Source organism: Solanum lycopersicum, chromosome 1 (assembly GCF_036512215.1).
Source record: "Solanum lycopersicum chromosome 1, SLM_r2.1".
NCBI classification, from domain to species: domain Eukaryota; kingdom Viridiplantae; phylum Streptophyta; class Magnoliopsida; order Solanales; family Solanaceae; genus Solanum; species Solanum lycopersicum.
In genome coordinates this window covers 5350019-5422107 of record NC_090800.1, presented here as the reverse complement: position 1 = coordinate 5422107, position 72089 = coordinate 5350019, and the positions used below count along the sequence as shown (strand labels likewise).

The 72089-nt window shown below is 31.3% G+C and overlaps 3 protein-coding genes, 1 long non-coding RNA gene and 1 other non-coding gene across 9 annotated transcripts; 1 reads left to right on the top strand and 4 right to left on the bottom strand.

Annotated features, from left to right (window-relative positions):
* Positions 1-1574: 1574 nt before the first annotated feature.
* On the bottom strand, positions 1575-2513 carry LOC101259868 (uncharacterized). The gene is made up of 2 exons (XR_011220488.1): positions 2022-2513; positions 1575-1958 (listed from the first exon to the last, which is right to left on the bottom strand). It is a non-coding gene; the product is annotated as an uncharacterized lncRNA (long non-coding RNA).
* A 3596-nt stretch (positions 2514-6109) lies between these two features.
* LOC101260163 (uncharacterized) lies at positions 6110-7221 on the bottom strand. Its single transcript, XM_004228370.5, has one exon. The coding sequence runs from the start codon at positions 6918-6920 to the stop codon at positions 6270-6272; it is 651 nt and encodes a 216-aa protein (XP_004228418.1). The 5' UTR covers positions 6921-7221; the 3' UTR covers positions 6110-6269.
* Positions 7222-14289: 7068 nt separating this feature from the next.
* LOC101260464 (uncharacterized) lies at positions 14290-15378 on the bottom strand. Its single transcript, XM_004228371.5, has 2 exons — positions 14920-15378; positions 14290-14799 (listed from the first exon to the last, which is right to left on the bottom strand). The coding sequence occupies exons 1-2, from the start codon at positions 15163-15165 to the stop codon at positions 14524-14526; spliced, it is 522 nt and encodes a 173-aa protein (XP_004228419.1). The 5' UTR covers positions 15166-15378; the 3' UTR covers positions 14290-14523.
* An 8200-nt stretch (positions 15379-23578) lies between these two features.
* Positions 23579-42353, top strand: LOC101265470 (uncharacterized). Of its 2 annotated transcripts, none has more exons than XR_011220486.1 (6): positions 23579-23799; positions 35993-36089; positions 36169-36390; positions 36503-36534; positions 41191-41957; positions 42046-42353. It is a non-coding gene; the product is annotated as an uncharacterized protein (transcript). The 2 variants fall into 2 exon arrangements; XR_011220487.1 differs by having other exon boundaries at positions 35987-36089.
* A 5355-nt stretch (positions 42354-47708) lies between these two features.
* LOC101260963 (ACT domain-containing protein ACR4-like) lies at positions 47709-51651 on the bottom strand. Of its 4 annotated transcripts, none has more exons than XM_004228373.5 (8): positions 51344-51651; positions 50664-50736; positions 50528-50573; positions 50333-50447; positions 49920-49987; positions 49230-49823; positions 49030-49134; positions 47709-48423 (listed from the first exon to the last, which is right to left on the bottom strand). In XM_004228373.5, the coding sequence occupies exons 1-8, from the start codon at positions 51345-51347 to the stop codon at positions 48082-48084; spliced, it is 1347 nt and encodes a 448-aa protein (XP_004228421.2). In that variant the 5' UTR covers positions 51348-51651; the 3' UTR covers positions 47709-48081. The 4 variants fall into 4 exon arrangements, with proteins under 4 accessions (XP_004228421.2, XP_010324799.2, XP_069152735.1 ...); XM_010326497.4 differs by having other exon boundaries at positions 51351-51624; XM_069296634.1 differs by having other exon boundaries at positions 49230-49987; positions 51344-51493.
* Positions 51652-72089: the final 20438 nt, after the last annotated feature.

Genomic DNA, 72089 nt, shown 5'->3' with positions numbered 1-72089 from the left:
TTTAAAGACCAGCCATTATCGGACTCTTCTTATGCTTGCGGAGGGATGTAAGCACTACTTTGATGAATATTTCATTCTTTAGCTCCTTTCTTTATCCGATCCGGCCCGAAAGGGAAGAGATAAGAAAAGAAGGAATAGGTATAGCTCACATCTTAAGTATAGTTAGTTCATTGAATGACTTATTGAGAAGCTAGGGCCTACTTTTGTACCAAAGGGTTGAGACTTTCTTTCTGAGATAGATAGAATAGAATGGGCTCCTACTCTCTTTCAATCGCCGATGCTAAAAACAAAGATAAAAAGTGCGTAGACCCGAGGGGAGGTTTAGTCAGCAGCTAGTTTTTCCGGAATAGGAAGAAAGGGTGCTATTGAATCTTCTTGTTGAAGGACATTTTAGCAATTAGACGGAGTGGGTCTTTGTTTTCCATATTCCCTGCTCTTCTTAAGTCTACTCTCTCATGCTTTTTTGGGACCAAGCTTTTACCGGTTGAAAGGGAACTGAATGCTTAAGTATAAGGGATATGCCCTCTTAGCACTAGGACTGAAGGAAAAGGAGTAGGACTAGGATCATGAGGTCTAATCAACGGAGGCAAGCAAGGAAAAGGAATGGATGCTACGAATGCTCTTTTTTCCCTAATTCATTTTGTTTGAGAAGCTGTGATCGGAACTTCTTTCGCTTTGAACGACTCCGGTCCTTTTGAATCTATTGAATGGCTAGTCCAAGGTAAAGGAAATTCAAAAAATAAGCAGAGAAGATCAAAGAAATAGAACCTAGAGAGAGAATAAAATCTTAGCGAGGAGATCAGGAATGAGGCGGAACGGGGGATATCTCGATCGGGGGAGAGAACGGGGAAATACCATATGACCCAATATATCTGACAAATCGCACTATATGTCAACCCAATATGAAATTGGATCTCCAGGATTTCGGAATACAACTCTTGGAACATCAATAGGCATTAAATGAAAGAACGAATTAAATACTATATTTCACTTTAAGGTGGAAACGTAACAATTTTTTTTATTGTCTTTATAATATTCATATTGGTTTTTATCCTATATTCCACTTCATATATAAACGATAAGAATATTGAAATGAAAAGTGAAACTTTAACCCCCAAAAGAGAAACTAAAGGGAGTTTTTGTAGAACATTAAATGTATTTTTCCTCAAAAGTTAAATTTTAAAGTTTTATAGCCAAACGTATTTTTCAAAGTAAAACTCTGAAAAAAATTCATGATCAAACATGTCAAATACAACATCTCAAAATACATAATATTCCCTTAATTTCAATATTTAGGTCATATTTTAACTTGATATAAAGTTAAAACTTGTAAGTAAAAACAAAAACAAAAAAAAGTAAGACAAATAAGAATCTATTTGGATGGGCAAAAAGGTAATTTTTAAGTCAAAAATAAAAAATTAAACTGAAATAATTTTTAAGTCAGAAAAAAAAATTAGGGGCAAATCTTGGTTTCCAATTTATTTTAAATCATTTTAACATTGTAAAACACTTTGTAACTTGTCAATTTCTATTTATTTTAAGCTAATTCTATATTTATCAAATACTTTCAAAAATAAAAAACAGACTTAAAAATATATTTAATTAACTTTTAAGTTAATACAAACACCCTCTAAATCTAAACGGAAAGAAATACTTGATAGCATCTCTAACTTTGATTACAGAAAACCGAAGATCCAATTACATAAACTCTATCCATATTAGTATCATACTAATAATTTCAAATCTCCAAATAAAATTGCACGTCTAAACGTCGACTTTTAATTACATGTAATAATAATAATTTACTTGCGTGCTATCGCCTGCCAAATTTTCCAGCCAGCCGAAGCCACAACACCCACTGCGCCAACAACAGTACTAAGTGATCCAATTGCATTTACCGCAGCATCAAAATTCTCTCCGCTGATAAAACTAGACGACTGCTTCTCTTCATCCTGTGACTACTAACAACGATAAAATTATTTCATGAAAATATAAATTTAAATTTTGAATCGATTTTTTACCTTTAGTAATATGTCTTCTTGCATGTAGACCAAGGAACAAGCGTCTTCAAAATTTGGAAGAGGCCACTTTGATGATATTGTGTTTTTGATGGGTAAATATTGAATTGGCAAACCAGCAAGAAGTTGCAATACCATATCTGAATCTGAGATGGGACTGTTGATTTCTGCTAGAGAATTGGCTATTGTTTTCAATTTGTTCACATAGGATTCGATGTTTTCGAGATCCTCTTTTGTTGTAGCGTGAAATTGAATTTTAAGTTGAGTCCGCTTGATGTTATTATCGTCATCTGGATTTGTGGAACCATTAGATTCATCTTTTCGAAAACTCATTGAAGTGAACTCTGCTTCTATATTTTCTCTGGTTTTTCTTATTCTCTGAGTAGACTGAAACCCATTAAAATATATGAACCATTTGTTCAATTATGGAGTACTTTTATCTTGTCGTTCCTTAATTACTTGTTTATTTTTAAATGGAAAAAGTTTTAAATATATTATCAAATTTTTTGAAAAAAATCATTTATGTTATTCGTTTAAAATTTATTTTATCTATGTTATTATCGTTCAAGAAAATAATAATTCATGCAATTATTTTTTAATAATGATTTTGCAAAATCATTTTTGACACGTGAGCCGTAAATAAAAAAATTATAATTTTGAACAAAATTTGAATTAACTTTTTTGATTTTTGTAATCAAAAGAATTAATGACGTGGCCAAATAATAACTGGCCTAACCATTAATTTTTTTAATTAAAAAATCAAAATTCCGAATAAAAATTCAATTATTTTTTTTATTAGAATTGATGATGTTACCGAATTATAATTAGTCACGTGTCAAAAATGATTTTGCAAAGTCATTGTTTAAAATAATGGTATGAATGAGTCTTTTCTTGAACTGTAATGACATAAATGAACAAAATATTTAACTAATGGTTAAATTGACGCATCTATTAAAAAGTGAATTTATTATTTTACTCATATTAATTATAAATTTAACAAATTAAAATTTTAATATTTTAATATATATATATATATATATATATTATTTCTTAATATCAAATATTAAAAAAATTTAGATATCCATATATCATATCAAATACAATAACTAAAATGACGATATTAAAAATTTTGATAAAATATTATAATTTGATATATACCACTACAAAGCTAGTTAAGTGCTTCAGCACAATAAAATTATATATGAAAAAGTTTTAGGGAGAAAATGAGGGACTGGATAGCAACATTTTATTGGTATATTTTGTATTTTACGATAAAAGATTTAAAGTAGTACGATGAGAGAACATTATTGGTTTAACTTTTTATTTTTTGGCAACTTTATTGGTGGGTGAAGTCAAGTAATGTACCGTTGATAATATCACTTTTTTTTATTTTTAATTTACGTGATGCTCTTTTCTTTCTACCCATCAAAAAGAAAGATGATAGTTTTTTTTATTTAAAAAAATTGGTCTAGTTTGATTTGATACAAAATTTAATTTTTTTATTTTTTTGGATCATGTGATAGAAAAGAGGTCATTCTATTTGAAACAGATGGAAAATCATTTTTAAAAAATAAATCATTTTTATATAATAAGAAATATCTTAACTTCAATTTTATCTATAACTTTAATAAAATGATTTTCATCTATATAAATATCTAATATTTATTTAAAACTGTAAATTTTAATGTATTATTTTCATTTTAAAGTTTTTTACAGAATGCAATATTGCTATTTATATTGAGATAAAAATATAAAAGTATTTATAATAAATTTTAAAGTATTTATTTATTTTTTAAATTCTTTAGGAGTTCAAATAATATGATATAAATCGAAAAAGGAGAATAATACATATATGAATTAGCTTACTCGTGAAGTAACTCATATTGATTGATAGAAAATGAGCTGACTTGGTCTTCAGATCTAAGGGAATATGAAAACTATAATGAAATAGACATATCTTTGTCTTTTTGCTCCATCTACTTTTTATATTGGAACCCAAGTTCTATTTAACGATAAAATATCGTGCTAAAGTGAATTTTGGTATATTGATGAAAGTCATTAATTTTAATTAGAAATTTTGAGATTAAACTTTGAAAATTAAAAAAAAATTATTGAGAGTGTCACTCTCAAACAGATCATGTAAAATAAATTTTAAATTTAATTCGAGATTTAATAGGAGCTTCGAATATCGCATGAAAAAATAAACTATAAGGTATCGCATATAAAAAAGAAAATTAATTCGTGATGAGACCCAAACAGCCTTACATAGTATTGGCTCCGTACAGCTTCCTAAAGCAAAAAAAGTTGTTAGGTTTAGAAGATATACTTTAAAAAAAGTAATTTATTTTACTTTATGTTTGATATACATGTAAAAGAATAATAGGTTAAAGTTAATTATGTAGAATTTAGATTAATATTATTTATAAAAGATGTGGGTATGGAATGATTGCGATGGGGGCTACAATGGATGGACGTGAAAGTAAGGTAGAAAAGGATATAATTAATATAAAATAACATAATGCATAAATATGATTTTTAATTTGTGTTCAACGGATAATAGTGCCTTTTAATTTTGGGTGTGCACAAGTAACACTTAAGTTTGTATAAAATTGAATATATAGACACACATATCCTGCATAATATAATATACGTAGAATTGCCATGTAGGCAGGAATGGAGCTAGCCTATTGCAAGGGGGTTCATCTGAATTCCCTTCGTCGGAAAATTATATTATTTATACGTGGTTAAAGTAATTTTTTAAATATATATAATAGATATCGAACCCCCATAAGCTACTTTCTGTGTTTATTTCTCGAGATTTTGAACTCCTTATTGAAAATCTTAATTCCGCTACTGCATGTAGGACACAAAATTGTCATGTAAAGTGTCATGTAGGACGAATATGTTTAATTGCTCAATTTTATACAAGTTAAAATGTCTATTTATACACACGCAAAATTAAATATTATAATTGTCAACTGACACCAAGTTAATTATCATATTTATGTATTATGCCTATCAAATATTACTTGTAAACTTAATTTTAAAATAAATTAATCAATAAAACACGATCATACTGAACACACCAATATTTATTTGTTTTTCTATTAAGGTCAAGGTTTAGTATAATTCTATGTAGCAAAAGCTAGTGGATTACCCCATTAAAACTTTTCTGTTGGATTAGTGCTTTCCTAATTATTCCTTTGATTACTTTGGTGCTAAGAAACGTAGTCTTTCATCATGAAGATGTGAATGACTTGGATCAACAACTTTATATCATATATATTTATTGCATGTAAGTAAGGTTTTAGATTTTTTTTTTTTGAACCATCTCAATTATCTTGATTTGATTTTATTTTTTATGTCTTTAATTATTTTCATTTCGTCCTTAGTTTCATTTATTTTAGGATTTGTTGGCATTTTTGCCCCTACTATTTGTCAATTTTGGTTTAAGATACCCATATTTACTTGGATCTAATTAGTGGGTTGTGTATTGATCGGTTCGGTAAAAGTTTATCGATTTGCCTTATTGATTATTGATTTGTAAAGATAATAAACCGTTATAAAATCATTAAGATATTGAATTATCGGTTATTGATTGTTATCAGTTCGGTTAATTAATTTAGCCGTTAAAATTTTGACACACAAAAAAAACTCATTGAAAATCACTTAAAAACAAGGTGACAAATCAAATGAACCAAGAACATGAGTTCACAAGTTACATTTTGCTTCAAAAACCAACACTTTTACATTGTTGAATAACCAAAAGTTTGAGACAACAAGAAATAAAAGTATGAAACTAAACTCTAACCGAAGAACTTCATATACAAAGTGGTATAAATATAATTATTTATTTTATTATTGGGTCATCGGTTAACCCGTTAAGAAAAAACTTTAAATCATTAAAAATCGATAACTCAATAACATAAATATTCAAACCGTTATCACTAAATCAATAATTTGTTACTAATAAATCAATAACTTCTTTTCAAATTCGAGTTATCAATTGCAGTTCAATTTTGAACCGTCCTATAAACCCAACTGCTAAAAAGTTTTAAACTTCTTGAAAATTTTTAAGTTTTAATCCATCATTTTTGAAATCATAATTAACAAGGATAATATTATAATTTTACGATACTGATTATTGCTATCTTAATACGTGTCATTTCTAAAGTGTACAACTAAATAGGAAAAAAAAAGAAGACAAGTTTGTATAGATAGAATTTTTCCAAACAACTCCAAGCAAATATACTATTTCCCAGTAGAATTGCGAGTAGAAGATCCTCCTCTGCCTCCGCCTCCGCCTCTGCCTCTGCCTCTGTTATTGTTTCCCCTTCCTCTTCCTCCGGTAGATCCTTTTTTCGTATTTCCTGGACCTGGAGTCGCCCTTGTTGGTGTTCCTGAAGAACCACTAACAGACCAGCGTCTACTTATCGCATTACAAATTTCGCTTGCTATCGGAACAACACTCGTCACAGTATTTGCTATATCATGGATCATCTCCAGAGTACTCTTACCAGTATTACTAGTACTGTTTTCTCCTCTGGATGGAGGTGGAGGAGGAGGAGTTGATGTCGTTTTCTCGTATTCGTAAAGCATGGAACAAGCCTCTGAGAAATTTGGAAGAGGTAACTGAGACGAAATCGTGTTTTTGAGGAGCAAGTATGGAGAATGAGGCAAACCAGCTACAAGTTGCAAAACCAAATCTGGATCTGAAATTGGATTGCCGATTGCCGTTAGAGAATCAGCTGCGGATTTTAATTTTTTGATATATGAATCTATGGTTTCGAGATCCCCTTTTCTGGTGCCGTGAAATTGCATTTTCCGTTGCTGATATATAATTATTGCTTCATCTTTTGAATTTGAAGAAGAAGTACCAGTTTTCTTTGATGGAGTATTCATATTTTCTTTTTCTCACTACTTTTAGTGTGAACTTTCTCTACCTATTCTGGTCTGTGGATGGTGTAATAAGGGGAGTATTTTTTTTTGGGTAGGGGGTAGGGGGTGGTGCGTGTGTGAGGGGCGAGGTTTTGAAGTTGAAAATATTTTTAAAAAACAAACTTAAATTTATTTAAATTTTCTGGGGGTGTGGAGGATTGGGGAGGGGTGAGGTGGGCGGAGGTGGAGGGTAAGGGTGAAAAATTGAATTTAATATTTGTAAAAGGGAAAATACTCAAGTACTCTCACAATCTATGTCCGAAATCTCAGAGACACACTTATACTATACTAAGGTCCTATTAATCCCTGAACTTATTTTATATGTAATTTTTTAGCCCTTTTTAGCCTACGTGGCACTAGTTCGAAAAAAAGTCAACCATCGTTGGGCCCACAAGATAGTGCCACGTAAGCTAAAAAGGGGTAAAAAATTATTAATAAAATAAGTTCAGGGGTAATAGAACCTTAGTATAGTATAAGTGTGTCTCTGATATTTCGGGCATAGGTTGAGGGGGTACTTGGGCATTATCCCTTTGTAAAAAGCTAATTTAAATTATTTTTTTGGGATGCAGAGTGGTAGGGAGATCAAGGGTAGGGGTGAAAAATATAAAATTTTGAAATTGAAAATATTTTTTTAAACATAAACTTAAGTTCCTTTTAGGGGTAGGGGGACGGTAGGGCTGGGCATAAACACCGAAAAGTCGAAATATCGAACCAAATCAAATTATTTTTGATATTTTGATTCGATATTTGGTATAGATTTTTGTATTTTTTGATATTTTAATTCAATTTTCGATATGTAATTTTGTGTTATTCGATATTTTGGTTTATCGAAATATATTATATTATAATATATATTTATATTATATTAATTATTAATATTAAATAATAAATATTATAATTTAAAATAAAAAAAAGTAAAAGACAATTCTTTGATGTAACTAATTTTAGCCTATTAAGCTGAAACATCAAAAAAGAAATTGTAAATTTTTAGATTTTATAAAGTTCACTAAGCAGGCCCATTAAAAAAACCGAAATAAAAAAATGAATCGAAATAATATAAATCGAATTGAACCAAATTATTTCGATTCGGTGTTCAGTACACGTTGTACAAGAACCAAAAATCAAAAAAGTTTAAAAAAAACAACAACCTTAAACCGAATTGAATTACGAATGCCCACCTCTAGGGGCTGGTAGGGTGGGGTTGGAAGAGAGTATTGAAAATGTTTTCCTAAAATTTTGAAGGAAATTCATTTTTCATAAATTTGAGAAATATAAGTTGATTTGAAAAACATTTTTCAAAACATTTGACCCAATTAAACATGAGAAATTGGAAAACATTTTTCTTTATACCAAACACACCCTTAGGGGTCGTTTGGTAGGCCGCATTAGAAGAAATAATCCATGTATTGTGTAAGGTATTATTTAGTACTATGTTTGGTAGGAATTTTGGCCTAATGTATACCTATTCAATGGATTAGTTATACCTCCTACATGGTCTTATAGGATGTATTACTAATACCTTCCATTTGAAGGTGAAGGTATTAGTAATATATTGATATAATACCATGAGATAAGTCTATGTAAAGGCAAAGATATCCCTCAAATCATTTTAATCATTTTATTTATTTTCTTGATTTTATGATTTATATTTATACTAGTAATTGATTTAAATAAATTGGCGTTACAAATTATATAGAGAGAAGTGTTTGTTACAAAATGAATCCAATACAAATAAATATATAAAAAATTACAACTTAAATTGTTCAAAATACAATGTTTTCTAATTATTTATATTTTTAACAATTTAAAAAGTTACATGCATATTAAAATTGAGATTAACTTGTATCCACTGGCAATGGACAAAACAAATTACACCATCAACTCATTTTTAGAAATATTTATTTTTAAAAATATATTACTTATTATTAATATTTAAATAATAATAATAATAATAATAATAATAATAATAATAATAATAATAATAATAAAAGTATTATATGATAATTTGAACTCTAAATTAATTGTATGAGTTTGTTTAGGATTTTTCTTGGTTGCCAAAGATAAGAAGATTTTTTTGCAATGTTTTCCTATACTCATTATTTTTACCTCATTTCCCGTCAACACCATTGAAGCAATTTGAGACAATCATCAATGATAACTTTTTACTTTTTTTTTAATAAAAAAAATCTAACAAATTGATTTCATAAAAAAAAATTATTAATAACTTATTAAGTCTTCTTTCTAACATGAAAAAGTTTTTGGATAGATGCTTCCATTGCTTCAACTTTGCTCTTCTTAGTTTATTTTATCGACAATACCAAAATTAATTGAAAATAAACTTTGATCCATATACATTCATATGTATTCCAATTTATTTAAGTAATACTCAAAGTCGATAGTATAAACAATATTTGATGTGTAAATGTAAATAATTTATCCAATTTTATGTGTAAATGTAAATAATTTATCCAATTTTTATGTGTAAAGTATAGAATTTATGTGTATTCAATTTTAGGATCTAAAGCCTATTGATTCCTTTATAATTTGTTATTCAAGTAAATTATACCGTGCGTATACATACACATATCTTTTCCACTACTGAGTTAACTGGAATTCAATAAGGGAAGTGATAAACATAATAATATTAAAAGGTGAATTTAATTCAATTGTCGTCAACAGTAGAGAGTATAGACCAAAAATTTTAAAAGCTTAAACTACTTAATGATAAATATAGATAATCGATTTTGTATTAAAAAATTTAAGTTGAGTGATTTTTTTGATATAAAATAAAGTTCAATGATCTTGCTAGATATTTATCCAAGTTTGAGCAACCTTTTGAAATATTAACCCTAGTTCGAAGGCCATAAAAAAGCGTTGTCCAACAATTATCTCTCTTGAGTCAATTACATAATAAATCAAGGGTATAATTGAAAAAAGAACTTGTTATAGAGTTTTAAACCAAATATAAGATGAAGTCGGAAACAATGAATCAAACGCTTAACAAAAATAAATTCTATATTACTGATCCATATAATACTAATCCCTGTGTTATTACTCTTTGAAATAAACAACCCCGTAATGTCTAACAAATGAGGCTTATATATATATATTTTTATTCTCTAACAAATAATGCATATTTACTTTCTACGTTAATAGACTGAATTAAGAAATATCTCTTAAAGTTGGTTTTTAAATTTTCAAAATGTCATTTGGCTTAAAAAGATTATCTCATCCATTTTATGCATCCAGACCTGAACCAATTAAAAAAAGAAACACACAATTCTTCATTTTCTTTTTTTAAATATGATCAAAATTATTTTAAGATTGAGTAGAAGATGGATTGAATAAAAAGGAAGGTGAAATTCATAAATTGGGATGAAGCAAGTTTTTTGTGCCATGTGACATAAATAGTTTCAAAATTCCATACTTAAGGGGATAATTAAGATTTCTTATAATTTAGGGGTAAATAGTTTCAAAATTCCATACTTAAGGGGATAATTAAGATTTGTTATAGTTTAGGGGTAAATAGTTTCAAAATTCCATTCCTAAGGAGATAATTAATATTTGTTATAATGTAGGGTAAATAGTTTCAAAATTCCACTCTTAAGGGGATAATTAAGATTTGTTATAATTTAGGGGTAGATAGTTTCAAAATTCCATACTTAACGGGATAATTAAGATTTGTTATAATTTAGGGGTGAATAGTTTCAAAATTCCATACTTAAGGGGATAATTAAGATTTGTTATAATTTAGGGGTAAGTAGTTCCAAAAATCAATGTTCGAAGAGGTAATTAAGCCTTTTTTTCTTTTGTTTAGATATGCAAATAATAAATTATGTAAGTTTAAGAGTTTTTTAAAATTATTAACTCAAAGCCAAAAGTTGAATGTCCCAAATTAGAAAAAATGATCAAAATAATTCTTAATGTACGTGCAATGAATTATTTTGGTTCTTAATATATTTTATTTGTTGAAATTATCTTCAATGTATAATAAATTTTGATTCTTAATATATTTTACTTAATTGAAATGATCCTTAATTATAAATGTGTTCATTTTGGTATTTTGTCTTAATCTTAACAAATTTATTAAAGAAAATATTAAATTAAATGTAGTCATACATTTAGGAACATTTTGGTTATTTTCACTCCTAACTTATATGACTTCTAGCTTTTCCTTTCTAATCTTTGCTTAAAATGAAAACGACACTATGTAGTAGGGGTGTACATAATTGGGTTGATTTGAGTTTTTCAAATATCAAATCAAATTATTCGTATAAAAATTTAAAATTTATAAATCAAACCAAACTAATAAAATTTGAATTTTTTGGATTTTTCAACCTCAGCTTGGTTCGGGTTAATCCATTATTTCGAATTTTTAAATTTATAAATCAAACCAAACTAATAAACTCTGAATTTTTTCGGTAAAGTTTGCATATAAACATATTATTAACTTGTGCTCCAAATATTCTTTAGTCCAACCAAAATATAATTATCTAAGTTTTTTTTTTAAAAAAAAAAACACAAAATATGAGATGAGTATTTATGACACAAAAATATTCAATAAAAATAATAATGAAATCATCATATAAAATAAATATTGTAAAGTCATAATGAAATAATCATAATTTAAAAATACTAAATCATGCTAAAATAAGTTTAATAAGTATTAGTTGGATTACTAAATATTTAAGGAAAATAAAAATTAGATTATGTATTTTAATTGTCTAAACCAATGTAAAACTAAAGAACAAATATTCAATATTATTATCATTCTTAGTGTTGAATTGATTTTCTTTTTGCATTAATATTAATTTAATTTTGATTTAACTTTTATTATAATTATCAATATCTATGAACTATAATCTTTATTGGGTCATTCCGAATTCTAAATTTTAAACTTGAATTAATATATTAAAAAATACAAACTATTAAATAGTATAACTTTTTTAAAAAATAATATAAAAGTAAATATTTTTGTGTATAAAATAAAATTTTAAAATTACACACACACACACACACACATATATATATATATATAATGTCGGGTTTGTTTGATTTCGAGTTGATTTTTATTACTTAAAATTAAAACAACCCAATATAATCGATTTTTTTACTAACACCAAACCAAATCAAACCAAACTACTAAATAAGTTTTTTTCTAATTTGATGAAATTTGTGATTTAATTCAATTTTCGATTTGATTTTGTAATCCCTAATATGCATTAGTCTCATATTCACGTGAATTATGTACGATTCTTCTGCAGTTTAAATGTTTGTACTATTGAAATTAGAAGTTTGCAATATAATTTTATTATATTTTTTAATTTTTTTAATAAAAAGAAGTCATAAATGAGATTATGGGAAAAGACTGAATGAACTTGTACCTTGAAAGACATTAGTAATTACGGGCGAAATCAGGATTAAGAGTTTTGAAACTTAAAATTTCTTTAATAAAATCAATTTTGTTAGTGATTCATATATATATATATATATATATAATCTTTTAGTACAAATATAAATTCTACGAAAAGCTACTGTGAACCCATCTAACTCGATCTCTGTCAATTATACCTAGAATTTGTGCTTATTGAGCTTGGGGCATATAAGTTGTGTCTATTGAACTTATACCTCAAGACTCTGTTTTGTAAAATGTTTGTCTTGGGAATTTAGATACCTATGAACTTATGTTCCAAAATAAAAGTTTGCAACACATAAGTTTTTGTGATATAAGTAATGGCGGAGCTAACTTGAGGTTCATGAATTTGGACAAATTCAATAAGTTTAGTAGCATACTAGCATAAGTTATGTTTTAAAACACAAGTTATATCCTAAGATATAAGTTTAGTGACACAAACTACGCCACATGACATAAATTTAGACCCAAATTATGCCTATTGAGTTTCTCTCTCCAAAGCACAAGTTATATCTATTGAATTTATGTATATGAACTTGGGACATAAAGTTTTGTAACACCTTGTTTGGATGAATATTACCCGCCCTATTGGTACACTATGTTTGTTTTGATTGTTATTTAAATTCTATTAATTTATCATTAGGTAACGATAAAAAGACTCATTTTATGTAACAATCAATTTGGTGTGATGACATTTTCACCTTAATATTTTCGTCTCACATTTTGTTTCTGTTTATTATTTAATAATCATATTTTATTTTTCGGAAAAGAGCCTAATATACCCTCAAAGTATTGGAAATGGTACAAAATTACCCTCCATCCACCTATTGGTTCCAAAATACCCTTCTCACCCACCTATTGGGTCCAAAATACCCTTATCATCCACCTTTTGGTTCAAAATTAACTATTTATATAACGGTTTTATATTTAAACTATTTAAATATTTTTTAAAATACGTGGTGCTCAACTATATGTTATAATTTAACTTATTAGTATAATTTATAAATCAATCCACTACCCACCCCATTAATAATTAAATTCCTTTAAATTAATGAACCTGTCACATTATTAATGCAAGCTACTGCCAATTGAGTGTTTTTAAAAATTATAGAAGTAATTATCATACATTCAAGTGACTAAATAAAAATCATCAATAAACTTAAAAGTCTGACTATGTTTATCTTAACTATTTTTACGTTTCAATTATGTGATGTTACTTCATAGGTAACTTTTTTTCAAAATAATATATTAAAGTTTTAAAACAAATCATAATATCTATAAAATTATATTTAAAAAAAGTGCATGAATCAATTCGGGATGTATTACTTCTTTACCTTTAATCATACATTTCTAATTCTATTTTGAAAGAAAGTGTCCTCCTAAATAAGCGGCTCAACCTAAATTTAATTGGGGCTCCGATTCGGACTCGAATAATTTTGAATGTAATTTTCAGAAATCTATAATTTCATTGTGTTTTAGTAGTGTTTATGACGATTTTGATATTATAATTGGATTATTAATTGGGTGAGGTTTAGTTAGTAATGAGTGTGTAGTGGGTTGGTTTATAAATTATATTAATAAATTATAATTATAATCAATAATTGAACGCCAAGTATTTTATAAAATATTTAAAGAGTTTAATTTAAAAACAATTAAAGAAGTGGTCAATTTTGAACGCAAAGGTGGATGACAAGGGTATTTTGGAGCCAATATATGGATGAAGGGTAATTTGGAGCCAATAGGTGGATGAAGGGTAATTTTGTACCATTTTCAATACTTTAAGGGTATTTTATGCCCTTGTCCGTTTATTTTTTTATCCTATATTTCAAAGTAGCTCTACCCAATATCCTACTTTTTAGTAGGTTTATAATTCAAATTATGAATATGTTACCTTATGTAATAACGGAGAACAATACAATCTCATCCAACACAACACAATAAAATACAACACAATACAATACAATACAACACAACACAACAAAACACAATACAATACAACACAACATTATACAATACAATCTCATCCAACACAACAAAACACAATACAATACAACATAACATTATACAATACGATAGATATTTGTATCGTGCCCTAGCTTATACTAGTACTAGAGTTCACTTGTATTTAATCTTTTGAGTAATGTAATTATTACATTACTTGCGTGAGAGTCCCTTCCAAAGTTTAAATCCACCATAAGTGACAAGGCACATTGCCTTAATTGCAAGGCCCAAATGACCAAATGCACCTGCCGTAGAAGCCACTGAGCCCACTGCCGTGGAAATGGGAACATTGAATTTAGCTGCTTTATCTATTATATCACCCACATTACATGTTACACCAACCACATCACCAAACCTATTCATTTTTTCTAGCGCACCACGGAGACGATGCTCCGACGATGGGTCTGAATCAACAATACCGCGAGGATCCTGTCATTAATTTATAAATATTCATTAAGCTCAATTCATAAACAGATCCCTTCTAAACAATAAATTTTAAAACTATAGCTTGATAATTTAAAAAGTTTAAATATTCAATTTGCCTCGTACCTTGAGGTACCTGTACAAGACGTAGCAAACCTCATCAAAAGTGGGGAGACGACGCTTTGATGATATTGTTTGCTTGATGAATGATGATATTGTTTGCTTGATGAATGAATATCCATTCTTTTCACAAATAGCTAAAAGTCGTGATATCATGTTTGAATCTGATATAGAGATGCCGTCCGTCGCAAGAGAATTGGCTACCATGGAATTCATTTTTTTCACAAAAGACTTGAAATCGATGGTCTCCATATCTACCTTTGAAATTGAATTTTCAGTTGAAATTATGGAACTAGTAAAGATCTAAAGCTTAATAATAAGGTATGACAAAGGGAGTATTAAAATGTCGTCATAAATACCAACAAAGTTCGAGGAAATTTACAACTCTATAATTGGTGGTTGAAATTAAATAAGGGATATCTAGGCTCTTTTATTAGTCGGTGGATTTTAGATTTTTTTTTGCATGATTTATGAAATTAAAACAAAGGGGTCGTCATAAATATCACGAAAGTTGAAAGAAATTTACAACTCTAAAATTGGCGGTTAAGATTAGATAAGGGTTATTTAGGCTCTTTTATTAGTCGGTAACTTTTAGTTTTTTTTGCATGATTTACTTCTATTATGAAATTAAAATTGCTTCGGAATATACAAATATATATGTATAATATATAATTATTTAATTAATATACATATATAATTCACCTTTTTCCTATTTTTTGTCCTTTCTCACTCGTCGCTTTCCCCTTTCTCCCAGTCTCCCTCGTCTCTTTCCTCCCTATAATGTGTAGCTACAAATTTTAATTATCAAACTATAGTTATAAAGAATAATTAAGTATTTTTGAATGACTATATGTGAGTTTTTTTCTCCAATATCCCCTTTGATTTCTTAAAACCTCTAAAGTCCTTTATATCTCTCCTAATTGTATTTATGTATCCTAATTACATATTAATGTATCTGAACCAGTATTTAATATATTCGAGCTACATATTATGTATCTATAGGTTTATTTTATAATATATTTGAGCTATTTTTTTAATGAAACTAAACTACATATTATCTATTCGAGCTAATTTTTATGTATACGAGGTACATATTATGTATTCAATTTATGTTATAATGTATTCGAGATACTTTTTAGTGTATTCGAAAGTTACAAATTTTAAGAGATTATTGTAATTAAATAAAACAATAAGGGCAGAATGTAATTTAATCTGTAAGCTATGAAATTTATGTAAATTTCATTTTAATTTCGGATTAGCACCTTATATTTCACTTGGTTATCATTTTCCACACTTTATTTAATTTTCCCATTCAAAGTTTTAGAGACTTGGGAAATGTCAGTCAACTATATATCAAATCGTTCTTTGCTAGAAGATAATGCTCACGTTACTTATTAGTAGACTTGCTTGACTATACAATTTTTGGTTTTGTCCATATGATTTTAGTTCGATAAATACAATAAAATAAGGGTAACTTTCACATATAACACACAAAAAATTCATATTTGTATGTTATAACAAAGTTTGCATAATTGCGCTCCATAGCAAACATAAAACTGTATAATTCGCTATACATATACAATTGTATAATTTGCTGGCCTAAATTGTATGATTCGCTGGCCTATTTCGCTGCAATTGTATAATTTGCTTTGTATACAGTTGAATCGAATTAAAATGTATGTATATTGCATAATTATAAGTGTATAGCAAGAAGATATATGTTTTTATCTCGCTTTATACGAAAACAGAAACACAATATATACACTTCTGTTGTATAAAGCTAGGGAAAATTGTATTTCACTGCAATTGTATAATTCGCAATTGTATAATTCGTTGGCATTTTTCTCTGCAATATTTGAAGTAAAATGTTTGTAAATTGTATAATTAAGTGTATAACACGAAGATATATATTTTTGCATGTGTATATACAATTTTCTCTCGCTTTATACAAAACAGAAACAGAATTATACACTTATGTGTATAAAGCGAGAGCGGCGAGCGAGAATGGAGAGTGGCGAGCGAGATTTTTGGGAGAGAGACGCTGGCAAATTTTAGCTAACGTATGCTATGGATCACAATTAAATCAAACCCTAGTATTCCATTTATTTTAGGTTATTGGTTTGCTATTATATACAATTTTCTCATAAAATAATTAGCGGATAAAAACTAATTTTAACGCGGTGTTAACATTAAACTAAGCCCTATAGCCTAGTACGCTTTTACTTGGCCCAATATTTATTTATGTGATATTCTTGTTGGTTTTCCTTTGGGCTGGGGCTGATTCATTAGAAACAACCTCGAGGTCGATTTTGATTAGAAATGATCGTGTATGCAATAGAGGATTTGCTTTGTATGGTAGTGTGAGATTTTTACAATCAAATGTGTAGATATGTTGGATGATTTTGAAATCACAAAAATTGTTATAGCTTGAGGCGTAGTTATGACATTGTCCTTAAGAACATTTTGTCAATTATAGGTGTTTCCTCAGAATTCAACAAGAATTTATGTCTCTCCGTATCTCTTTTTTGTTTAGTCCATTAGGCCGGGCTCGTTGAGAATGATTTAAGTGAAATTTACATAAATATATTATAATAAAAAAATATTTACAATTTATAGCAATAATATTTTTTTTTCACTTGATCATTTTTACTTCATTTATAACTTAATACATATTACAAAGAATAATTTATTATTCACATATAATACAAATTTTAATAATGAATAATACATTTATCACACATTTTAATACACTTATAATACAATGTGATAATTTTTTACCAAACAAATTTGATATATTTCAAAAAACAATTATAATTCATATATATTGCATATATAATTTACTTTTAATACATATTACAGATTTAACAAAGCATTACTATAAATGGTAACAAAAAAAATATCACTAAAATCAGTAATTAATTTTTAAAATATATTAATTTATGTAATTTTTTCATGATTTAATTGGTTGGTTGATGCTCTTACATTTGAAGGGTGTATTGCGTATCATTTCATTCAAAGAGGAATCAATATAATTTTGATGTATATATCTATGTGCATCTCATTTTTATATAACTAGCTTCTCAGACACAAGTGTTATCTAGTCACGTGAGTTTTTTTTTTCTAAATGAGTTGTCACATTATTTCTTTGGATATTTTTGTACTCATTTTTATATCCCTTGATTGAATCATGTTAAATATTGCATTTTTTTTTGTATATTTCTCTTTTATTACTATTTTGTTACAATTTATTTATCTGATTTTGAATTGACACGAAGTTTAAGTAAGTAAAAAAGAATTTTAAATCTTGTGATGTTAAATTAATGTATCAAAATATTTTTCAATTCAATGTCTTAAACAGACCAAATAAAAAGTTAGAAATAAAGAGTTGTCAAAAAAAGGAAAAAGAAATTCATTTTTAAACGGATTAAAAAAAATAGGAAAAAGAAATCAAAACGGATGAAGTATCTGATTTATTTATCATCCTTGTTTGTTTATGTCATAGAGGCATTTCTGATCTTTAGTTTCATCTAAAGGGAAAAAAGATAATATGAGGTACAAAAAGTAAAGAATAAGCAAACTAATTATAGAAATATCTCTATCTCAAAAATTTACTAATTTACGAATGGATTCTCCTTAATTTGTATGTATTGATTAAAAAAAAAAAGGATACAATGATTCTTCGTTCATTAAAAATATACTTCAAAAGTTTGGAAGATAGAAATCCCGTAAAAACTTTTTTCTGAGCAATGCCTTAAGACTAGGGCATTTCTCAAGAGCTAGTTAAAGCGACTTTAATCCAAAACCTACATGTTAATGCTCACGATTTCGATGTACATTTCAAACAAGTGGCATGCAATTAGAGAGAAGTGTAACTTTCTATTAGATGGCTTTAATCCCAATTGGTGGATTACTAGTAATAAAACATTTAATAAGAGTAGAAAATAATTTCTTTGATATGAAATCTACAACATTTAGAAAATAAACATTTCAAACTAACAACTAGATGAGGATTACCTCTTTGATATAAAGAAGAAGATGCAGGTGAGTCCATTGGTTTTAACAATGAACCCTTTTAATTAACAATTTTTTTTACTTCATCACTAAATTGTTAGTAGTTAATATAATTTTTCACTTCATCACTAAATAGGATTAGCAGCGAATTTGGATGTATGGTAATAATTACAGAATTTGTTTGTCACTAATTCCTGTAATGTGTAAGAGGGACTTTCCCTTACCATTGTTGTAAGCCAATGCTACCAATCTTTTTAAGATAAAGTTATTGACAAAGAGAGATATGGAAGAGTAAATAATGTAACATAAGGAGTTTTTTAAGTACATGACTAACACCAAAAGTAAAAAATTTGTTCATATATCAACAATTAGGAAGATGTATTCAATGTCCATAACTATTTAAAGCTAAAATCAATGAGATTTTGTTGTAGATTCAAGCAAAGAAGGCAACACAAGGGGAGAAAGCAAAGGAATTGGATCTTTACTATGATAACAAGATGAATATGAAGTAGAAGAAGATTCGGATGAATCCATTAGTTTATTTAACAATGCACCTTTATAATCAAGAGAGTTGTTGGTCTTGCTTGTAGGGTTGAGCTGAAGAGGGCGAGGCGCGCGCCTTTGCAATCTGCTTAGTGGCCTTTTTACTATTGCAAATTCATCTTTTGGTATAATAAAAGTTTGGAAACCAGGAAATTCATTTTCACCAACAATACATTCCTTCATGACTTCGATTTGTTATAAGATTCGTAGTCGCTTTTTGAATATTATTAGTATTATCTTCGCTATGAATGATTCGTGAGGGCCTGTCCCCAAGAATTTATAAAGTAGGGGGGGGGGGACCAATAAGGATATGTTAGTATAAAAAAAATTATTTGGAGTTTTCTTGTTTTAAGTATGCCCCATACTCCTAGGCAGAATTTGTGTGATATCTTAATGGGAACATGGTCCAACATGTATGGACCTATGATACCTTTAAGTATTGTCTAAATGTTGATAAAATTGAATATTTGGTCCTAATTTATTAACAAATGTTGTTTTAATCTATTTGGTAGGGTTGTTTAGCTGGTTAGGGTAATGCGTGTATAAGTCGTGCATGCTTTTTAATTGTAATATTGGACAATACTTATAGATATCTTTAACGACTTTGAAAGTGGGAAGGCAGCCACTAGCACTGAGAAAGATTCTTAAGAAGCGCGATGAGAAGAGACTCTCATATTTAATTACGTCGTAGAGGTGAAATTCATAAGTAACTATCAACGTAAAACCCTGAAATAACTATTTTTGTGTACAACACATGATGAATGAATGAAATATCTTATTGAGATATGCGTGAAAACCTTCATATTAATAATTATCTAAGAAAATGTAGTATTAACCTATATATAAGAAGGTATTCCGATAGAAAATATTTTGATTCGAATATTATTCTTTTTTCTCTAGACAAAAAATTAGTTCTATGCCATGTTTGTCTTTAACTTTCCAGTCCATTTTTTCAGTGCACCCTCCTCTAAATTATCCATTTTTCTCTTAGACAAAATATTATCCATTGTCTTCATTTTGCATTGCAAGACTCCATAACTTCAATTACTAGAGAGTTACGAGAGGAAATTGTAGGTGGTGACTATAGGTGGGGGTCTAAATTTGAGGGAAATGGAATATGTTTTCTAATAACTAACAACATTTGTTAAATTCACATATTACACTTCATTTCAATAATAAAAGGGTAAATTCAAAATCGAATCAAACTTTAAAAACACGAAATTTATTAGTTTGGTTTGATCTAAAAATTAAAAAAATTCAACACAAATGGTTTGGTTTGGTATTTAATTTTTTTTAACCAATTCAATGTTGAAAAAATAAAAATAAAAACTCAAATTTAATTAATTTGATCTGGTTTATAGATTTAAAATTTTTATATAAATAATTTGATTTGATATTTAAAAAGCCGAACCAACACATTCATATACACCTCAATGGTATAGATTATAAAATAAGTGGTGTTTTTAGTTTGATCATATCCTTTGAAAACTATATATTTGTAAAAGAGATATAAATAGAAGAAACGTTTTTACTAACTTATTCATAATAACATAAAAAATAATTAATGATTCTCGATTAGGTAAATAAGGATAATTTTGAAAAATAATTTGATCAATTATTTTAGAATTCTCCTCTACATGTTATATTTGACATTTTACTCTCTTTTAAAGAGATGACTATTCAAATAGACGACTGTCATGCTTTGTGAAAATTTTATCTCCTACACAAGACAAACTGATCCCTACATTTCACAGTTGTGTTTTCTTGAGTGAGGTTGAGATACCCCTCTTTCAAAAGAGCTATAAGTGTTAATAATCTTTTACGCAATAATTTTACCTTTCTGGACATGTCATTTTTTTCAAACTTACTCTGAAGCTCGAGATTTTCAGATTCTCAATGATGGTGGGCCATTATGTCAAAATAAAATAAAATATCACTTACTTTCAAATAAAATTTGATTAAGTTAATCTATATTGGGAGTGTAATCAGCACATATTTACAATTACCAAGATAGATTAGTCTGAAGACTCCACAAGTTGGCACATGATCTTTCTTAATTGCAAATATTTCTGTGCCAATTCAAGATGAGGAGTTTCTTTCTTGAATTTTATATGATGATTTAAATTAATTAAAATTTAATGTAAATATTAGAAAAAATAAAACTTGTGAAAGGATGGAAATTAATTGTTTTGCCTTATTTTTTGTGACATTGTTTAAATTTTTAAATGTAGACAAATAAATATTTTATCAGAATTGTTGTTTTAGTGATATTTTTTTCTTTCAATCATGTTTTGATTACTTCTTTTTTTTTAGTCAAGAATTTATCGAAAATAATTTGTCTATCATATAAAAAGAAAATAAGATATGCATACATTTAATCTTTTTCATCAGACTCAACTTATTAAATTATGTTATTATTAGTTTATTATAACTTATCGTATTTTTATTTAATTTAAAATATATTATAATAAAAATTAAAAAGTCTATCTCTTAGATTCGAACATATCGTGTATTGAAGCACAAGGAATAATAGAATAACTAGATTCAATCAACAAAAGGTTGTGTTAGAATAATGAGTACCCCTTAATTCTTATACAAAGATTTCATATTCGAGTCTTACTAGTCTCGGAGTTGGCTATGTTAGAAATCGCTTTACCTTTTGATTGAAATTTTTCTAACATAATTTTAAGTTTAATCAAATTTCAATATGACAAACATAGTATATAAACTTGGACTCAAATTAATAGTAGGTTTAAGGAGATCATTATTTTTATTAAAAAGTTGAATCACGTTAATGGTTGTTCCGAAAAAAAATTGAACCGAAAATTGAATCAAATCGCAAATTATGTGAAAACGAAAAAACATTCAATTAGTGTTCGGTTTGACTTGGTATGGTGTTAAAAAAAAATCCGACTATATTTGAATTGGGTTGATTTTAACTAAAAAACCAACGCGGGATCAAACAAACCCGACACACACACACACACACAATCAAACCGCAAATTATGTGAAAACGAAAAAACATTCAATTAGTGTTCGGTTTGACTTGGTATGGTGTTAAAAAAAATCCGACTATATTTGAATTGGGTTGATTTTAACTAAAAAACCCAATGCCGGATCAAACAAACCCGACACACACACACACACACACATATTTGATATAACTTGAAAATATTTCTTATATTTTTTCATAGTTTTTATCTTTTAATTTATTATTTCAAGTTTGAAATTTAGAATTTTGAATGATCCAATAAAGATTATAACCGATAAATGTTGGTAATTATAATAAAGCTTAGATCAAAATCAAAATCAAAGTAATACTAATGCAAATAAAAGAAAATCAATTAAACAAATAATAATAATATTGCATATTTGTTCTTTAGTTTCACATTGGCTTAGACAATTAAAATTCATAATCTAATTTTAATTTACTTTAATATTTACTCATGTAACTAATACTTATTAAACTTATTTTAAATTTGTTGTTGTTGTTGTTGTTGTCGTTGCTGTCGTTGTTGTCGTTGTTGCTGTCGTCGTTGTTGGCATTGTAGTGGTTATTTTCATTGTCGTTGTTGTTGTTGTTGTTGCTTTCGTCGCTGTCGTTGCTGTCGTTGTCATCGTTGTTGTCATTGCTGTCATTATTGTCGTTGTTGTCGTTATTGTCGTTGCTGTCGTTGTTGTCGTCGTTGTTATTGTTGTTGTTGTTGTTGTCGTTGTCGTTGTCGTTGTTGTTGTCCTTGTTGTTGTCGTTGTTGTTGTTGTTGTTGTCATTAACCATATTATATTTTGGATTTTTTTAAGAAACACCTTAGATAGTTATTATTTTGTAGGACTAAAGAAATATTTAAAGTACAAGTATATAATAGGTTAGTATGAATCCTTTATGAGAAAAACCAAAACCGAAACCAAAAAACTCGAAAAAATCCGAGATTGAAAATATGACTTTTATTGGTTTTATTTGATTTTTAAATTTAAAAATTCGACATAAATAATTTAATTTGATTTGAAAAATTCAAACCAACCCGATTATGTATATCCTTACCATGATAGAGAGCTATCACAAAAATTTAAAAATAATATTAATTGTGTGGATAGTTCATTCAATGAATCTATAGCATACATGTATCGGATTAAGGCATGACTTAATTTTTATATCTAACTACGATTTGTATATTCTCTAACAAGATATTCTTCATATTTGTTGGAAGACACTCCAATACCCTTGTCTAAAGAGATCTTATTTTATATTATTTTATTTGCTATAAATTTTAAAACACGTTATTAGCATGATATTCTAATCAACTATGGATTTCAATTTCTTCAATCCGCAAGGTATGCATACTAATAACTCTTTTTATACCGTGAAATTTCGTTTACATAATCTTACATATATGTATTATATGTATATCGTATGCTCAATATCTTGTAGTTTCAAAAATTCATGTTATAATAAGTTTATTGGTCGTCTCCGTATCATAAGTTATTCAATGACTCAGACTCTATTCTACTTTGAATGATCTTAACTGCACTTATTTTATGTATTTAGCTGATGTAAATGATTTCATACGTTAAAGTCGAATGAGAAGATATATGAGCAAAACTAAAAATAGATAAATTACATGTTGCTTGTGTTCTAATTAAAAGGTATCTACAAGAAAAGTGTGAATTACATAGGAATTTTTTTGGAAATTCGTGAAAAAGTTTTTTTCTGCAAATTTTCATGCTATTCCTTAGAAAAATTCCCATGTAATTCACCTTATTTTCAATTACTATATGTCTACTTGCAAGTCGTTTCTTGAATTATTTTTGACAACATTGATAAAGAAAAATAAAATGTATCACGATGGCGTATATTGGATTTCCAAACAAGAACAAAATTTGTTTGTGTAACGCAAACATACGAAGTTTCCTAAATTCCTTTTAATGAAAAAAGCTAATATAAAATGATTTAATAATGAAAAGACTATGGGGTTGAAAGTTTAATGGATGACAGAATTGCTCAAAGTTTCAATAATACGATAGCAAGTTCAAACTCTTTTCTTATTATATATTGATTGGTTAAAAAGAGAAATATATATAAATATAATAACGTATTAGATTTGAAATGTTGGTCCTTTAGAAAATCTTCTTCTAAGTTATAGCATATGAGACAAACATTAATAACAGTAATATCTATCTTTCTAGATAATTTATTAATTCTTTCTGGTGATCATTTGTTCTAGCTGATCTTAGTATTGTTGTTGTTCTTTTATAAAACATTTTAAGTATTGCGCTTTGTCATAGATTTTAATATCTGATAATAAATACATATTTTAGGTGGTCCGTACACAATTGTGTAATCAATACTCCTTTCGTTTCAAAGGAGTGACATGTTTTAACTAGACATGGAGTATAAGAAAGTAAAAAAGAGTTCTGAATCTTGTGGTCCTAAATTAAAGTTATATTAAATATATAAAATTATTCTTTTATCTTGTGGCCTTAAATATGCCACGTGGAAATGTAATATTAAAATGTTACCAAAAAATAACTCTTTTTTTTTAAAATAAACTAAAAGAAAACGAGATTATTCTTTTTTGAAACGGCGCGAGTATTATATATGAATATTATTTTTAAAATTAGGATCAATCATGCACAAGTTGAAGATGGGAATTGAATTTCCTTTTTTGGTTAGATAGGATTGTCACTCTAGAAAGAGGTCTCCATTCTTCTCCTCATTCCACTTATTCTTTCACCATTTTAGAATGTCTTTTCTTAATTGTGTACATTAGATATTCAAATGACAACAATTTTCTTTCCTTTTGGCATTGTTTGGTCAAAAAGAAAATCAATTTGATCACTTTTCCATTTGTGATTTATTTTATCTTCTATTTCTAGGATAGGACCTTTAAATTTGCAAAAGTGTTTACTCCATGGGGATGTAGATGGGAGAAAGAGAACAATAATGTTACAAAGAGGAAGCTCAAGTCTATCCATCCATATTTTTAGTCTCAAATTATCAAAAAAAAAAGAAAGTGAAATTAATCTTTTTATGATCAATTTTGCCAACATCAATATATTATTTAAAAGAGGCTTAAGTCATATGCGGCCACTTAAAGTTGTCCGGAGATTTCACATGGACACTTCAACTACGATCTGTAGCTATTGAACCCCTCTAGTACTTCAGATTGATACCTATTTGACATTTTATTAATAATCAGCCCCAAATATTAAGTGAGTGAGATACACTCGCGATGACATGGCACAACAACAAATTAAATTATGACATATGTCATGTGGGTCAAAAATATTATTAAAAAAATAAGAAAAAGAAAAAAATATATTTTAAAGTTTAAAAAATAATTGTTAGGTAACCCTTTACAACCCAACCATCCACCCACCAAATAGTGTTCCCCTACCACGGTGCTGCCATCCATTGGAAACAATCCATCATTTTCTCTTCTAACTTAAATCAATTCCGGAAGATTGAGATTCAAAATAAATAAAATTACAACTGAGCAACGACGTTAATGGCGTTGTAACCTTGCTTTCTTTCACAAATCCATAAAAAATAATTTAGTCCAAGACTTGAAGAAGAAAAACACAACCAATTCATTCTAAAACTGAAGAAAAAACACGACCAAGCATATAGATTTGAAGAAAAAAAATGACTGAGCAGCGACGTTAATGGCGGAGATGATAGTGCCAACGACTTAAATGAGGAGGGATAAAAGAATGTATGAAGAAGAAGGTGTATGGTGGCGGCAGCAATGGTGACTGTCGGAGAAAGTGACTGTAACCTTCTTAAGGAAGAAGAAAGAGATTTTTTTTTTTAAAAAAATAATTAAAATGTCTAAAGATATGTTTTCACGCGCTCATTTTCCGTGAATCACATTTAAAGTGCCATGTAGGCAAAACGTGTTTAAGTGATATCAATTTAAACTACTAGAGGTGTTTAATAGGTACAAATCTCAATTTAGGTGTTCAAGTGAAATATGCAGACAACTTTAGGGTGCTGAATAGAACTTAAGCCTTTAAAAGACAATCCATAGATGACCATTGACCGCCACATCATTAATAAATTCATTTAGGTGTCATTTGGTTAGGAACAAGTTGCAGCAGTATAAGTTATTCTGGGTTAGCTATTCTAAGATAACTTATCCCACATGTATATGAAATGACTTATTCAATAACTATGATATAAATGGTGGAATAAATTATTCCAAACATGGCAACCAAACAAGATAATTTTTTTTATCACATCACTATTATTTTTAATCCCACACACCAAACAATTTCTTAGAAATATTAAAAATAAGATCAATATAAAACCTAAAGGTGGTTATCGAAGATATTTGTAAGCTCATCGGTGAAAAAAATTTTTTTAATACTATTTTCAATAGTTTAATAACGTTCTAAATCTTTTTCCGTTTCTATCTTTTCAAAGAGAGAAAAAAAGAAGAAGCTAGAATGCTCCAATCATAAAAGTAGAAGCAATCCAATTAATCATGACAACTCAACTAAACTAATTATTTTTTTTTATGCTAAGTTCATTTATTAATGATGACTAAAATCAAAAGTGACAAGCCGTCTAGATCTCTTGGACAATTAAACCAAGAAAATATTTTATCTACTAGTCAAAGGTGGATGACTCCACTTATTAAGGAAAAAAAAATTGATGTGATTAATGACATTTGTCTTTTATAACATTTTTTTTTAACTATAATGTTTAGTCAAGAAAATGACAAAAATCATAACACATGTTTAAAGATAAGCATAAAATAATTTAGTTGTTAACTATGTTTAGTCTCCAATTAGATATTTAGCATTTCATATTTATTAGATTCAATAGAAAAAGTGGATACAGAGATTTAAACAAGCAACATAAAAACTATTGTAGACATTAAAAAGATATAAGAGAGTAAAAGGGGCATTTGATTAAACTGGTAAAACTGGCTTATAAAACAGGTGTTAACATATCAGTGAACCATCGAGCTGTTGAACCATAATCAATAGACAAAGCTAAATGATCATGAACTGAACCACTTCATAGCTTATAAGCTGATCAAACTGATTTTTAAGCACTTCATAGCTTATCCATTGGGTCAACATGGTATTGAACCACAACCAATGACCATAGCAAAACGATTACGAAAACATATTTACAGACAAATGACATGCCTTTAAAACCTAGCAAGAACCAATGTAGGTTTGATGATGATTAAGAACACAGAAGATCAATTATAGAAAAGAGATTCATGGAGACTTCTTTGGAGAAGATGAAGATGGAATAACAGAAAGCTTCTCAGAATTGGATTGAATGAACTAAATGCAATTACATTTGTGACAACTCTTATTTATAGAGCTAAAGATAATTCTAGAAGAAATAACAAATCTAACTGATTCTGTACAGAAAGCAATTATAAAGTTGTGTAACTAATTTTTTTACTAACTCTAACAAATGTTAATTAATATACGTGTAAAGTAAAATTAGATAATATTCCCAATGTCCCCGTTCAAGTTGGAGGTGAACTGAGCACATCCAACTTGTCTAGAACATCAGAATGTTTAATCCCTGTAAGAGCCTTAGTGAGTATGTCAGCCAACTAATCATTAGTTCCAATATGATGCAAAGAAAACAGGCCTTCTTGAAGCTTAGCACGCACAAAATGACAGTTAATTTCAATATGTTTAGTTCTTTCGTGTAATACGGGGTTCCTGGCAAACAATCGATTTAACCAAGTCAATTCTCCAACTACTTTCCGAAGGGATTTGTATTCAGCTTCAGCAGATGAAAGTGAAATAATTTCTTGTTTCTTAGACTTCCAGCTGATTGGACTAGAACCTAGTAGCACAATGTACCATGTACTGATTTTTGCGAATCTGGGCAAGCACCCCAGTCAGAATCACAAAAAGCTTGAACCTTGTAATCATCAGTAGAAGTCATGAGTAAGCCCAATATTGGATCCTTCTTAAGGTACCTAAGCATGTGGTATACTGCTTTCATGTGAGGTTCCCTAGGATCTTGCATGAATTGGCTAAGGTGTTGAACCCCATAGGCAATATCCAACCTAGTATTAGTGAGGAAGTTCAACTTCCCAACCAATTTTCTATAAGAACTGGGATCAGAAATAGGCTGCCCTTCTTTGCCCTGATCTTAACCGATGCATCAAGAGGGAGAGGCAACACTGGTGTATTCAGAACAATGATATTCCTTGAGGAGATCAAGGATAAATTTTCTTTGTGAAATAAGAATTCCAACTTTAGTGTGTAGAGTCTCCAGAAATAAGAAATTGTGCAGCTTCCCTAGATTTTTAATTCTGAACTGGTTCTGTAGAAAGCTCTTTAGACTGTTAATCTCTTCAAGATCAGTGCCTATAAGTAGAATATCATCTACATAAACTACAATAAACCCAATAGAAGAGCCTTTCTTCTTGTAAAACAAGGAGTAGTCATTGAGAGAGTGAGTATGACCCCTAGACTCAAGAGTTATCGAGCTTTCAAACCAACTCAGTATTATGAACCTGTAATCCTTGTGGGACTGTCATATAAACTTCCTCATGTAATTCTCCATGTAGAAAAACATTATTCACATCTAGTTGGTAAATGTTCCAGTGCTTCTTCACATCAGTGGCAATCAAAGCTCTAACAGTAGTCATTTTGATGACAGGGGAGAATGTTTCTGTGTAGTCAATGACATAGTGTTGGGTGTAACCCTTCACAACCAGCCTAGCCTTGTATCTCTCTATGCACCCATCAGCTCTGTGTTTGACTTTGTACACCCATCTACAACCAATGACCTTCTTCCCAGGAGGAAGTGGCATAAGATCCCAAGTGTTGTTGTCATGGAGAGCAGATACCTCTTGCGTCATTGCTGCTTGCCATGCAGGGTTCATAACAACAACTTCATATGATGATGGCTCACAATCATTTGAGACACTTAAAACAAGAGCCTGACTATCAGGATATAGAAAAGTAGAAGTTTCATGGTGATGGTTAGAGAAGGAACCATGTTAGGAGATTGGAGTGGTGATGGTAGGTTGTGGTTTAGTACAAACATAGTCATTTAAGTAAGTTAGTGGTTTGTGAGGCCTGATAGATTTCCTGATTGGTGGTTGTTCAACAGGATGAAGTGAAGGATCTGGTAACTGGATTGGAGTTGTAACACATTCATTGTCATGATCACATTGTACATTATGTGGATTGAGCATAGTAGCAGAATTATCATTAGTAATGTTAACCACATAAGAAGGAGAGTGGTCGAACACAGGAAAGGATAGACTGGGAGAATTAGGAGGATTCATTTTATCAGGGAGAGAAAAAGGAAATACAGTCTTATGAAACACAACATCCCTGGACATATGGATTTTGTGAGTGACCAGATTCAATGTAGCCCTTTGTACCAAAAAGATATCCTATAAACACATGAGGAGTAGCTCTAGGATCAAATTTGGTTATGTGTGACTTAGGTGTGGTGGGATAACACAAGCAACCAAAGATTTTCATGTATGAATATTGAGGTTCTTTGTTGTACAATATTGAAAATGGGGACTTGTTATGCAATACAACAAATGGTAGTCTATTAATAATAAAGGTTGCTGCGAGTATGCACTCTCCCCAATATTTTGTTGGTAATCTGGATTGAAGAAGTAATGCTCTAGAAGTTTCTAGTAGGTATTTGTGTTTTCGCTCTACTACACCATTTTGTTGTGGTGTGTACGGACATGATTTTTGGTGAATTATACCTTTGGATTGTTTTATCGAAAAAATAATTTCGAAAAGAGTTTGTTTTATTTTTAGAGACATTTTCGACTTTTAGGAGTCGCCACTTAATTTTGAAAAGATTAAGAAAACTTATTCTCAAAAACAACTTAAAAAGGAAAAATCGTTTTAAAAATATTTTAGGGGGTTCGGGATTCATATTAGCGTCTTAGGAAGGTGTTGAAGGCACCTAAGACGCTCCGTTAAATACGATTATCCGGCGATTAACAATTTGACTATTTATTTTTATTTTTTGCAATCTTGAAGTTGAACTTATTAAAGTTTCATTTAGACAAATTACGAGTTTTGCAACATTTATTGTTTTAATATTCCGTTAAAGTTAAACTTTTTAAATTTTAACTCTAAGCAAACTTGTGAATTTGACATTTTATTGTTTTGAGATTCAGTTTTAATTTTTGAGTTCGATAAAGCGAAAGGTGTTCGGCGGGGTTGGAGTTTTCTAATCCTAGACTAACGGCACTCAAAACAAAAAGTAAACAAGTAGCAAAGAGAGATAGAGAGAGAGAAGGAGAGAGATTTGGGTCCAAGTTTTCGGGTTCTGTTCGCCTTGACCGAAACTTGGACCCATTGGGTTTCGACCCATTTCTCTTTCGTACCTGTCCTAGTCTAAGCATATGAAAATAAATGCGGTAAATAGAAACAACAAGGGCTTATGCCCATTACAAAGTAAATACACGACAAAATAAGGCAAGTCTTCTAGTTTGTTTTGGACTTTCTTCAATCTCCATGGATTTTCGAATCTGCACTTCCGTCTTGATAGGTTGACTCGATGAAGGAAATAATTCTGGCCTCCATGGCCCAAGGAAAATGCAAAGGGGCGAAGTCCATAGGACTCGGACAAATTTTCATGCAAAACCAAAAGACAAATGATTAAAATAAGCAAGGCTCCACATGTGTCGAAAAGCAACAGAATATTTTAAGTTAACAAGCCAAAGTCGGTGACTAACAAAAGACAAAAGAGGCAAAGGCTAATGAGACCGATCCTCCACACCCATATTAATAACATGCTGGACATTCACCGAACAAACCACTCACGCAAAATTGAAACAATTCATTTTGAAGGTATGGATGCAATCAGGGGGCTTGTTAGGTTGGCGTAGTCCATCTAAATACAACTTAGACATGTTTGTTTTGACAAACACAATAACAGGGAAGCCAACACCAATTAAGAGGAGAAGCGGACCATTATTTCTTCCACTTTCCAACCGCAAATGGGGAGTCTTTAGTTCTCTCAGAAATAACAGAACAACCAAAGAAGTTTTTTCCAACCGAAAATTGCTAATCCGATTTCTCACGCGTCGTTTTGTGCTCACTGCGTTGCTGCGTACGAGGCTGCAGCAGCAGGTGTCCGTTGCGAATTCTTCCCATCCACGCGCGATGGGGAGAGGAGAAGAGAGAGAGGAGGGAGCGAGCGTGGGGAGACGCGGGGGGGGGGGGAGGGAGATTGGCGTCTGTTTTTCTGGGAATGGGGTCGCGTGGTGGGGAAAGGGGAAAGAAAGGGGAAGCGGGTCGGGTGTGTAGGGATTTGGGGGAGGAAGAAAGGGTTGGGTTGTGTTTGGGTTGGGCTGGAGGGAAGAGTGGAGGAATTTGAGATTTGAGTTGAAATGGGCTTGGTTCTTCAAAATGAATTAAAAGGGAAAAAGAGTTGAATTTAAAAGATGGCCAATTGATTTAAAGTAAGACGAATTCGGCGTAAATTCATTAACGAGCTTACTTACCTAGTAATAAAATTTTAAAAATAGTGACTCACAATTTTAAACTAAGATGGACTGATTATCAAAATCAAAATATTTTGGGATGATTTTCGAATATACACAAGATATACCGGCTATATACACAACTATGTAAACACTATATCGTTATATTTTCACAAAATTATAAAACTAATTAATTTAAATTATTTGGAAAATTTAGGAAGCTCGATAATTAATTTATACCGTCGTGGGTCAAAATTGGGTGTCAACATGGATTAAAAGAAAAGAATGGATTCTTGGTTTACAAACTCCAAACCATTGTCGGATCTGTAATTTGAATTGTCGTTTGAAATTGATTTTCAACCATATTAACAAAATCTTTAAGGATATGCAGTGCATTACTCTTACAGCTCAACAAATGTGTCCAAGACATGCTAAAATCATCTACTAGTGTAATAAAATATTTGAAATTATCATGAGTGGAAACATGATAAGGCCCCATAGATCAACATGGAGTAATTCAAATATTTTGGTTGTGTTATGTGATTTGATTGGGAATAGTAGTTTGGATAGTCTTTCCATAGGGCAGATACCACAAGAAAAAGGTTGTTTGACAAAAACTTTTACAAGAATGGACGATATGTTTTGCTTTCATGAGATGGTTGTAAAGTAGGCACATAATGTAGAGAATGGGAAGCAACAATTTTATTATTCTGAATAGTTGTCACTACATTAGGAATGGAAGGACATGGAGTAGATGAGTATTTTACATTTGATAAAGGAGTATAGGAACATGAATGAGAATGACACATACTACATACTTTACTATCATTAGAGGTAGGACATTTATTGGAAGCAAAGCATTTCTTCTGTAGATATGTTGAGCAAAGAAAGTAGAGTCCATCTTGAGCTCTACCAAATTCCAGTGGCCTATCATTGAAGGGCCCTGCAAAACACAAGTGGAATTGGAGAATGAAGCAATACACTTGACGTGGATTGTGAAGGAATTGATTGAGATCAAGTTGTATCTGAAAGAGGGGATGAAGAGTACTTTGTACAATGTGATCATGGGAGCAAGTTTTACAGTTCCGACTTCAGTCACTTTTACCTTGTATCCATTGGGTAAGTTTACTAGCATGGGATATGGTAAAGTAATAATGTCTGAAAAATGATTTTTATTAAAGTCATGTGGTGTGTAGACCCTAAATCTAATATCCACAAATCAAATCCTGTTTTAAGACATTCATATGAAGGTTTGTCAAAATCAAAAGAAGAGTTACAAGTTATCATACCTGAAATCCACTTGCACCCTGATCTTCATTAGTTTCCCCTGTAGGACCCCTTTGAAATTGTTGTAGCAGGCTAAGAAGTTGTCCATATTGATCCTTAATAAGATTGGGACTTGAAATGTGTGGATGTTCATCAATGTGTGCTGCAGTGGTCTCATCATCAATCCCAAATGCATTTGCTGCAATGCCTTTCCCTTTGGCAGATCTATGGGGTTGATTGTTGTGAGGTTCAAACCTTTGATTCTGTGAATTATTATATCTGGTTTGGTCATTGCCATGAGTGTTGGTTTGGGGATAACCGTGAAGTTTAAAGCACTTGTCCCTGATATGCCTTAACCTTCTGCAATAATCACAGAATATTCTTGGTCTCCCATTGTGACTGCTAGTGGACGCAAAGTTTGTTTTGAACTGCTGCCTTCCTTCTGAAGATCCTGATGAACTGGCACTATTCATTGAGCTTGCTTCAGTAAACATTTGATTGTCAGACTTGAATTCTCGCTGTTTTTCATCTGGAACCAATAGAGCAAAAGCTTTGGCTATGTATGGCAAGAGATTCATCATTTGTATATTTCCTCTAATTATAATGTAGATTTAATTTAGCCCCTCCCTCCACAATTGCACACACAACTACACTGATTTTTAGTGTTCACATTGCTTAACTCTTCCCACAACTTCTTCATCCTAGTGTAGTATACAGTAATGTCAAGCACACCTTGACTTAAATCATTGATCTCCTTCTGAATTTGAAACAGCTTTGCCCCATTTGTTTGATCATAACGATCTTCCGACTGCATCCATAACTCCAAAGCATCACGAGCATACTCGACACTGTTAACGATATCCTTTCCAAGAGAATGAGAATCCAAGATATGACTATATTGTCACATCTTTCCCACTGTCGATATTGAGGTGAATTGAGATTTGGTCTCAGACATTTCCCAGAGATGAAGACTAACTTGTTTTTCACAGAGGGACCTTATCACACCTCTCCTCCAAGATCTATAACCCACTCCATCAAATGTTGCTTGAACTAGGAGTAGACTCGGGCTGTCAGATGGATGAATATACAGAGGTTTACTTACATGATAATGTTGTTTCCTGCAGAAGAGTTGTTTTTTGTAGAGTTGTTGCTATGCTCAGTGACTTCTACCATGCTGAACTGATTACAGATTAATTATACATGGAGATCTAAGATCATTGGTTACATATTTACAATGAACAATTAAAGATGGAGCAGCAAATTAAAGGATCCCATAAGAGCAACCTTCCTCTGGTACCATGTCGAATTGATGATTAAGAACACAAAAGATCAATTACAGAAAAGAGATTCATGGAGACTTCATTGGAGAAGATGAAGATGGAATAACAGAGAGATTTTCTGAATTGGATTGAATGAACTAACTGCAATTACATTTGTGACAACTCCTATTTATAGAGCTAAAAATGATTCTATAAGAAATAACAAATTTAAATGATTCTGTACAAAAAGAAATTAAAAAACTGTGTAACTAATTTGTAACTAACTCTAACAAATGTTAATTAACAAACATGCAAAGTAAAATTAGATAATATTCTCAATATATATCAACAATTTGAAAAAATCTATTCAATGTACATAACTATTTAAAGCTAAAATCAATGAGTTTTTGTTGGAGATTTAAACAAAGAAGGCTACACAAGGGGAGAAAACAAAAGAATTAGATCTTACTATGACAACAAGACGAATACGAACTAGAAAAAGATTCAGATGAATCCATTAGCTTATTTAGCAATGCACCTTTATAATCAAGAGAGTTGTTGCTCTTGTTCGTGGGCTTGAGCTGAAGAGGGCGAGGCGCGCGCCTTTGCAACCTGCTAAGTGGCCTTTTTATTATTGCAAATTCATCTTTTGGTGTAATTAAAGTTTGGAAACCAGGAAACTCATGTTCATCAACAACACGTTCCTCCATGATTTTGATTTCTTACGAGAATCGTAGTCTCTTTCAGAGTATTATTAGTATTATCTTCACTCTAGATGATTCATGAGGGGCTGTCCCCAAGAATTTATGGGGGGGGGGGACCAATAAGGATGTGTTAGTACGAAAAAAATTATTTGGAGTTTTCTTATTTTCAGTATGCCCCCATACTTCTAGGCAAAATTTATGTGATATATTAATGGGAACATGGTCCAACATATATGGACCTATGATACCTTTAAGTATGGTCTAAATGTTGATAAAATTGCATATTTGGTACTAATTTATAAACAAATGTTGTTTTAATTTATTTGGTAGGTTGTTTAGCTGGTTAGGGTAATGCGTGTATAAGTCGTGCATGCTTTTTAATTGTAATATTGGACAATACTTATAGATACCTTTAACGACTTTGAAAGTGGGAAGGCAGCCACTAGCACTGAGAAAGATTCTTAAGAAGCGCGATGAGAAGAGACTCTCATATTTAATTACATCGTAAAGATGGAATTCAGAAGTAACTATCAAGTAGAACCCTGAAACAATTAGATTTTGTGTAACACATAAAGAATGAAGAAAGTATTTTAATTAAAAAATTATCCATTTTTCTTTTAGACAAAAAATATTTAGCTCTATGCCATGTTTGTCTTTATAGCTTTCCACCCCATTTTACAGTGCACCCTCCTCTAAACAATCTATTTTTCTCTTAGACAAAATATTGAGAATTTTCCTGGTCAGTATACAAAGCTTATACACTGATTGTACATGATTATACATAGAATATACATATATTATACATCTGCAGAGTTTTTTTTGTAATCAAGCGTAGTTGCAGCCAACACAACATGGATCAATTGGGATATCCCTTGATAGCTAAACTCCAAAGATGACATTGAAGCAACACAAAGGGCCATTGAGTTTAATTTAGACTGGTAAGGATTTTGTTGTAATAGTAAATATGCTCACTCAATTTTTTGTTTTGATGGTGAAATGGTTTGTTACTGAATTCAGGTATCTTGAGCCTGTGATTCTTGGAAGGTATCCGAGTTCAATGGTAGAGAGAGTATGAAGCCGGTTGCCTAAATTTTTGCCAACTGAGTCTGCACTCGTCAAACGTTCCTACGATTTCATAAACATCAATCACTATACTACATGGTATGCTAGCAAAAACAAAACCAACATAATTGATGTTCTGCTCAATGACTGTTGCTGACTCTGGTGTTATTACCCTTCGTATGTCGTTGACAACTCTATTAACTGATTCATGATTCATTCTACTTATCGCGAAATTCATTGTTCATTAAAAACTAAAAATATTTTTTGGTTGTGCTATCGTATCTTGCAGCATTCAAAGGTATAAAGCCAATAGCAGACAGGGTATGTAATTTTGTATCTTTTATATCTTGAATTGGAACGATATTTATGTTCTGTTATACTATATGTTCTCTATAATATCCAAAAAGTGTACGTGCAATAATGATGATATTATATTACAGGCAAGTTCAATATGGTTGTACATAGTTACTCATGGTATTAGAAGTTTATTGAACTACTAATAGATTTCTTATGATCATGGAGCTAAAACTCCATTGTTGCATATCTCTGCAACTCTAAGGAATTTACCGATGAAAAATCTAGAAGAACAAGAAGAAGAAGACACAGAGAGTATTATTCATATGCACTGAATACAATTTTAGTTCCTATTTATAGGAATCATATTATGCTATGTATTCACACTTTAGGAGTTATAGTTAGTTATAACTAACTACAAGTGTCTTAACTACTTTCCTGACTCCTAACCAACTAACAAACTTAACTACTTATTGGACTATGTAATTCCAATACCCCCCTCAAGCTGGAATCTCTATAGACATTGAAGACTCCAAGTTTGTCTAACAGTCCATGATGTTGAGTAATTCCCAGTCCTTTGGCTAGAAGATCTGCTAGTTGTTCCTTTGTGTTAATATATTCTGTTTGTATCATTCCACTTTTGATTTTTTCCATCACAAAATGACAGTCAATCTCAATGTGCTTGGTCCTTTCATGAAAAATAGGATTAGCTCCAATTTGAATTGCAGCCTTACTATCACAGTGCAATTTTACAGGAATTATCACATTCACATTAAGTTCTTTTAGTACTCCAAGTAACCATGATTTTTGTGATACTGCAGCTGCCATGCTCCTATACTCAGCTTCTGCTGAACTTCTGCTGACTATATGTTGCTTTTTGGATTTCCAAGAAATGAGTAAATTCCCTAGCTTGATTACATATCCTGTTACTGATCTTCTTGTGTTTGGGCATGATGCCCAGTCTGAGTCACAGAATGCCTCCATTTCATTGCTATCTTCACTGCTAAGTAGTATTCCTTATCCTGGGCATCCTTTAATGTATCTAACCAATCTTAATGCAGCTTCCCAGTGAGACACCTTAGGTTTTTGCATGAACTGTGATAAAACTTGTACTGCAAAACATATATCCGGCCTAGTAGTTGTCAAATATAACAATCTACCAATTAATCTCTGATATGTAGTAACATTTGAATATAAAGGATCATCTGTCTTTGCAATGACTTCATCATATTCAACAGTAGTTAATTTGACACCTGACTCTAGAGGTGTGCTTGCTGGTTTTGAACCTCCATGACCACAGTCTAAAATCAACTCCAGTGCATACTTTCTTTGACTGAGAACAATACCATTTTTTGATCTTAGTATTTAAATACCAAGAAAATACTTTAGATCACCAAGATCTTTCATTTTGAAGTTACTATGTAATGTAGCCTTTAGATCCTGAATCAAAACACTACTATTTCCAGTTACAAGAAGATCATCTACATAGATCAACATTGCTGCAATATCACTTCCAACTCTCTTTGTGAAAAGAGAATGATCATAAGAACTTTGAGAATAACCAGCAATAACTAGATCCTCAGTTAGCTTAAGGTTCCATTGCCTAGAAGCTTGCTTCAAGCCATATAAAGACTTCAACAATTTACAGACTTTGTTCTCCCCCTGCCTCTGAAATCCCTGAGGCAAGTCCATGTATACTTCTTCGGTGAGATCACCTTGAAGAAAATCATTATGGACATCAATTTGAAAAAGAGGCTAACCATGGGATGCTGCAACACTAATCACAGTTCTCACAATGACCATTTTAGCCACTGGAGAAAAGGTTTCATAATAGTCCAATCCTTTTTGTAGATTATAGCCTTTGGCAACCAACCTAGACTTATATCTTTCCACCTCACCATTGGCCTTAAGTTTAACTTTATAAACCCATTTTGAACCAATAGGATGTTTACCAAATGGAAAATCCACTATTGCCCAGGTATTGTTTTGCTCTAAAACAGCTACTTCAAACTGCATTGCATCTACCCATTGTTGATGTTTGGATGCTTTCTTGAAGCTGGTGGGTTCCACTATAACTGAGAATCCCTTGATAAAGCTATGATAAGATGGTGTCAAGAGTTTATTGGACAAATTATTAGCAATAGGATATAAACAATTCATATTGGACTTAGTTGAAACTAAGTAGTCCTTATGCCAAAGAGGAGGCTTAGAAGATCTGGCAGTCCTTCTAGCTGGTGCAAGATCACCATCACTTGTGATATCATTATGTTGTGGCTCCAACATATTATTCTCAAAAGAAGGAGCATGATGTGCAACTTAGATTGTATAGGATTGATCAGTGTCTCCTCAACATGTTCCTCAACAGAATCTACAAAATTTGGAGATATATTAGCATCTGCATGATCAAACACGTCCATTTGTATGGGAACAGTATGATCTGTGAATGATGATACTTCTTCTGTAGTAAAATCTTTGAAAGGAAATGAATTCTCCATGAATGTAACCTCCCTACTTACTGATATAACATGAGTCTCCAAATCCATGACTTTGTATCCTTTTTGTGTCTCTAAGTAACCAATGAAGACTAATCTTTTTGCTCTTGGAGAAAATTTATCTCTCCTTGGCAAAACTGATACAAAACATAAACATCCAAACACTCTCAAATGTTCTAGATTAGGTGCTCGTTTATATAGAAGTTCATATAGTGACTTCCCTTACAGTACAGTTGTAGGCATTCTGTTAATCAGATAAGCTGCAGTTTTAACACAATTTCCCCAAAATTTGATAGGCATTTCACTATGAAACTTCAGTGCTCTGGCTACATTTAATATGTGTCTGTGCTTTCTTTCAACAACACTATTTTGTTGAGGTGTATAAGCACGTGAACTTTGATGAACTATTCCGAGAGAAGAAAACAAAACACTACATTTAGAGTTAAAAAACTCAGTGCCATTATCAGTTCTTACAACTTGTACTTTAACACCAAGTAAATCTACTGAAATCATCAACAATTGTCACAAAGTATTGCTTATTATCATGGGTAAGAACTTTGTAGGGTCCCTAGAGATCAATATGAAGAAGCTAAAAAAATATGAGTTGACTTAGAATTACTTGTAGGAAAACTCAATCTACTTTGTTTTGCCACTGGACATATATGACAGCAACTGTATGTGGTGATGTTGAAGTACTTCTTAAGAGAAGGTATTTGTTTCATAACCTCGATAGGTGGATGTCCAAGTCTGAAGTGCCACAAGTCAGTCAAATTTGCATCCTTTATTGATGTTGAAGCTGAATTAACCCTTGCTCTAATAGTACCTTGTAGTAAGTATAAACCATCAACCTCTTTACCAATCCCAATCACCTTGCCACTGTAAAGTTCTTGCAATACACAAAAGTAAGGAAAGAAACTCACACTACAAGATAATTCCTTGGTGAGTTTTGCCACAGATAGTAAATTGAACTTAAAGTCAGGTACATGAAGTACATTCTTCACTGTCTGATTTCCAAATATGACTGAATTGCCTGTATGTTTCACTTGAGCTTTGCTTCCTGTTGGCAACTGAATTGTACTCGGGTGTTCATTCCTTGTGTTTTTCAATTCATACATGAGCTCCTCATATGAAGCAACATGATGAGTAGCTCTTGAATCAATTATCCAGTCATATGCTGAGGATTTAGTCTGTAAAGAAGTATTACCTTTCAAGTTAGCCTTGCAGTCACTTTGTTCTTTGTTGTGTAATAAATTCTTCATTTGATTGTACTCTTTCTTTGTGAATTCAGACTCCTCCTTCTGTTTATCTACTGAAGCATAGTTAACATATGGCTTGAAATTACCAGTGTTGTTGTAAACATTACTGTTATAAGTTCCATGTGATCTAAAACCTTCAGTATTGTTCTGATATGATCCACAAGAATCTGATTGCTTCCTCTTGGTCTTGAAGTCAGAAGGATATCTACCAGCTTGTAACACTTTTCAGTTACATGATTTTTGAAACCACAAATCTCACATCCAGTATTATTATTGCCTGGTAACACCTTCTTCCCTTTGAATCCTTGTCCTTGTCCTCTTCCTGCCATTATAGTAAGTGGCTCTTTGTTTGAATCCACTACACCTAATACTCTTTGACTTTCTTCTTGAATAACAGTTGCATAAGCTTGGTTAATGCTAGGTACTTCACTTTTCAGCAACAAATCACTTCTCACATGACTGAAAGACTCATTTAACCCCATCAGGAACATCATAAATCTTTGTTGATGTAGATGCTCAATATAAGGCTTAGCGTCATCACATTTACATGATGGTGAGGGTACTAATACATCAAACTCATCCCATAAATCCCTCAATTTATAATAAATAATACTCTGTTACAGAATTCGTACCTTGCTTTAATGTGGCCACTTCTGTCCAGAGTTGATAGATCTTAGTGAGATTAGACTTATCGAACCTCTCCTTGAAATCTTCCCAAACTCGTTTTGCATTAGATGCATATACTATTGTTGTCAACATATTGTTTGTTACTGTGCTACTAATCCATGAAAGAACTACTTCATTGCATCTTTCCCATTGAACTGCTAATTCATCCTTGTACATGCTCTTCAAGCAAGTTCCATCTATGAAGCCTATCTTATTTTTCACCAACAGTGCTAATCTCATCGCTCTGCTCAAAAAACCATAATTCTCAGGTCCTGTGAGTTTTGTTGTGATCAATGCTACACCAAACATGTCTGAAGGCTGCAGATGAAGTGGATGATTATGTCCAAGCGTTGCTACAGTAAGTTCTGCCATGGCTATAATCTGAACTTCAAAAAATTACTTTGCGAAAAGAAAAATTTGAAATCAATCTAGTCCAAGTTTCGCCTGCTCTGATACCATAATAGATTTCTTATGATCATGGAGCTAAAATCCATTGTTGCAGATCTCTGCAACTCTAAGGAGTTTACAGATGAAAAATCTAGAAGAAGAAACAGAGAGTATTATTCATATGCACTGAATACAATTTTAGTTCCTATTATAGGAATCATATTATGCTATGTATTCACACTTTAGGAGTTGTAGTTAGTTATAACTAACTACAAGTGGCCTAGCTACTTTCATGACTCCTAACGAACTAACAAACTTAACTACTTATTGGACTATGTAATTCCAATAACTACATCAAGCAAAAGTATGAGAACCCTCTAATCATAATCACTGAAAATGGTAAGTTTCTTAATCTATAATGTAGCTACAAAAAAAGTGTGAATTACATGGAGATTTTCTTGGGGATTAGTATAAAAATTTGTAGAAAAATAAGTTTCTTATGGTTTGAGCCTCTTATTTTGATTTATTAAACTGTTACATGAATGGATGATTCGAATAACATATTTACATCGCGAGAACATACTCTTAAGGATACAAAAAGGATCAATTATCACAATGACTATCTTACTAATCTGCTAGCTGCTATCAAGTAAGTTATTCGTGTCTAAAATCCTACTTGATCAACAAATTTTAAAGCACAACATATTCATTTGATATCTATATTGGTGAATATGCAGAGAAGATAGTTGCAATGTGAAAGGATACTTTGTGTGGTCTTTGATAGATAACTGGGAATGGGCAGCTGGATTTTCGTCGAGATTTGGTCTTTATTATGTGGATTACAAGGACAACCTCAAGAGATATCCTAAAGATTCTGTGAACTGGTTCAAGAACTTCCTAGAATTTGCTTAAAATGATACATGTTACATACAAGCACCATATATGCTTAAGTTCCACGCATAAAAAGGCATAACACGATGTATACAAACATTTATTCTTTCACAATATCTTATTGTCATCCAATAGGTTCCACTCAGTTTGCTCATACATAGGTTGTTTGGTATATCCTACGAGTTCTGTTATTGCTCGATCACTTCCGTTTCTGCTATTATGTGATTAATTTGTACTCAAATTCAATTGGATCATCCGTTCAAACAAGCTCAAGATAGGCATTTTGAGCTAATTTTGAGTTTTTTAGGAGTCAGAGTAAAGACTTAGTAGTGTGTTGTGCTAGTTGAGTCCTCCCTGTACATTCTAATCAGCAAACCTCCTTCGTTGGAAAATCATGTTATATATACTCCTGGACGGTTTAAGGCCCAAAATTTAAGGGATCCCATTTTATAGTAACAAGAATTATTACAAGTTATTTTTTAAAAAAAAATAAAATAAAATTATACTGTCTTTTAGTTCATTTTGAAACATTAAAGAATGTTTTGTTTCCTCTTTGTCAAATTTTAATTAATTAATCTTTCCACATGACATGTTTATGACCACAAGATTAAATTTTTTTTTGGTGTGTGTATATATATATATATATATATAATTTAGCTTAAGACCACAAGATTTGAAAATCCTTATTTACCTTTTAAGTTTCATGTCAAATCAAAATTGGGCAAAAGATTAAAACTTATAGAATACTATTTATAGAAAACTAACCTTTTTAATTAAGAAAAAATAATAATTTTATATATCAAAAATAATTTTAAATATATTAACAATTCTACATCTTAAAAAACTAGAAGAGTAGATTTTATATTAAAAAAAATAAAAAATGTATAATTGCTAACTGCTTAATACTTGGAAACTAGTCTATAATAAAAAAAAGACAAATAAAAAGAACATGGTCCAAGTTTTATTACCACTTTAATTCACCCTTAAAAATAACATAGTAGAGTCAGAATTCTGATGTCAAAATTATTTAAGTTAATCTTAGTTTTTATTTGATTTCATTAAAGTATAGCAATGTGGAAAAAAGATTAAGATTTGAGGTTTGTGTGCAATAGGTGTAACAATAAATATCCGGTGGAAAGTCACTTGGGTTACATAACCGCTAAAAAAAATTTAAGCTAATAAGTTGAGTTACATTAGAGATCTAATCAAATTTGAAGCTAATAAGTTGTGTACATAAGGTCCAATCAAATTTGAATCGTGATTCCTTCTGATTATGTTCTTAGAGAGAAGCTATCAAAATTTGGAGAGTTGAGGATTCTTAGCTATGTTGGTCGAACTTTTAAAAAATAATAACTCACGACACTAACGACATTACACTTGATTCTAAGCAACATATACTTTACCCACACCACTCATTTGACTCAAGAAAAAAATTGTCAACAATGTGATCCATGAAAGTTTGATGTGTTCATATGTGTGGACATGCTTCAATGAATTTTGGTGACAGGATGAATAACTGAATCACTATCAATGAACATGAGTTCGAAGTCTAAAGGGTTAAAAAAATTGATAAAAATTTTAAAAGGGCATAATAATTTTTTCTTTTAACCAGAGGGACAAAATCGCTACTAGCATAGCGATTTTATTTTCACGCCATTAAAATTTTTTGACTCACGAGCCATTTTCTCCAAAATGTTTTTCATTTTTTGTTGAAGAATGTCGCTGCACCTATAGCGATTTTGGCCAAAAAAGTATCTTTAAAAAGTAAAAAAATCGCTATTTTGGTGAAAACAATTTTTTCTTTTTCATAAAGCGGTGATTTTTTTTTAAAAAATAACAAAATATTGATTGCATTGGCAGTACTTTTGGTGGGTTTTTTTAATCACCATAAATAGGAAGAGGTGAGGAGGAGTTGATTAGTAGTACTATGTGCATTGTTTTATAAAAGAAATAAAAAAATCACTAAATTCGCTGTTAAGGTAGCGACTTTTTTACATTTTAAAGATATTTTTTTGTTATTTTTATTTTTACCAAAATTGTTGCCAAGGAAGCGATTTTATAAAAAACATAAAACTTTTTTGGCCAAAATCGCGACATCTGTAGCGATATTCTTTAAAAAATGAAAAATGCAGAAAATTGCTCGTGGATTAGCAATTTTAAATTTAACGACGCCAATAGCGATTTTACCTCTTTGGTTAAAAAAAATATTAATGTACCCTTAAGGTATGCATGCTGATAACCCTTTTTATTCCATGAAATTTCGTTTAAATAATCTTACACATATGTATTATATGGATATCGTATGCTCAATATCTTGTAGTTTCAAAAATTCATGTTATGCTAAGTTTTATTGGTCGTCTCCATAGCATAAATTAGTCAATCACTCAGGCTTTAATCTATTTTGAATGATTTTATCTGTACTTATTTCATGTATTTAGTTAATGTAAATGATTTTATATTAATCCCCAGAAAAATTCTCATGTATTTCATTCTTTTTTTTGTGATATTATATGTCTATTTGCAAATCGTTTCTTGAATTATTTTTGACAACATTGATAACACTATAACAGAAATAACTTTTAGCGGCATTAAACATTGACATTAATAAAGAGTGCTAAAGTCTTTACCAGTATTAATTAAGTGTTATTAAAATCAATGTCGTTAAAGACTTTAGGGACATATACAAAGAGTGTTGATTACCACTAAACATATATATTTAACGATAATTAAAAATTAATTACTGCTAATAATCATATTTTTGTTGTAGGGTAAGAAATAAATAAAATGTATCATACGTAAGACAACCATAATCATGACGGCATATATTGGATTTCCAGACGAAAACAAAATTTGTGTAATTCAACCATACGAAATTGCCCAAATTCCTTTTAATGGAAAGAGTAAATATAAAATGATTTAATAAAGACAAGACCATGGTGTCAAAAAATTAATGGATGATAAAATTGCTCTAAGTTTCAATAATACAATACCAAGTTCAAAAATTTTTCTTATTATATATTTGATTGGTTAAAAAGAGAAATATATCTGAATATAATAACGTATTAGATTTGAAATGTTGGTCTTTTAGAAAATTTTCAAAATTTTAATACATATGAAAAAATTATTTTCGAAAGAGAATCGAATTCCATTAAAAGAGATATACTCATTTATTCAGTAATGGATCATTCATAACAATAATATCTATTTTCCTAAATTATTCAGTAATTCTTTTTGGTGATCATTTGTTCTAGCTGATCTTAGTATTGTTGTTTTTCATTTATAAAATGGTCATTTTCTGTATTGCTCTTTGTCATAGACTTTTAATATCAGGATATGAATCAAATAATAAATACTTATTTTAGGTGGTCTATATACAATTGTTTAATCAATCTTCTCTTCGTTTCAAAAAAGTAATCTGGTTTAACTTGACACGAGTTTAAGAAAGTAAAAAAAAGATTTTTGAATTTTGTGGCTCTAAATTAAAGTTATGTCAAATGTATAAAATTATCCTTTAATCTTGTGGTGTTGAACATGTCACGTGGATACCTGAAATTAAAATGTTACAAAAAAAAGAAAAGAGATCACTTTTTTTGAAACAAATTAAAAAAGAAATGAGGTCATTATTTTTTAAACGAAGCAAGCATTATATATGAATATTATTTTTATAATAAGGATCAATCATGCACAAGTTGAAGATGGGAATTGACTTTCCTTTTTTGGTTAGATAGGATTGTCACTCTAGAAAGAGGTCTCCATTCCTCTCCTCATTCCACTTATTCTTTCACCATTTTAGAATGTCTTTTCTTAATTGTGTACATTAGATATTCAAATAACAACAATTTCCTTTCCTTTTGGCATTGTTTGGTCAAAAAGAAAATCAATTGGATCACTTTACCATTTGACTTATTTTCTCTTCTATTTTTAGGATAAGAGCCTGTTTGGCTCAGCTTAAAAGCTGGTCAAACTGACTTAAAAGCTGATTTTTGACTTATTTAACTGTTTGGCAATACTCAAAATAACTTATTTTAAGTTAAAAAAACTTATTTTAAGCCAAAAGTTAAAAGCTGGGGTAGGGGTGTTTTTTTTTTTTAGCTTATAAGCTATTTTAAGTTGACCACATTTTTATCTTTTTACCCTTAATATTTTTATACAATCTCCAAATTACTCATATAACCCTAACATCTCTTTCTTCCATTTTTCCCTTTTCACGTTTGGCATAACAACTTCAGCACTTTTATCCAAACGCATAACTGCTTATTTTAAAAATAAGTTTCATCACTTTCAAAAGTACTTTTTTAAAGCTGCTTTTATTAAGCCCATCCAAACGGGCCTTAAGACTTTTTAAATTTGCAAAAATGTTTACTCCATGGGGATGTAGATGGGAGAAATAGAACAATAATGTCACTAAGAGTAAGCTCCAACTCTATCCATCCATTTTTAGTCTCTCAAATTATCAAAAAAAAAGAAAAAGAAAGTGAAATTAATCTTTTTATGATCAATTTTGCCAACATCAATGTATTATATAAAGGAAAAAAATAAGTATACTCCGAACTATCGTAAATTGTATAGAAATATCTTTAGTTATACTTTAGAGACATTGGTGTCACTGTTGTCCAAAAACTAGAGTGTATACGCTCTTCAATCTAACGGAAGACTAAATAGGGACACATGGCATAATCTTATCCATCAATTCAATATCGTGTCGATGGATAAGATTATGACACGTGTATGTCCGTTAGTATAAAGGGTAATATATGTTCTAGTTTTTGAACGATAAGAACACCAATGTCCCTAGAGTATGATGGAAAATATCCGCAAACCAAAAAGGGTATATTTATCCTTTTTTCCTTGTTTAAAAGACAATTAATAATGACCATTAACCGCCACATCATTGATAAATTCACTTAGAGGTATTAAAAATAAAGGGCAATATGAAACCTAAAGGTGGTCATCGAAGATATTTATAAGCTCATCGGAAGACAAATTTTATACTATTTTCAATAGTTGAATGATATTCTAAACCTTTTCCATTTCTATCTTTTTAAAGAGGAAAAAAGGAAGAAGCTAGAATGCTCCAATCATAAAACTAGAAGCAATCCAATTAATCCATGACAACCCAACTAAACTAATTAATTTTTTATGCTAAGCTCATTTATTAATGATGACTAAAATCAAAAGTGACAAGCCGTCTAGATCTCTTGGACAATAAAACAAAGAAAATATTTTATCTACTAGTCAAAGGTGGATGACTCCACTTATTAAGGAAAAAAAAATTAATGTGATTAATGACATTGTCTTTTATAACATTTTTTTAACTATAATGTTTAATCAAGAAAATGACAAAAATCATAACACATGTTTGAAGATAAGCTTAAGATAATTTGTTTTTAAAGTATGTTTAGTCTCCAATTAGATATTTAACATTTCATGTTTATTAGATTCAATAGAAAAAGTGGATACAAAGATTTAAACAAGCAACACAAAAACTATAGTAGACATTAAAGAGATATAAGAGAGTAAAAAGGGCATTTGATTAAACGGGTCAAATTGGCTTATAAACACGTGTCAACATATTAGTGAACTATCGAGGTGTTGAACCATAATCAAATAGACAAAGCTAAATGATCACGAAAATATATTAAAAACAAAAGACCATAAGAGCACTTAACTAAAGCTTATAAGCTGATCAAACTGACTTTAAACATAGCTTATCCATTGGGTCAACATGGTATTGAACCACAACCAATGACCATAGCAAAACGACTACGAAAGCATATTTACAGACAAATGACATGCCTTTAAAACCTAGCAAGAACCAATGTAGGTTTGATGATGCAGAGGGGATCAGATGTACACGCGACGAGGAATAGATCGTGTGTTTTTCAAGAATACGACCTAACCAACCCGAAATTACAAAAGGATCTAGACTTGAATAAACCACCAAAAAGGAACCTGGTTGGAGATTCTTGTGGAACTGGATTTAACTCTCCAATGTTGCCTTTCACTCTAAGTATCGTCTGTCCGATTGTCTGACGAACAGATTCTATGATCTTAGCATCAACAGGATACCCTGACGAATCACGAACATAGAATATATTAACAGCTTTGCCAGCTCTAGTTGTTACTTCTGCTCTGGTGACTGTGAGGCTATTCTCGCGGAAGATCCTAGTAACATTGGAGAGTAGTCCTACTCTGTCCGTGGTACATAGTTCTAGTTTCAATCCCTGGAAAGAAACGAGAAAAGAACGAAAAACAATGTTCGATTACAACGTAATCCAAAGTCTACAAGACAAGAAAATGACATTATAAGACTCCAATATTTTCTTCCAAGAGGATATTTCCAAATCTATCTGACATCACTGAAGCAATACATTAAAATTGTAAGACATCATCAGACAACTAATAGACAAATAGATTGCCAGAAGCATGCACTAGACAAGCTAAGAGAGACACATTTACTCTGATAAATAAAATATACTTCAACGTTTGTCTTTTCTCCTATAGTTTCTTGTCCTTCGATATTGTTTCTTGTACTTCGATTATCATAGTATTTGCTTTGCTATGTTGCTTTAGATTATTTTTCCTTGAGTCGATAGTCTATCTAAAACAACTTCTATGGAAGGGTAAGGTCTGTGGACGTTCTATAAGGATCCGGAAACAGAATTTGATCAACAAAGACAAGGTAAACGATATAAATTGACACCAGTGAATTCAAGCACCAATTACGAAACCAGATTCGTGTTCTTACACACGAAAAAGCTAGCTAGAGCTGAATAAATGTTGAATAATGGATATAAAAAGACTTTAGGAAGTAAATCAGTAATGCTAACCTCAGATACCCTTCTTTCTATAGCTGCTTCAAGACATTGAATCACTCGTTGGCGCTCTGCGTCTGATTTCACCGGGGAACCATCTATATGTCGTATGCAGTACTCCTTCAATGAGAACAGAGTTTATAGTTTTAGTTCACATATTTTCCGTAAAAAAAAACAATGCTAGAACGTGCGGAACGAATAGGAAATTCTAGTACCTGGTGGGCTATTGGTCCTTCAGCATCAACATTACCATGGAAAACCACATACTGCATATCGGTCAGCGTACAAATTGTATCAAATAGAAGCTTTGGTCTATCCTTGCACCGGATTGTCACAACGGAATAGTCCCTATCTTGCCAATTAACAACACTCACATTAGGCCTTCCTTTTTCATCCGATACTTCACCAGCAGCACGTTCATAATCTCGGTCTGCAAACATTAGCTGGTGAAGCCTTCTCTCGGTATGAGAGACCCCGTCAGATACTATTGTCTTAGCATCCCTTAATTTATTGCTACATCTAAGTACATTACACAAAAGTTGCTTCATCATAGACAACCTTTCCGGATCATTAATTGTACCTCCCGTTTCCTCATCTGTAACTTGCATTATAGCTGCTGCTCGGGTGTTATGAGTCCACACCTCAGCATTAACCACATTGCATTTGAGATTCGTGAGGACAGCGCTCATCTCAGACAATAGCCCCGGTCTATCACTTCCGATCAACTCAATTGAAGTGTAGTCCATTCCTGTAGTAAGTCCAACTGATCGTCTCATTGATGACGCGAAACTAGAATCCGGACCAAGAGACTGAAAATGACAACCACAAAAAAACAAATTAAGTTGCTTTTCCACACCAATGCAAAAGCACAAGTGCCAAACTTTGGCACACAGGATACAGCTCACCTTCATGATATAATCCAACATCGCTTCGTCTGTAATCTTGTTCCCGTCTTGAGTAGTCACATTGAAAACTGCAACAAGTGTATCAACTTACAAATCACCCCTTAAAAAATGAGGTAAATTCCATTTCCAAAGTGAAAGGAACAAATTCTAGATGTTGCTCAGACTCTCCAAAAATGCACTACTTTTAGAGAATCTAACGCGCTCCCGTCAACACATTTTTGAAGAGTCTGAGCAACACAAGAGTCGTAAATTCCTTTTTCAAAGTGAAAACAACAAATGTTACATGTTACTCAAACTCTCCAAAAATGCACTACTTTTGGAGAATCTACACACACCCGTCAACACATTTTTTTCAATTTTCAAGAATCTGAGCGACAAAGGATGAAATGAAAAGTAAAGACAAAGATGATTACCATCCATGAACCATCCACCATCAGATGAAATATAAGCCTTAGTGATAACAAGATTAAGATCAGTTAAAATTTGTACCACCTCTAAAAGTATTCCATGTTTGTTAGCACTATCCACCTAGAAAGTTAAACAAAATTATAAAAGATCCCCCTTTTTCACTAGCAATAAAACAACAAATAACCTAAACTCACACAAACCTGTATTACAGTAGCATTTTTGCAAGAATCATTGTCAATCACCACTCTAACATAAAGACAACGAAAACATAATGTAAATGCAAAGCCTTAGTGATCATTAAAAGTTAAAAAAACCAACAAATTGAAGAAATAATACCTTGGTGGATTCATTCTTCTGATAAATTTTTCATATTCATCATCCATGATGTTCTGAGAATAGCTAACTGTAGCTTTAGAAACAAAAAGATAAAAACACAAACAGAGAGAATCAGCATTACCAACCAAGAATGTAAAGCAAGTATTTTTAAGGAAAGGGGCAAAATTAAATTTGACTAGAAAAAGAGTAAATATAACCAAATAATACCAAAGAAGGGCTAATTAAGAAGGCTAAAAGGTAGTTGTACACTCTACCTATATTTGGGTGTGTGTTGGTGGGGCTATATGTTTATAACAAAGGCGGAGCTAAGTGGGGGTTTCGATAGCTTTTTTGTATATCACGATGAGTCATTAACAAAATTGATTAACAGCTCAGTGAGAACGAAACGAAAGAAAAGAAAATTTAAAAATTCAAAACTCCTAATTGTGTTATGTATGTGTGGAAACAGCTCAAAAAAACACCAAACAAAATCAGTAGTTGGAGACACCAAACAAAATCAGACAACTAAACAAATCTACCAAATCACACAAAGCTAAGAAAAAAAATACAAGAAAACTCAAGATTGACCCATCAACATAAAAACATTCATGTATTGAAATTAACAAAAACAAACTCAAGATAACAACTTTTACCCACCCCCAAAACCCCCACAGAAAAGGAGGAGAAGAAATGGTAAGTACCCATTACAATTTCTTGAAGATTCTTGAATTGGGTCACCAAGATTTTCTTGAATCTCTCAAAAAACACAGAGAGAAAGAGAAAAACAAGAGGATTGTAGTGGTCTTATGACAGGATCTCTCTCCCAACTACATGGTAACTGAATCTTGACCAGCCCCCACTATAAATAAAATACTCTAAAATAGTAATCTACTAGTAAAATTTATTATTTTACCAAAAATATTGCTTCCACTATATAGTTAATTTTTGTGATAAACTTTCCTTTAATTGACAAGTTCAATTAGGAAAAGAATGAAATAATTTTAGGTATATAAATATTTAAAGTTTATTTAGATTATAAATTAGGAAAAAAAATTATTTTTATTTAAATTTATATCAAGCCAAAAACTGTTATATATATTTATTGGAAATGATGAAATATGTATCTTTTTGCCTTATATGCAACAGGAAGTCGGGGACCAAAAAAAGTTAAGCAGCTTTCACGTACACAAATACAAAAATTATATTTATATATCATATATGGTTTGTATAATTGTGTTGCATAGCAAACATGTTATGGCTATTTCACTATACACATATACAAGAGAAATTAGGCTATTTCGTCATACATATATACAAAAGAAGCATTTGTATAATTCGTTGGCTCCATTTTAGATTTGTATAATTTCGTTGGCAGGTCATTTGTATAAATTGTTGTCAACCTCTCGTTTGTATAAATTGTTGGTAGCCTCTCAATTAAATTTTATGTGCTTGTATATCTGTATGAAATTTAAATTTGTATACAACTGAATCGAAATAAAATATTTGTATATAAAATATCAATGTAATGACCCGAAAGGTCATTTTTAAAAATTTTAAATATTAATTTAATTAAGAATAAATTAATTTATGACTAATTATTAAATAACTAATTGTAATTAATAATTATGGTTAAGTTTATAAAAAAAAAAATTTTTTACCATATACCAATTACCCTTATAGGAAATAAATTATTAGGGTTAGAGAGTTTTTAGTTTATAACTTTAAGAAAAGAAAAGGAGACACCTGCGTATAGCGACGATTGGCGTAGAACTGCAATTCACGATCAGGTAATGTTCATGAATTTTTCATTCATTATGCAATTGAAAATATTGAGGTCAAATGTAGTACAAGCATAATTATCATTATAATAATGTGTGAAAATGAGTAAGGAATCAAATTGTTAACTTTATTAATTATATTATTATTTGCAAGTTACAGTGGATCAGAATTGAAATTGTACCAACTTGAACGTGATTTCTATATATATATATTTATCATAATGGTAATGTTAATGACGATTAAAAAAAAATTGAGGGTAATTATCGATCAGTAAAGATAATTAATTGTTGAGGGATAGTTTCTAAGAATATAACCTGTGTCAATTTGAGTTCTGAAAAATTTTGGGTTTTCTTGTAACTAAAATATTATGTCCATGATTTTGATTTTTAGTGTTTCTCTAATTCCTTGTTATAATTGTCACATATAATTTAAGTTTTGATATATTGAGATAGGTAAATAAATATAAAGTGTAATGTATTTTGTGAATAGCATTAGACTTGTGATATTTGAGGAATTAAGACTTAATCGTAAACTTGAAAATTGGAGAAAAGTTAAAAGAGTTGACATGTCAAATGACATCAAAAGTTAAGAACTTGATTATAAATTTGTGCTCTATGATTTTTGGTCTATGTTAGACACGTAGTGATATGGATGTTGTTAGGTTTAAAATCTTATTGTGATCGTTAATAGGAATAGATTGTATTGGTTTGGAAGTACAACGAAAGGAAAAGGCTCAATTTCAGAGTGATTGTTCGACTATTTGAGGCAAGTGGATTTCTAAACTCTTGTTAAGCGTACGAAATTCGTGTATATCCTTGTGTGATGTTGAGAATGATTTAGAGACTTGTTGTTTATTTGTTGGTGTTGTATTTCTTGTTGTAAATTGTGTTTGGTTATCAAATGGTTATCTCCTCCCTTTTTATTTGAGCATGTCATTTGCATTGTATCTGAGACATTGTTGTGGTAAGAGGATGGTGTACTATTTTCGAGGGTCGTATCGCGCGCCGCGACGGATATTATATTTCGAGGGACGTATCGCGCGCCGCGAAGGTTACTACTTATCGAGGGTCGTGTCGTGCGCCGCGACAGATGCATGGACAGATATGTCCCCCATGGGTCCCGGACTGAGAGACAGCGGGTGTGTATCGTTAAGGAAGACATGCATCACTATATTTGACATTGCATCTCATGGCATTACACATTTTATTATTGATGAACTTGAACATGTGTTTTGTTGATCCTGTGAGTGTTTCTCTGTGAAGCTTGTGACTGTTGAATATTGAGTTGTTATTGAGAATGTGTAAACTGATAGAGTGTGGTTATTGAGTTGTGTGTTTGGTAAACTGTAACCTATTAGACTGTATCGTGGAGGTTTAGATATGGTGTAAGGAGTGCCCGTATTTTGTTCACTTAACTTGTGTTTAGAGGTTTGCTTGTTGGGTACCGCGTGGTTTGGTACTCACCCCTTGCTTCTACAAATTTTTGTAGGATACGAGCCTGGATCATCGTGATACTTGTCATTCTTTTCGTTTCCGAGGCATCTTGTGGAGGATTGTGAGGTAGCTGCTTGTCATCTCAGCGAACTTTCCTACTCCAGTTTATGACTTTGTTTTTACTTGAAAGACAACTTCATTCAGACTTCTACTTATTTTCAATTCTAGTATTTACATTAGAGGCTTGTGCACGTGACAACCTGATTTTGGGGATTGGATTAATATAACTTGGTTTCATAATAGGAATTGTTGTTGGATTGTCATTTACTTCCGCACTTTGTTAGATATTTGGTTTTAGGCTGACTTGTCTTGGTGGGATAAGACGAGTGCCATCACACCCATTTTTGGGTCGTGACAAAATGGTATCAGAGCCCAAGGTTCATAGGTTTCACGTGTCTACAAGCCGAGTCTACGTAGAGTCTCAAGGGTCAGTACGGAGACGTCTGTACTCATCTTTGAGAGGCTATAAAGATTACTAGGAAACTTCCTTTTGTTCATTGTTTCTCATCGTGCGTAGTTACCTTCGTTAGTACTGAGTTGTTGTATAATCTTTTGACAGATGACGAGGACTAGAACTAATGTTACTGGTGGTAGAGGGGAGGCACTTCCCGAGGCAGTTGTTGAGGCCCCAGCTAGGGGTAGGGGTAGATCTCGAGCTAGAGGTCGTGCTAGTAGTACGACAGTAGCCAGAGGTCGTGGACGTGGAGCAGCACCACTGAGAGGTAGTGCTAGAGAGGTCTCTACCGAACCTCAGATTGATGACATAGAGGACCAGGTTCCTCCAGATCCCGTAGTCACACCTTTGCTTCAGGATACGCTATTGAGGGTGTTAAGTGTGCTAGAGGGATTTTCTCAGGGTGGTGGTGCAACTACCACACCACATGACTCTCGTACTAGAGAGGGGGCTCAGACCCAAGAGCAGCAACAAGCTCCGGTTGTTCAGGATGCGGTGGGGCAACTACCAGTAGATCCCGCGGTTCAGAATGATATTGCACCAGCAGTTGGGGGTCAAGTTGCATCGATGGTTGTTCTGACAGAGGATGAGCAGCGTAGGTATGAGAGATTTCGAAAGATGGACCCACCTCAGTTTCAGGGTAGGAAGAGCGAGGACGCTCATGAGTTTCTAACTACCTGCCGAGAGTTACTAGAGGTGGTTGGATTAGCTGAGTCACATGGGGTTAGATATGCTACACTCCAGCTTCGTGGACCAGCGAGAGACTGGTGGAGGACTTATTCGGGGGTTTTGCCAGTTGGATCTCCTCCAGTGACTTGGGAGCAGTTTGCTAGTGCATTCCAAGATCGTTTTATCCCATGGAGCGTGAGAGAGGAGAGTCGCTTGAGGTTTGAGAGTTTGAGACAGGATGGTTTATCGGTCACAGAGTATGAGGCGCGTTTTTGCCAGTTGTCTAGGCATGCGTTGGCCATTATTCCGAATGAGACAGAGAGGATCCGCAGATTTGTGAGGGGATTAACTTTCTCTATCAGGTCAGCTGTGTTTCGGGCATCTAGGGAGGGGGCTTCTTTTCAGTCCATTGTGAGCGCCGCCAAAGAGGCAGAATTGATGGAGAGAGAGGAGTTTGGGGACCCTAAAAGAGCCCGTATATCAGGACAGTTTCATGGTGCCTCATCTGGAGGTAGGGGATCACAGAGAGTGAGTGGTTCTTTTCAGCAGCGGGGACCTATTCATGCATCTATGCCGACATTTGAGGGTGGCCAGACATCTAGGGGTTCTTATAGCCCGGGTCAGAGCTCGTACGGTTCACAGCAGCGACCTACAGGGCGAGGAAATTATAGTGGGTTTTCAAGGTCCACACAACAGTTCCCAGGTCAGAGATTTTGTTTTACTTGTGGAGATCCCGATCATCTAATGCGGCAGTGTACTTCACAAAGGGGTCGTGGTGGTCCTCGACCTAATTCTTCATTCCAGACTAGACCACCAGCACCACAGGGTAGAGGTCGTGGCAGAGTTCAGTCAGGTAGAGGTGATAGAGTTTTTAGTAGTGGTGTTGCAGCTCAGCAGAGTGGGGGTAGAGGTACCACCCAGGATGGAGGTGGACGAGGAGGCCACTGCTATGCTTTCCCCGGGAGACCTGAGGCGGAGACCTCTGATGCTGTTATTACAGGTATCATCCCAGTATGCCATCGACCTGCGTCTGTGTTGTTTGATCCAGGTTCTACATTCTCTTATGTGTCTACGTATTTTGCTGCTAAATTTGATATGATATGTGATAGTATGACTGTACCTATTCGTGTTTCTACACCCGTGGGTAAACCCTTAGTGGTGGATCGAGTGTATCGATCCTGTCTTGTTTCTTTGGCTGGGTATGACACTTGGGTAGACTTAATCATTCTGGGGATGGTGGACTTTAATGTTATCTTGGGTATGGATTGGCTTTCTCCTTATCATGTTGTCCTTGATTGTAATGCTAAGACTGTGACTTTAGCTATGCCTGGTGTTCCGAAGGTTGAGTGGAAGAGTGTTAGTGGTTCTTACCCTAGCAAGGTCATCTCTTTTATCCGTGCTCAGAGATTGGTGGAGAGGGGGTGTTTGTCTTACTTAGCTTTTATTCGGGATACTAGCGTTGAACCACCTCCCATGGATTCTGTTCCCGTGGTTCAGGAGTTTCCCGATGTATTTCCTTCTGATCTTCCAGGTGTTCCTCCCGATAGGGACATCGATTTCGCTATTGATTTGGAGCCGGGCACTAAGCCTATTTCTATCCCTCCATACCGTATGGCTCCAGCAGAGTTGAAAGAATTGAAGGATCAGTTGCAGGATTTATTGAGTAAGGGTTTTATTCGCCCTAGTGTGTCACCTTGGGGTGCCCCTGTATTGTTTGTGAAGAAGAAGGATGGGACTATGAGAATGTGTATTGATTACAGACAGTTGAACAAAGTAACAGTTAAAAATAAGTATCCTCTTCCGCGTATTGATGACTTATTTGATCAGTTACAGGGAGCATCATTGTTCTCTAAGATTGATCTGAGGTCTGGGTATCATCAGTTGAAGATTAGGGCATCAGATATCCCTAAGACAGCTTTTCGGACCCGGTATGGGCATTATGAGTTTCTAGTGATGTCCTTCGGATTGACTAATGCCCCTGCAGCATTCATGGAGTTGATGAATGGGGTGTTTCGACCATACCTTGATTCTTTTGTGATTGTTTTCATCGATGACATCTTGGTTTACTCTAAGACTGAGGAGGACCATGTCCGACACCTGAGGATTGTACTTCAGAGGTTGAGAGAAGAGAAGTTGTATGCCAAGTTCTCAAAGTGTGAGTTCTGGCTTACTTCTGTGACATTCTTGGGACACGTGGTGTCCAAGGAGGGTATTAGAGTAGATCCGACCAAGATAGAGGCAGTTAGAGGCTGGACGCGACCTACTTCACCTACTGAGATTAGGAGTTTTGTGGGATTGGCAGGCTATTATCGACGATTTGTTCAGAGTTTCTCTACTATTGCAGCTCCATTGACTAGATTGACTCGACAGGATGTGAGTTTTCAGTGGTCTGATGAGTGTGAGGAGAGCTTTCAAAAGCTCAAGACTTTGTTGACTTCTGCTCCTGTGTTGACTCTACCTGAGGAAGGTGTAGACTTTACTGTGTATTGTGATGCCTCAGGAGTTGGTTTGGGTGGTGTGTTGATGCAGAAGGGGAAAGTGATTGCTTATGCTTCTAGGCAGTTGAAATCCCATGAGAAGAACTACCCTACTCATGATTTGGAGTTGGCGGCTGTGGTATTTGTACTTAAGTTATGGCGTCATTATTTGTATGGAGTGCATTGTGAGATCTTCACTGATCATCGGAGTCTTCAGTATATCTTTAGCCAGAGGGATTTGAACTTGAGGCAACGAAGATGGCTTGAGTTGCTGAAGGACTATGATGTGACCATTCTGTATCATCCGGGGAAGGCCAATGTTGTGGCCGATGCTTTGAGTAGGAAGACTCATAGCATGGGGAGTCTTGCATCTCTTAGTGTTGAGGAGAGACCATTGGCTAGAGATGTTCAATTGTTAGCTAACAGTCTTGTCCGATTACAGATCTCAGAGGAGAGTGATGGGATGATTGCTTTTATTGAGGCTCGATCTTCTTTAGTCGAGCAGATTCGTGCACACCAGTTTGATGACGAAAAATTATGTCTCATTCGAGACAAAGTATTGAGAGGGGAAGCTAAGGAGGCTGTCCTTGATTCTGATGGTGTCTTGAGGATCGGAGGCAGGATTTGTGTGCCCAAGACAGGCGATTTGATTAGATTGATCCTTGAGGAGGCCCATTGTTCTCGATATTCTATCCATCCGGGAGCGGCGAAAATGTATCATGATCTGAGTCAGCATTACTGGTGGTGTGGGATGAAGAGAGATATTACAGACTTTGTTTTGAGGTGTTTGACTTGCCAGCAGGTCAAGTGTGAGCACCAGCGGCCTGGTGGTGTATCTCAAAGGATGCCTATTCCTACTTGGAAGTGGGAGCGGATTACTATGGACTTTGTTGTGGGTTTGCCTACCACAGTGGGTGGTTATGACTCTATTTGGGTTGTTGTTGATAGGCTGACCAAGTCTGCCCACTTCATCCCGGTTCGGGTAAAGTATACAGCAGAAAAGTTAGCCGAACTATATATCAGTCAGATTGTGCGACTACATGGAGTTCCTGTTTCTATCATATCAGATCGAGGTTCACTATTTACTTCTCACTTCTGGAAGGCATTAAAACATGGTCTGGGTACTCAGTTAGATATGAGTACGGCATTTCACCCTCAGACAGATGGTCAATCTGAGCGGACCATTCAGGTATTGGAAGATATGCTTCGAGCGTGTGTAATCGATTTTGGTGCAAGATGGGATCGACATTTACCCTTAGCGGAGTTCGCCTATAATAACAGTTATCACTCTAGTATCCAAATGGCCCCATTTGAGGCATTGTATGGTAGACGGTGTAGATCTCCTATTGGTTGGTTTGATTCGGCAGAGATGGACTCTTTGGATACAGACTTGCTTAGAGATGCTATGGAGCAAGTCCGTATGATTCAGTATAGATTATTGACAGCTCAGAGTCGACAGAAGAGTTATGCAGATCGGAGAGTTAGAGCCTTGGTGTTTATGGAGGGTGATCATGTTTGGCTCCGAGTATCACCCATGAAGGGACTAATGAGGTTTGGAAAGAAGGGCAAGCTTAGCCCTAGGTTCATTGGACCTTTTGAGATTTTGAGCCGAGTGGGAGAGGTGGCCTATATGTTGGCCTTGCCACCTAGTTTGTCGGCAGTTCATCCTGTTTTCCATGTCTCTATGCTTCGGAAGTATATTCCGGATGAATCTCATGTGATTTCACTTGATTCTGTGGAGTTGGGTCCAGACTTGACATTTGAAGAGGAGCCTATAGCTATTTTGGATAGGCAGGTTCGAAAGCTTAGAACCAAGGAGATTGCTTCAGTGAAGGTGCAGTGGAAGCACCGATCAGTGAGAGAGGCAACTTGGGAGACTGAGTCTGACATGCGTGCCAGATATCCTCAACTTTTTGAGGCTTCAGGTACTTTCTTTCACCTTATGTTCGAGGACGAACATGGTTTTTAGTGGTGGATAATGTAATGACCCGAAAGGTCATTTTTGAAAATTTTAAATATTAATTTAATTAAGAATAAATTAATTTATGAGTAATTATTAAATAACTAATTGTAATTAATAATTATGGTTAAGTTTATAAAAAAAAAAATTTTTTACCATATACCAATTACCCTTATAGGAAATAAATTATTAGGGTTAGAGAGTTTTTAGTTTATAACTTTAAGAAAAGAAAAGGAGACACCTGCGTATAGCGACGATTGGCGTAGAACTGCAATTCACGATCAGGTAATGTTCATGAATTTTTCATTCATTATGCAATTGAAAATATTGAGGTCAAATGTAGTACAAGCATAATTATCATTATAATAATGTGTGAAAATGAGTAAGGAATCAAATTGTTAACTTTATTAATTATATTATTATTTGCAAGTTACAGTGGATCAGAATTGAAATTGTACCAACTTGAACGTAATTTCTATATATATATATTTATCATAGTGGTAATGTTAATGACGATTAAAAAAAAAATTGAGGGTAATTATCGATCAGTAAAGATAATTAATTGTTGAGGGATAGTTTCTAAGAATATAACCTGTGTCAATTTGAGTTCTGAAAAATTTTGGGTTTTCTTGTAACTAAAATATTATGTCCATGATTTTGATTTTTAGTGTTTCTCTAATTCCTTGTTATAATTGTCACATATAATTTAAGTTTTGATATATTGAGATAGGTAAATAAATATAAAGTGTAATGTATTTTGTGAATAGCATTAGACTTGTGATATTTGAGGAATTAAGACTTAATCGTAAACTTGAAAATTGGAGAAAAGTTAAAAGAGTTGACATGTCAAATGACATCAAAAGTTAAGAACTTGATTATAAATTTGTGCTCTATGATTTTTGGTCTATGTTAGACACGTAGTGATATGGATGTTGTTAGGTTTAAAATCTTATTGTGATCGTTAATAGGAATAGATTGTATTGGTTTGGAAGTACAACGAAAGGAAAAGGCTCAAGTTCAGAGTGATTGTTCGACTATTTGAGGCAAGTGGATTTCTAAACTCTTGTTAAGCGTACGAAATTCGTGTATATCCTTGTGTGATGTTGAGAATGATTTAGAGACTTGTTGTTTATTTGTTGGTGTTGTATTTCTTGTTGTAAATTGTGTTTGGTTATCAAATGGTTATCTCCTCCCTTTTCATTTGAGCATGTCATTTGCATTGTATCTGAGACATTGTTGTGGTAAGAGGATGGTGTACTATTTTCGAGGGTTGTATCGCGCGCCGCGACGGATATTATATTTCAAGGGACGTATCGCGCGCCGCGAAGGTTACTACTTATCGAGGGTCGTGTCGTGCGCCGCGACAGATGCATGGACAGATATGTCCCTCATGGGTCCCGGACTGAGAGACAGCGGGTGTGTATCGTTAAGGAAGACATGCATCACTATATTTGACATTGCATCTCATGGCATTACACATTTTATTATTGATGAACTTGAACATGTGTTTTGTTGATCCTGTGAGTGTTTCTCTGTGAAGCTTGTGACTGTTGAATATTGAGTTGTTATTGAGAATGTGTAAACTGATAGAGTGTGGTTATTGAGTTGTGTGTTTGGTAAACTGTAACCTATTAGACTGTATCGTGGAGGTTTAGATATGGTGTAAGGAGTGCCCGTATTTTGTTCACTTAACTTGTGTTTAGAGGTTTGCTTGTTGGGTACCGCGTGGTTTGGTACTCACCCCTTGCTTCTACAAATTTTTGTAGGATACGAGCCTGGATCATCGTGATACTTGTCATTCTTTTCGTTTCCGAGGCATCTTGTGGAGGATTGTGAGGTAGCTGCTTGTCATCTCAGCGAACTTTCCTACTCCAGTTTATGACTTTGTTTTTACTTGAAAGACAACTTCATTCAGACTTCTACTTTATTTCAATTCTAGTATTTACATTAGAGGCTTGTGCACGTGACAACCTGATTTTGGGGATTGGATTAATATAACTTGGTTTCATAATAGGAATTGTTGTTGGATTGTCATTTACTTCCGCACTTTGTTAGATATTTGGTTTTAGGCTGACTTGTCTTGGTGGGATAAGACGAGTGCCATCACACCCATTTTTGGGTCGTGACAATCAATCTCTCGCTTTATACAAACATAAATTATACATTGTATTTTGTATTATTTGTATTTGTATAAAGTGAGAAAGAGAGAAAGATATAATAGAACTGGGCGGGAGAATATTTGTATTATATAATTATAAGGGTATAGGATGAAGATATATGTATTGCATGTGCATATACAATTTTCTCTCGCTCATTTCTAGTTGTATAAAGCGAGAGAGCGGAAAGAGAGACTGGCGAGTGAAAATTTCGTGGAGGGAGACGATTGGCAACAGTTTGCTACGGTGCACAATTAAATCAAACTGTGATTATAGCATGTAGTTTCAATTAATAGTTTGTCAATCATATACAATTTTTCAAAAAAGTTTCATAAAATATACAAGCAAATTTTCCTTTTTATCATAAATTATAGGAAAATTATATAAAATAACAAACTATTAATTAAAATTAAATGCTTATAATCAAAGTTTCATTTGATTCTAATCCATAGCAAACACTTGTCACTCCCCTCTCTCCCCGATATCTCGCTCACCTCTCTCACTTTATACAAACACAAATTTATAAATTGTATTTGTGTTTGTATAAAGAGAGAGAAAATTGTGTATACAAATACAAATACAAATACAAATACATATTTTTTCGTTTGCCTCTCTCCCAAGATTCCTCGCTCTCCACTTCTCTGATCTCTCTCACCTTATACCAAAAAAATATATAAATTATTTTTGTGTTTGTGTTTGTGTTTGTGTTTATATAAGGCGAGAGAAAATTGTATATATAAATATAAATACATATCTTTTCGTGTTATACACTTATGATTATACAATACAATTTTTTTTCAGCCAGTTCCCTTTTTCTTTTCTCTTTCTCGCTTTATACAAATACAAATTATATCAAAAAGAATACAATATATAAGTATAGCTATGGTATACAAATATGATTTTTATATTCACTAAACCTAAAAATTTACAAGCAATTTTTCTTTTCTTTCTAAATAGTCCTCGGTCTCAATTTATTTGTTTTATTTTTTTATTTAAAACAAAATAAAAAAATTGTCTCTTTTTTTTTTAAATAATTTTTTTGGTAAAAACTTTGCTCAAAATATATTTTTGAAAAATAAAATTAAAGATATTTTGATACATTCTATCTATTTTTAGCTTAACATCATATATATATATATATATATATATATATATATATATATATATATATATATATATATATATATATATATATATATATATAAAAGCACTTTTGATATAAGCAAAAATTTAATCTAGTGATTAAGGAGTTGCAAATTCCTTACGATTGTGTATTCAATCTCTACTGACCCCATAATTATTTGTTTTATTTTCTTACTAGAACATTAATACCTCTTCGTTAAAATCCCACACACACGTCAATCACTACCTCAGGTAAAGCAATTGTTGCCGATAAACAAAATAACAAATAATGCTAACAAAATAATATTGTAATATAAAAAAAATGTTGTACATAATAATATAAATTGAAAAATGAGAAACAAGCCAACACTACGGCTATTAGAATGGACAACAAATTCATACACTCCTACGAATATTATATATATATATATTCTTTTAACATAAATTTTGATATATTTATATAATAAATTACATTATTAATAAATTTATATTCATAATTTTACTAAAACACTAATAAAAAAGCATAATTTAAATTATGTCCCTAAATTTAAATCTACATTACCTCACTTTATCCACGCACATTTTTCTTTTTATTCGCATCAATGTTTAATTATATGTTAGGTGTGATATTTTGATATCTTCTCGAACATGAGTTCTCCAAACTTGAAAATTAGTTTTGACCATATTTTAATTAAAAAAAAATTATTTTTTAAAAGGACATAGCCTTAATTTTTTATTTTATTTTTAAAAATAATTCATTTAAGAAAAGGAAAGAGAGGGGTATGTCACCACCCGGCGTATTTTAGTAATTGGTTGGGGAAGTTAGGTGAGTTTGCGAATATTGTACTCTTTTCCTGAATTTGCTTTATTTGATTGGACAAAAAGTTTTTAAGAAATAAATTTAACATATATATAGAAATAAAAAAGTACATTTAGATGTGATGCACATAAATCTCTCAATCACCAAAAAAAGCATCCTACAAAAGACAGAAAATTTTGTAAAATATGGAGTGAATAATTAGAATTTCTATATAATATTATCTCCATTCATTTTTAATTGTCACAGTTTTCTCTTTTAGAATTAAACTATAAAAAAGTTTAACGAATATTTTACAATATGTTTTTCTGTCACATTGAATTATTGATACGCAAAAAAATTACAATTTATAATACTTTTGCTATAGTTTTTGAATATTTAAAAAAAATTTGTTTGAAATATCGAATTAATGTAATTAAATTTAACTTAAAATATTAGTAAAATTAACTTCAAAAAATGGAATATTAAAAATAAATGTGAACAGAGGGAGTACTAGATAGAAAAGTCAGGACAAATTTGGGCTCGATATATATTATTTTATTTGTTTTAATTTATATGAAACAAATAAAATTAGGCGAGTCAACTAATTTTTTTTAATATATTTTTTATTGTTAATTATATTTTAATATTTTAATGTACTTTTCGAATAATATTGATAACACATGCGATATTTTGAGAGCTAATTAATTTTAATATATTTTAAAAATATTTTAGATTGTTAATTATTGTGATCTATGTGGCACATGTTAAATTATTTGAGTTTCAAATTTTAAATATATTTTTGAAAATATTTAAATATGTTACTCGCTCTTGTGGCACATGTAAAATTTTGAACTCAATCAATTTCTTTTGGTATGGTTTTTAAAAGTTTTAAATTTTAAATTATTGTGAATTATAATATTTTGAATTAACGCAATCTTTAAATAATATATGTTATTTTCAATGCCTCAATTTATGTGGCATGTATTAAATTTTGAGAGCTAATTAAAATTTTAATATATATATATTATTGATAATACTATTAACGTAATTTTCAAAAAATATATACTACTTCTCTTGTTTTAATTTATATGACACGTAGGAATTTCGAGAGCCAATCATCTCATAATATGTTTTTGAATATTTTAGTTGTTTGATTATGGTTTATAGTCCTCTTAAAGTAATTTTCATCTATGTTACTTCAATCCATTCGTCCTAATTATGCAGTACATGTGAAATTTTGATAGTTAACCAAAATTTTAATATTTTAAATTGATTTTTAGTGCTATTTTCATAAATACATAATATATTAAAATAAAAATAAGATAGTAAGATATAATACTAAATCTAAATAGAGAACGTTGTAGGAGAAAGGGCAAAACAGTCAATTGACCCGCTGACCCTAATCACTTCTATTCTCTTCTATTATAATTTTGATATTTTAAGTAGTTAATATTGTGATTTATAATCCTTTTAGTATAATTTTTAAATAATATAAGTTACTCTCTATTCCAATTCAGTACATATAAAATTTCGAAAGTTAACTAAGAATTTAGATTTTTTAAATTTACTTTTAGTACCATTTTTTGTATATACATAACATATCAAAAGAAAAACAAGGTAAATAAATTAAAATGGATATAATACTAAATATAAATAGAGTAATCTAAAGAAAAAAACAAATCGATCAATTGACCGACTGACTCCAAGCTCCTTTATTCGCTTCTATATTATAGAGTAATTTCCTCAATTAAAAACGAGAAAATGGAGTATCAAATAAATAGAGAGATAAAGGAGTAAACCACAAATGTGTGCGATAAACTTACACTATGTTTGAATAATTGTTATCCATTATATTGTATTGTATCATTACTATATCTACAACGTTTATTTTGATTGTTACTTAAAATGTATTGTACTGTATTATTAAATTTCGTTATTACGTAACAATGAAAATCCTTATTTTGTGGAACAACCAATTTGATGTGTTCGCATATTAAATCATAAATATAATATTGTTGGACAATATCAATATCATATGATTAAGGCATATTTATGATTTACTTAATTTATAGAATTCATTCCAATTTTAGCTTTAGTTCTAATAATTTCCTAGCTTGAATAGTAATTTCATATCAATCATAACTATAACTATTTCGAACAATGAAATCTGCCCTACCCTACTCCCATCCCGCTGTAGTATCATTTCTACATTTAAATGAGTAAGATTAGTTATGCATCAATTAGTTATACTAATATATAGGTGTGTTCACGAGTTTAATAAGTAGAATAGAGTCAAGTTGCACATATAAGATTAGTTATGCATCAATCAGTTATACTAATATATAGGTGTGTTCACGAGTTTAATAAGTAGAATAGAGTCAAGTTGCTAATATCGTGGCATGGGTATCCATAGAAATATTCATCACTTATAGGGGACACATTATTGATCATTACCTATTCTTAAGTTAATCAACACATTAAAACTTCATAAAGAGTCCAATATACAATTTTGAGCATTGTGTGTGTGTGAATTTTATAATTTTAAACTATCTATATATAAAATAATGTATTTGAATAATTTTTAATTTTGTGAACTTAAATATAAAATATAAAAATCAATACATATATTATTTCGAAGGAACTAAAACAGAATATAAGACATATAAATTGCAGAAGGAATATTAAATACGATTTAGCTTTCTATTATATATTTTTAACTATATATATTTTAGGTTAAAAATTATAAATTCCCTATTAGACCAATATTTTTATTTTCCATGTACAAATGCTTAAAAACATGTGTTTACAGTACATGTCTCCACCTAACACATTCCTCCTCCTTACCAACATATAAAGATTCTAGTTTATATTTTTTAATTATAATTAATTAAAAAAACTATTTTGGTCAGAATGATAACATATTTCACATTTTATTTTATTTTTGGAACATTTTTATCTTTTAATTTTAATATTTTTAAATTAAAAAATAAAAAAAATTAATTTATTTTAAAATAAAAAGGATATTATAGACTTTTCAAATTTCTGATCAAATTCTGGCCAGATTATTCTGACCATTTAACCTTACCCTAAATAAAATAAAAAATATTTTTGTTTGGATGGAGATGGAGTGGGTGGGGAAAATTTATTCTAGTTCTTTAAGCGATTGTTTGATCATAAATTTTAAATTAGATTTTTAAATTTTATCTTTAAATATTTTTTTGTTCATGAAATTTTATTAGACTTTTTTTAAAAATTGTTTTTTAAATATAATAGTGAAAAGTTTCATTTCCATTCAGAATATTTCAATTTCTTAAAAACTAAAATATATATTGTACAAATTTTAAAACTATAATCGAAAACTTAGTCTTCGATAACATTTTGTGTTCAACGAAAATATTATGATCCGTGCATGCATCTGTTGATTTTGGTGTGTCCTTTTCTTATTTTTATATTTGAATTATTAATGGTAGATTCTCTAGAGTATTTTTCATGTTTTTATTTTGATGGTAGATTAATTAGATATGTAGCTTTCAAATTTTTTTATTTTCAAAGCTGACATTATACACATCACGCCAATCTAGTCCTATGGATTGTTACATATTACTTCATAATATATCATATTATATTATATTATTTTAATAAATGTAATATTTAAATAGATTATATCATTTTGCATCGTTGTATAAAGCTATATGTTTATAATTTGAGTGATAAATCTATAAGAAAAATAGTGTACAAGGTAGAGCTACTATGAAAGTGTATGATAAAAAATTATGATTATTAAATATTAAAGAAAAAAGAAAGAAAATATTAAGGTAACGATGCAACCACATCAAATCAGTTGTTACATAAAATAAGTCTTTTCATGATTACATAATGACAGATTTAAACGACACGGTATAATAAAATTTAAGTAACACCTAAAATAAATACTGTATTTAAAATAGCAATACAATACAACATGTAATAACTATCCAAACAAGGTGTTAGTGGTGATCTACCTATTCTTAATTATTTGAAAGATAATGAGTAGGCCTCGCTTGCTCTTTCGAGTTTCGAATAAATTAGTTCATTTTTTTAATACAAAGATAAATATATATTATTAATAATAAATAGATCAAAAGTTTTGTCAAAGAAATCCAAATAGAGGAGGTAAATTTAATATAGCAAATACAAAAAGTAATAGTATATACTTTCACCAAAAAAAAAAAAATTCAGCCACGTCACTTAATGCTTAATGTGGTAGTTTCATTATTACCTTGAGGAAACTAACTAGCTTGCTATATCAATGGGAAAATAAGTTTCATCATTGTTATGTTTTCTTACTTTAATTATATATACATTGAATCAACTAAAGAAATTTTTAAAAATTGATTTATTATTTTACACGTTTAATTTAGCCTAATTTATATAGATATTACTCCATGATTGCGAGGAGGGATGTCAAATATGCTCAAAAATTGATGGTCCACTTAATTCATTCAAACTTTTATGAGTAAAGTATAAGCTAATATAATTTCATGTTGAGTTGATTTAGTTTGATCTTAACATAACTTAGATTTAAAGTATAATCTTCTATATGATCTATTTTAGCACATATTAAGATTTATTTTAGTTTGAATTTACTATTTGAGATATTTTTCGAAATTCTGAGTCTTGAATATTTGACTTTATTAGGGTTGTATCTAGAGTAGTCTCAAGTAGGTATTTGATTGTAGGACTTGTGACCCCAATTTTAAGTTTTGATTTGAAATCAATAGTTATTTGCAAAATGTACCGAGTAAAATTAGGAGAATCTATCTAATTAGCAAACGTTTTTACCATATTATAATATTAGTTTTCCTTATAACTTTGAAATAAGTAATATTGTCTCACTAGTTAATAATTTCATACAGATTATAAGTCAAAGATATCTATATATTTTTAATATCAGATACTCTATAACAGAAGAGAAGCGAGCAAGATATGAGGGAAGCGAGCAAGTTACTCTATAAATCACAGATACATGTGAATCACACTAGATAAATGTATTTTAGATACCAATTATAGAGAGAGAGGTGAGTGAAAGAGGATAGTGTGGCGAGCGAAAAAGGAAGAGACGAGCAAAAAACTTATATACATGCGAATTCATTTGAATACAGTGTGCTTAAAACAAATTATACTTAATTTCAACCTTATATACCTGAGATACATATATCTAGATGCGCTAGATTTATTATAAATTAAGCTATAATCATACTTTTATATGAATATCGAGCATCAAATCGGCCTAGATTCTAAAACGTTTTTTAATTAGTTTGGAGAGTTGGAGGAGGCAGGCACTACTAGGCCATGTTCCCATCTCCTTCATTAGTCCCCACAAAGTCTAAAGATTCTCATCAGTACAGTAAGACAAGATCTTCAACTGTCATCTACTCAGTAAAAAAATAATAATATATATTTCTCATTTTTAGTCTAATTTATAAGTGACTTTTAGTACTTTGAAATGATGTCTAACTATTTATAAGATTATGTTCTTTTTTAACAATTTTTTTCCTCAACTATCTAATTTCATGCATTTCCTCCACTTTTAAAAATCTTTATTTTAGTTTTTTTTTTCAAATGAGTTCTAAATTAATAATTTACATATATTGAATGATTTTTTGAAGAAAAATATAATAATTTAAATTAAAATTATTGAGTTTAATTGAATTCATATTGAAGAGCTCGATTGTGCTCCTACTAAAAGACATGAAACTAAGATATGATGTTCATTACTAGAGTATAGATCGTAAATGATTAGTAACACTAACATATATAGTGAAATTTCATAATGAGAATTAGGATGGATTATTGTGTACGCAATCTTACTCTTATTTTATTAAGATAGAGACATTGTTTTCAATAAGCCATTGTTTAAGTAAACCATACACAATCAAATAAGAAAAGAAAATATAGTAAAGAATACCATTAATACTAACAAACAATACCATAAATGAAGCAAAAAACACTACATGTATTAATAATAATTAGAAGATAGGATTTTTTTTTAAAAAAAAAATTAATACCACTAATGAGAAAAACTAGAGAACATGATGATATACATACTAATTTTCTATTTTAATTCTTGATCTTCATATCCTCCTAATCTATCGTCATGACAATGATAAGGTTCATGTATCAAATCATATCTAGTCATCCTCCTTAATACTTCTTCTCATATCCACCGTAGCCAATCTCTGATATCTTTTTGCTTGACCTCTAAGCAAGGGCGGAAATATCTTGTATGAAGGGGTTCATCTCAATCCCCTTTAACAGAAAATTATATTATTTATGTATGGTTAAAATAAATTTATATGTATATATATAGTAGATGTCGAACCCCCTTCGGCTATCAATTTTTGCAGATTTTAAACCCCCTAATTGAAAATCCTTGTTCCACCTCTGCCTCGTCAGTATCTCCTTTTCACAACTACATCCCGAACCATCTTAATTTCACGTCTATCTCATCTTATCCATCACAAAAATCACTCTGACCTCTCTCTATATATATATATATAATTATATGGTTTCGTCTCTGCCTCTAAGTATCTCCTTTTCACAACTACATGCCGAAGCATCTTAGTTTCACCTATCTCATTTTATCCATCACAAAAATTACTCTAACCTAATTTTATATATAATTCTATATATATATATATATAATCTTATCTCGCTTAATATACTTAAACATCCTCACAAATGACCAAAAGGAATAATGGCAAATGAATATACATTAACATGTTGCAACTTACAAAGTTAAGGTTATGATGGGAGAGTTGGTAAGTATTATTTCAGTAAGCCGTACGTACCATGTGGAGTACTTCTTTAAACTGTCAAACAAAATCAATTTTTTTTTTAATATTCTGGAAAGATATCATGTTCTCAGTAGACACTTTGGATTCTCCAGATCTCATACTCCTGTTCTACTCTACTCTTACTCCCACTTTCTTCATCTTTTAACACTGTTTGGTTCAAAAGAATCAGAACGTTATACGAAGATTTATAATTGTAAATCATGTTGGTGACAGATTAGATTATAAATATAAATAGGGATATGGTACAAACCAAAGTTTCAGAAACACAATTGAACTACACTAAAATCCTATTATCTCTTGATCTCACTTTTTCTTTTGTAATTTTATACATATTTTGATTTATGCGATATACTATGTGACTCCATTTAGTAGAATGGATAAAAAAAAGTTCACAAAATTTTAAAAAATGGGTTTGAGTGGAGTAATAAGACATCAGTTATGTTGCAGAAATTCTATTAAAAAAGAAAGATAAAAGAATCAACAAATATCAATTATGTTGCAGAAATTTTATTAAAGATAATTCAATAGGTCACATTTTATGCGAAAACTTTTGCTTACCCCAAAAATTGAGATCGATTTATATTTAAAAATAATTTAACCACAAATTTCAAAATAATTTTTTTTTCTGAAATTTTGAGTCAGTACATAGTTATAGTACATTTTTTTTTTCAAAAAAAAAAAGACATAGTTCTAGCACACGAAAATGGGAATGATGAAATAAAAATTAGGGCAACTTTCACATATATCAAATAAAAAATTTATATTTGTATGCTATAACAAAGTTTGCATAATCACGCTTCATAGCAAACATAAAACTGTATAATTCACTATACATATACAATTGTATAATTCGTTGGCCTAAATTGTATAATTCGCTGGCCTATTTCCCTGCAATTGTATAATTCGCTATCCTATTTCACTGCAATTGTATAATGCACAATTGTATAATTCGCTGCCTATTTCACTGCAATATTTTTATAAAATTTGCTTTGCATACAATTGAATCGAATTAAAATGTAAGTATTTTGCATAATTATAAGCGTATAGCAAGAAGATATATATTTTTCTCTCGCTTTATACAAAAACAGAAACACAATATATACACTTCTGTTGTATAAAGCTAGAGAAAATTGTATTTCACTGCAATTGTATAATTCGCAATTGTATAATTCGTTGACCTTTTTCTCTGCAATATTTGTATAAAAATTGCATTTGTCTACAATTGAATTGAAGTAAAATGTTTGTAAATTGTATAATTAAGTGTATAACACGAAAATATATGTTTTTGCATGTGTATATACAATTTTCTCTCGCTTTATGCAAAACAGAAACAGAAATTATACACTTCTGTGTATAAAGCGAGGGAGGCGAGCGAGAATGGGAGAGTGGTGAGCGAGATTTTTGGGAGAGAGGCGCCTGTCAAACTTTGGCTAACGTTTGCTATGGAACACAATTAAATCAAACACTAGTTACTCCATTTATTTTAGGTTATTAGTTTGCTATTATATACAAATTTCCCCTAAAATTATTACTCCTATTAAACTTATTCTTTTGGTGATATCCTAATAATAATATTAACAAGTCTTTTTTTTTTACCAAAAAAAGCATTGGTACATCAATAGCTCGAACTCTTTTTGTTTTTTTTTGTACATCAATAGCTCGAACTCTTTTTGTTTTTTTTTTTTGTATTTCCATACTTTTG

Bases quoted from the DNA above. Each gene is read 5' to 3' on its own strand.
- LOC101260163 (XM_004228370.5), bottom strand. From the start codon at position 6,920: ATGAATACTCCATCAAAGAAAACTGGTACTTCTTCTTCAAATTCAAAA.
- LOC101260464 (XM_004228371.5), bottom strand. From the start codon at position 15,165: ATGGAGACCATCGATTTCAAGTCTTTTGTGAAAAAAATGAATTCCATG. The intron at 14,800-14,919 runs GTACGAGGCAAA...AATTAATGACAG, and splicing joins TCTTGTACAGGTACCTCAAG to GATCCTCGCGGTATTGTTGA.
- LOC101260963 (XM_069296634.1), bottom strand. The intron at 49,988-50,332 runs GTAATCATCTTT...CACTTGTTGCAG, and splicing joins TGGTGGATGGTTCATGGATG to TTTTCAATGTGACTACTCAA. The intron at 48,424-49,029 runs GTTAGCATTACT...GTTTCTTTCCAG, and splicing joins TAGAAAGAAGGGTATCTGAG to GGATTGAAACTAGAACTATG.